The sequence below is a fragment of the Rissa tridactyla genome, chromosome 9, assembly GCF_028500815.1.
Source record: "Rissa tridactyla isolate bRisTri1 chromosome 9, bRisTri1.patW.cur.20221130, whole genome shotgun sequence".
Taxonomy (NCBI): domain Eukaryota; kingdom Metazoa; phylum Chordata; class Aves; order Charadriiformes; family Laridae; genus Rissa; species Rissa tridactyla.
Window position 1 is genome coordinate 25,423,540 of NC_071474.1, and position 62,099 is coordinate 25,485,638.

Below are 62,099 nucleotides of genomic sequence, written 5' to 3' on the forward strand. Positions count from 1 at the left end.
TGGAAGGGACCTTGAAGATCATCTAGTTCTACCCCCCTGCCCTGGGCAGGGACACGTCCCAGCAGAGCAGGCTGCTCAAAGCCTCACCCAGCCTGGCCTTGAACACCTCCAGGGGTGGGGCATGACAAAACACATGGCAGAGCTGCGCGCAGAGCTGCTGCCACAGTGATGCGTGGGGAGCATGTTACATCTCATCTGCTTTATGAGCCTGCTCCTCTCTCAGGATTGACTTGGGGAGGGACTGGGGAGGTTTGGGGCATTTACTCATCCATCCCCGGGGACCAAAGCAAGCCCTTCTGGAGGGCAGTGGGTGAAGTCTCCCACTGCCCAGCGCCAGTGGCTCACAGTTGCAGGAGGCTCACCAGAGGGTAGCTGCAGTGACTCATCTCTCCATCAGATGTCCTGCAGCCCCTACCTTTGGGGACAACAGGGGAACAAGCCCTAAAGACCAGTGTGAAAGTTCACCTTGGAAAAGAGGCCAGAGGGTCTGGGAGGAAGGACATTTCTTGTTTCTTGCTCTGCTTGGTCCATCCTGGCAAAAACCAGGGTGTTTGAGAGGCTGAAGACAACCCTGATTGGAGGCAATACCATCCAGCCTAAGATGGGGTCAGATGCACTCAGTGAACTGAAGTCCTCCCTGGGAGAACTGTCCAGGATGGTGGTAGCAGGGTCCAGAGTATTAAAAATCAAGGGCTGAGCTGGCTGAGCAAAGAGCCCTGAAGCAGTACTCTCTCCGACGCTGCTGTGCTCCAGTGCTGCTGCTCAGGGTCTCCTCCCTGCCTGCCAATACTGCTGCGCACAGCCTTCCTCTTTTCCACACTTTCCTGCACCGTTTTCCATTATGCCCTGCTGCAGTGGGTAGGGAGGACATACGTGCCCAGCTGGAGGTTGGCACTGACTCAGGCCGGGAGCCAGGATTGCTCCTCCCGGGGCATTGGTGCTCCCTATGCATCCTACACCGGCCGGCCCCAAAGTCCCCTCCAGAAGAAGGAAGGAGACGGGTAGGGGTAAAATGGGTCTGCTGAGGTGGTGTATCTCCTCTCCTCACGTCCCAAGTGGTCTTTGCTCATCCTGCATCTCTTCTGGCTCTCAGAACCGAAAAAAGTCCCTATTTACCTTGTTCGCCTCTGCTGGCTCCACAACTGTCTGCACAAATGCCTCCATAGGGTGGCTAGAGGCCCAGCTAAACCCAGCACAGTCCCCTTCCCTCATGCCATGGTAGTGAAAAAAAACCTTTTCTTTCACCCACAACCCAGCTGGAGAGTGCTCGGCTTCTAACAGGATCCATGGAGCCCAGGGTCAGTGCCCCTGTCATGCCAAGAAAGCCTGTAGTAGGGAGGTTTGGCTGCTTCAGGGGCTTGGTGTCTCCCCCGTGGTGTGCCCGTCCATCCTTCATGCCAGTCCAGTGCTCCCAGTGCTGCCCTGGCAGAGCAGTGCCCACAACATGAGAGCCACTCGCAGGGGTGCTGCTCTTCTCCTTGATGCCCATCAACATTTGACAGCATGAACGTTTAAAACTGCGGAGAGAAAATACACTCAGCCCCTCCAGACTGTACGTGACAACGCCCTTCTCCCATCACACAAAGCTCTCAGACCCCGGCCAAGGGCAGCACTGGAAATTTGTTCCTCGGACGCAGTGCCTGCACACAGGGCACAGCCAGACAACCCCGGCTGCTGGCAGGAGAGGAGCTCAGCTGCTTTGTGGAGCAGATTCACATGGAAAAACAGATTTGCTTTAACTTTTATGCTTCTTTTTTTTGTCCTGGTTAGTAGAAGACTAACAAGTTTTTCTGTAGCTAAACAGCGCTCCGGTTTTTCCTCTCTCCAGCCCAGATGGCAAGCCATGTATATGCCCTGACAGGCTCTGTCCTGACTTCCCCAGGAATACTTGGGAAGAGTAAGAGGGACCACAGCAAATGTCCTGGAGTGACTTACACTGGAAGTTTCAGTGGAAGCCTGGAAGGAAGCAACAAGCAAAGTCTCCGCAGCACGTAACGTGGCTTTTTCGGTTTGCGGGGATGCATTTCCATCGCTCTAGGTCCCACAGGATCACGCGTGGTTGTGGCTTTTTCCATCAAGAGCAGCAGCAACAATGGTCCCCTACGACAGTCCACCACCTGCCTTTTGGCACTACTCAGTGCATTTGCTTCTGCAAGTGGGGGGTCCTGCCCCAGCCCTGCCTTCATCCTCGGTGCGGGGGGGGCTCTATCGAACGAGAGTGGCCAGAGAGGTCAGGTGGCTAATGGTGTCCCCACAGTAGCTGGGGCAGAGCAGCATCACAAGCGCCAGCTTCAGGCACCCTCCACGCTGCGGGGAGGCTGCAGTCGGCAGCCTGGGCTGAGCCTGGGGGGGTCTCAAGGGTGGGCAGCTGGCTCCGGCGCTTGGAGGACGAGCTAGTGCGTGGGGACGTGGGCTTTCCAGGTCTGACACAGGTGTCTCAAAGGCTTGTGAGGCTTCACTAAGCTGCCAAACCAGGCTGCCAGCTGGGAATTAGCAGCAAGTCCTCTCCAGGAAGGACTTCCACCTCGTTTCAAGTTCAGTTGGAAACATTTCCCAGCTTCCAGCCAAGAGCATCAGCCCACCCTGCACACATCTGCTCAGCAGATGGGAGCTTATCTGCCCACCTCGTGGAGCGAGCTGTGACAGCTGGTCTTCAGTGCACCTTAACCAGACCAGAGGAAAGGTGACGCTGGGTGGCTTTGGCAGGAGAGCTGCGCAGCTCTCCTTCCCTGACCCCGCGGTAAAATGCGTGGGCTCACTTTGCCCTCGCGCTGCTCACCACCAGCTGCAAACACTCTGTGTTTATTTCAGCCCTACCAGTGCCACTCTTGCTGAGCTGCTGCACAGCCTTTCCCCCTATTAATAAACGCACAATTCACAGGGGGAAAATAGCCTTTAATGCCGTGGTGGTATTTGAACCAGGGGAGGTATCTGTTTGGGGGGGGGGTTAACTCCTTTTTAGGCATTCAGTTCCTTTGCTCCAGCCTCCGCTCCACATTTGTGAATGCAGCCTTCTCCATCCAGCTGAGAGGAGGAAATTATGTGTGCAAGAGGAATCAGGGCTGCCTTCCTGGCACACCGCTCACATCGCTAGGACTCCTGTGCCTGCCGCACGCTCAGCCACATGCTCAAGGATGCTGCACCTGAAAGTCCAGTTTCTGGATGACTCCCAGAAGATCTTTGTAGTTGATGTAAGTGTGTATCATGTTCTTATTGGGGTTTTTTTTGTGCTAATTATTGAAGTCATTGCTGCTTTGAAGGATTGCATGGTCTCTGATAGCTTCAGGTTTTCAGTTTTAAACAAAAACAACAAAAAAAGCAAAACAAAAAAAAAAAAAGAAAAAAAAAGCCTGAAATCCAAAACAAGAAGTTATAGTTCTGGTTGCGAAGTGTCTTTCAGCACCAACACACTCATGCTCTCCTCTGTTATTGGCGTTATTTATAAAGAAGGAGGAATGGCCTTTACTTATCTGGTGTCGTCTTTTGGAAATCAGGTAATGGTAATATGAAGGGCTGTTCTTGACAAGTGTGGAGTTCTTCTCTTGTTTGTCTGGCTGCCAGTATAAGCATTCAATAAAGAAGAAAAATCTGGCAACTGGATAAAAGTAGCATATTTAACAAAATTACCCCTAGTGAGAAACATCTGCATGCATCTCTTCCTGGGCTTCAGTTGGAAAGGAAAACTGTGTGTTTTTGTGAATAGCTGAGGGGAAAAACTCACTGTATCTTATTTTCTGCATGACAATGTCCAACAACACACTGTCCTAAAAAAATTCACATTTAATAAATGCTAGCTCTGAAATAGATTTTAAATGTAAAGTATTAATATTTATGGTGTCAGATTTACATATATATGTATATAGATAACTGAAACTATGTATATCTTGACTATGTGTTAGAAACAGAGCTTTTTACAATTGTGATTGAGCACTTACTGTTGGTTAGGATTTGATAATCACAGTAGCTAATTGAATTAGCTAATTCAAGTAGATCTGTTCTAGCACCTACCTGCATCTCCTATGGGACCAGAGTATGTAATATAAATGGTTTTTTCACGTTCTATTGCATTTCTCAGCCTGTCCTGTCCTCTGGTTTTACTGCATAGCCTGAGAACTGCTCGGTCTTGGGTGCACTGCTCTGTTTCTTTGTGACAGTATTTTGCACAAAAGAGGATTGTAGAGCAGTTCCATTCCTTGGTACAGCATGGAAGTTGTTTGATTTGGTTTAATTAATGAATCCTAGACCTGGAGTCAGCTTAAAAATGAGACTAGTCATTTTAAAATGCCTTTTTTTTCCATATTGATTAGATCAGGGCATAGCGAGAGACAATTTAACACATGCTGCTGGTACAATGTTGCTGCATTTTTTCCGTCTCTGCTTTCTTATTTGCCTGAAACACTTACAGCACTATAGCTCTGCACAACATGTTATTGCAGCAAATAGCTTCCATTAGAGGAACTCCTGGTCATTTCCCTTTTTATTATGGAACGGTATTGGAAACCCCTTTCAGGCATTTCATGCATTTGATGCTGTATGGGTACAATAAATGAGTAGTTGAATTAGTGACTTCTCCATTATAAAAGGACCGCTTTGGGCTAAGTTTTGAGCAGATACATCAAGCAACTCTTCCTAAATCCCTCCTGACTTTGGAAAGCTCTTTTGAATGTGCAGTACTTCAGTATAATGGAAGGGAAAGAACAAAAGGGAGAAAACACGGCGGGCCTGGTTCCCTCTCGGCCTTGTGCGTGGAGTCTGCATCCGTACCTGCCTCACGTGGGTATCACAGCTGCTGGCACCTGCAGCCAGGCTTGTTTTCAGTCCGGCTTTGCCCCCAAATGAGTTCTTCTCCTGCTGGGTGCTGGCCTGGGAAGCCTTCTGCCTTCATCTACATCCTTGCTGATGGCTGGGGCCTGGCATCCTCTCTGTGGCCGCTGAGCTCCAAGGATCTCCTTCTGCTGGGCGATGGAGGTTGTTCTTGGGATGGCACCGATGAGTCAGTTCTGAGCCCTCAAGGCAGGGGAAAGCGGAGGACCTGACACTTGTCCAAACGTCTCTTGTTGTGCCCTCCCTGATGAACATGCCAGGGCTGAGCCATGGTGCAGACAGCATATTGCCGGGATGCTGCCAACCACGCCAGCGAGCCCTGCGCCTGGCCCTGGGAGGGCATCAGGACCCCTGGCCCCAGGGTCCAGGTGCGGGGACAGTCACAGATCAGCCTTTAACAGGTTTGTTGCACTGAGAGGAGATATTGCAAAGCTGCCTCCCTTCTTCCTTCCATCCCTGGGTACCCAGAGATGTGATCTGGCATGTGCCCTCACCACTAAAGTTACCCTTCACTCTGGAACAGTTTAAACGAAGCAGCCTTGAGCCTGGTCAGGCTTCGGAGACTGCCCCAGAGCAGCACAGAGATGGCGAACCACTTTGCAGCCTGGGCAGACAAAGCCTGGGCGTCTCTGCTAGCGGAATTTGCTAGAGGGCAAGATGCAGTAGAATGGAAAAAAAAAAAAAAAGAAAGAAAATGCAAACCAAACAAGCCCAGAAAAACTAATTGCTGGGGCTGAGTGAAGGAGAAAAATCTCCCATGGTCTTGTGTCCATCATGACGAGTATCGGTGGGTGTTCATTGACAAGAAGCTGCACGTGAGCTGGTCCAGCGAGGGCATGGGGAGCAGTGGGGCTGGTGCCTTTTGGTGCGTACCAGCTGTGGCCATGCAAAAGACATCAGCATGGGAGGCATTTCCCACGGTGATGGAGAAAGATCACACCAAATCCTGTAAGGTGTCGCTTCCCTCTAAAACCGCAGACCTGGGTGTAGCAGCCCAAGCTACGGGGAACACTGCAGAATCATGGCTTTGCTGTTGGACAGCAAATGCTGCCAGAGTGTCATTTGGGGACAGATGTATGTGTCCCCATGCGTCACAAACATTGCTCTCTGCCTCTGGATGCACATCTTGCTTTCTTACCCTGTCCCAGCTGCTTTCAGCGAGGACAGGAATGGCGAGCACAGCCTCTGCTTTCCACTGCCTTATACACAGGGGGTTCTGTCTGTGAGGGCTAACCCAGTCCTGCAACGTCACTGAAGGCACATTTAGGGTGGGAGGTGGGGCATCCAGCCCCATGCATCACCCTCCTGCCCTGCCCTGCACTCCTCCAACACAGCGCCCACTACTCCCACCCAATGCTGTGCACCTGAGCACGACCGTACCCCAGCATGGCTTGGAACTTTGGTACCCCGCAAACCCAGGACGGGACACCTGCAAGCAGCACTCGGTGAGAGGAAAAGCTCTGCTTTTCAACCGTCGCCAGCATCAGCAGGGCTGTGTCTCCCTAGCCAGCAGGTTTTCCTGCGGATGGGGCCACTGGTCTCCATCAGTGCCTGCCCTGGGCAGTGCTGGGCTTGGAGGAGAGCAGGTCGCTCCCAGTAGACATGTGGTGGGTAATAACCCGGTAAGAAATGCTTGTCTTTCCTGGATGCCTGACAAAGGCCAAGGCCTTTCATGCTAGAAAATTCTAGCTTGGAAAGAAACATTTATAATTGTTTTAATTACCCTTGTGATCTAGTAATTTTGAGGACAACCGGGGGTGCTGCAGAGTGAATGCTGTTATTACGCTATCACTTTTCAGCAGCCTTCCAGCGCGGAGCCAGCAATTTCCAGGAGAAGCCGTGAAAGGTGGTTATTAGTGTGCATCACTGCCAGCAGCCAGGGTCCCTCCCGTCCCTGCCGGGAGCAGCGTTGGCACGGGGACCTGCAGCCTGCCTTCACCTCCATCACCCAAAATGCCATAATTTAGCAGCTGTCTAACCCAGCCTCTCTGCTCCAGTTTGCTTTTGCACGAACCCACACTTATTTTTAGTCTGCTTTTCACAAGTTGATAAAGGAGTAGCAGGGTCTTTGTTGGGGTGGGTCACTGCCAGGTTCGTTTCTGGTGCATTCTGGTGCATTTTCCAAAGTCAGGGGCCTCCTGGGTCGCTCCCCAGCTCTGTCAGACCGCGCGGCAACAAGCCAAGCAGAACACCCACCAAGTGTTTCTGTTTACTCGGAATAACTACAGCCTGGTGTAGTTATCAGCGTGTAGTGCCACTTAATTAATATTGCTAAAGTGCACAGATGAGCCAGGGGCCAAGGCACAGGATCTCCGCAGGGTCCTCTTGCTGTTAATTACCATTAACCATAATAGTAGCTTGTCCCCGGCAATCCAGTCGCCGGCAGTCGGGGCACACAGGCTTGCTGCACAGGTTTGGGGTGTGCTCCCGTTTGCTTTTAATCGAGCACGTTTGCCACGGCCACCCCTGGTTCAGGCAGATGCTCATCCTGGGGAGCGCTTGCCAGTTTGCCAGGGATGGAGCTGCCCAGACAGCGACGGTTGCAAAAGGTGAGCCAAAAGCAGCATTTCTTTCCCTTACCTTTCCTCTCTGGTTTACATTCCTTATAGAAGCATGGAACGGTTCGGGTTGGAAGGGACCTTAAAGATCGCATTGTTCCACCCCCTCCCCCGCCCTGGGCAGAGACACCTCCCCCCAGACCAGGTTGCTCCAAGCCCCGTCCAACCTGGCCTTGAACACCTCCAGGGATGGGGCAGCCACAGCTTCTCTGGGCAACTTCCAGGGATGGGATCTCAGCAATTTCTCCTTAATAAAGGAGAGAAGTGATGAGAAGGAATCTGATTTCCAAGAGAAGTTAGGGGCACACAGTGCGCAGTCATCCTGTCCCACATGCTGAAGCCAGCAACGTTTATTGAGCAGGGTTTTGCTGCAGCATGTTGAGGAAAATTCCCACAGATCCTCTTGGGGTAAAGGCAGGGAGATAAAAGTTCTCCCCCATCGCACTGAAATCCCATCACCACAGCTGTTGGCATTGCCTAACCTGCTGCTTCTGTGGTGTGTTTGTTTGCTAGCAAAAATCCTGCGGAAAAGGGTTGTTCAACCTCACCTGCAGCCACCTCAACCTTGCGGAGAAGGAGTACTTCGGGCTGGAGTTTTGCAGCCAGGCTGGGAACCACGTGAGTGCGGCATGGGGCCCTGGCGCTGCACCACGCTGCAACCTTGCAGCAACTGCCTGTATGGCTGGGGGCTCACTGGCACCTCCTGGACGGAAAATTTCAATGGGAAGTTTTGCCACAATGCCAAAAAGCCCTTGAAAATGGGAGTTATGAGGGGAGCCACAAGCTGGTTGTCAAAGCCTTGATGATAGCCACGGCCCACAGAGTTTATCCGTAGCCATCGGCGTGGGCCTGCCAGCAGGACCCCTTGCTGCAGCAGCCAAGCTGGCCAACATTTCTGTGTTGCGTTGTAGCGTGATGCTGCTGCTTCTATTCCCCATCTCTTGTGCTGTTTACTCACACAGTTCTTCATTGCCTTCTTTCAGGTCTGGTTGGAGCTACTAAAACCCATAACAAAGCAAGTCAAAAGTAAGTACTTAAAGAATAAAATTCTAAATCACTGCCAGTGACTAGTGCAGACACATTTGTGCAGCCTTTATTGTTTGGGGACGGGGCGGGGGGCTGGTTTCCAGCATTTACCTGAGCTCATTTTATAGCATGAGGCTGGGTTGCAAAGACACCACATTCCGTATAAAACCCTGTAGAAACACCACTGCCTTTGCAATCTGGCTTCTGCGCCATTTTAGGCTTGAGCCGTTAATTGCCTGGCAGCCTGGTGGAGGCACGGGGGGCGGCTGCGTGCGTGCGCGCCCGTTGCCAGGCTGGCAGGGTGGTGGGCATCACGCCCTGCATGCCCTCCTGTTCCCTTCCCAGCTCCTGGCAACTCAGCCACCTGAGCCCTGCCCTTCGCTGGCTCTGACGCCCCTCTCCAGCCCCCAGCCCCCCCAGGCCGTTGCATGGAGATGCTGCCGAGCCTGACCTCACTTCAGCATCCTGTGCTGTGGCCAGGACCGGTGCTAACACAGTGCCCCTTTCAGCCTATGCCTATTTCCACCCCTGTGGCGAACCAAAGGATATTTTCCCCAAATACATGCTGACCAGGAGGTGGTCAGGCGCATGACCCCAGTATTTGTCACAGGGAGGCTGCAGTACAGTGTCTGCATGAATTTCTTGTAAGGGGAAAGCCTGGAAAAAAGCCTCCCCTTTCTGGGTGCATCAGAAGTGGGATTATTTCAGGTGCCAGTTTCTTCTTTCACGTCCCTTCTGGCCTGCTCTCTCAGGCTCCCGTGCCTCCAGGAGCCCCTGAACCGTCCCACTGTGTCCTGGGACAGTCAGTGCCCACAAAATTGCCTCCCTCCCTCCATGCTCTTTGCCTTGGGCTTGGCAACTTGCTCTTACTCAACCCACAGAAAAGCTTTGCCCAGTGTCCTATGGAGCTGTTACATTCCAAGTGCTTGGAGGGCTGGATTTAAAGTCCAACCCCGCCCATGGCCATGCTCCAGACAAGCACCCGTGGCACCACTCCACGGAAACCCCCCCCCTCCTGGTAGGGGTTTTTGCAATTTAAAGAATTGATGGGGCATTTTCTCTTTCATATTTTTTAGGCATCCAGTTCCCTTTTTGCTTCCACTGGGGGTCTGGGCAGGCTGGTTTTTGGGGACAGGCTGGAGTCCCTGATGTTCAGGGCTTCCAGCCCTGACTGGTAAGGGCTCAGAGCGATTTCCTTTGTAAGGCAACAGCATGCGTGAAGAGAGTTGTAAATGTTCTCAATAGACACAGGAAAGAAAACTTATGAAGATGTTGTGTTTTAAGATCCTAAGGAGGTTCTTTTCAAATTTATGGTGAAATTTTTCCCAGTGGACCCTGGCCATCTGAGAGAAGAGCTGACCAGGTACAGTACTTGTTCTGTTACTTTCTTACCGCACAGTCCTGTATTTTTGCAACTGTGAAGCATGTGTTTAATTGTTTATCTTCATCCACCCAAACCTGTCTGTTAGCAGTGGTTATTCTAATTATTGAAAGAGCTCCGTGCTTTAAAAAAACTAAAACCGAGAGAGTATCTTTTCTTGATCCTGGTTTTAAACAAAGTCCACTTGAAGGATCAGCCGTCTAAAGAGGCTGCAAGTTGTTTACTGCCAAATGCTTTAGCAGTTGGGCATCAGGTCTGACTTCGCTCAGGCTAGCTCCTGCCTCATGCTGCGTTCTGAAAGAAGAACCTTTATTTTATTTTTGAAAATTACATTGTTAGCTCTTCCGTTTTAGAGAAAGCATTGTGTACAGGAGCTACGAATAAAACTAAGACAGTGCTTCTGCAGAACGTTAGCTGTGAGAGATGCAAATGGCCTCAAAAGCACAAAGAAATCTTAACTCTGAAAGCTACTAATGGGGATTTCAATGGCAGGGGCATACTGGTCATGGTGGTGCCCAGATGCAGCCTTCTGCAGGAGCTGGGTGCTCCTCCCGTGACCCCCTCAAACCCTCATCCCCTGGGTTGTAACATGGGCGAGTGCAGAGAGAGGTGCGGGGATAGCCAGCCCCCTGCAGCAGAGCCCTCGGGGCTCAGCCTGGCGCCTGCCACCCCTGCCCAGGGCACACTCCTGTCCTCTCCACAGGTACCTCTTCACCCTCCAGATCAAGAAGGACCTGGCACTGGGGCGGTTGCCCTGCAGCGACAAGAGCGCGGCGCTGCTCGTCTCCCACCTGCTGCAGTGTAAGGGCAGGCGAGCACCCGCGGGGACGGTGCCCCTTCCCTGGGGAGGGGGACAACCGGGCTCTGCTTCGGCTGTGCAGCGAGGGTTTCCCCCTGCCGTGACCCCTCGCAGCCTAACCCATGCTCTCCTTGTGTCCCCCACAGCCGAACTGGGCGACTTCCATGAGGAGACAGAGCAGCAGCACCTGGCAACCCACAGGTACCTGCCCAACCAGGAGTACCTGGACAACAAGATCATGCACTACCACCGGAGACACAGGTAAGGGCTGCTCCGCGCCTCGTCCGCCCACCCAAAGCACCCGGCAGGGGCCCACTGAGGGGCCTGTCCCCATTAGCGGGCAGCAGGGTGGGTGCGATGCCAGCACGCTCAAAGGCATTTTTTCAGCCCATTTCAGTGGCTGCCTTCTCATTCTTGCCACTTCCCGATGCGTTTGTGTCTCCAGCGGGAAGACGCCGGCCGAGTCAGACGTTCAGCTGCTGGACGTGGCCAGGAAGCTGGAGATGTATGGGATCCGCCCGCACCCCGCCAGTGACGGCGAGGGCACGCAGATCAACCTGGCCGTGACACACATGGGGGTGCTGGTCCTGCGGGTGAGCCCAGCGCTCAGGGCGGGCAGCCTTTCCCCAGAGACATCGCCTCTGGATGATGGGGGGGGGACCCTGTGTGCTCCAAACCCTCCCAGATCCTCAAAGAGGGAGCACTCCCGGGCAGACCTCAGGCACGGAGGCGATGCTCTGGGGCATCGCTGCGGGGTTCAGCCCCACCACCTCCATGCATGCCGGTTGCATGCCGCCATGCCCGCCCCAGCTCACTCGGCCCTTGTCATGGCGAGCACAGCCATGTAAGCACCACAGGTTGTAACCTGCTGCATCACATGTGTTCACCGTGTAATCTTCCAGCGAAAATAGCCACCTCATGTCTATGCAATTACATAATGCTGTAATCACGGCGTAGCTGCAGAATAAACACAGACTTCCTCGCAGCCGGCGTGAAGCAGCGCTTGCCTCCCACACCAGCTAATTTCAACCTGGGAACATCTTGCCAGAGCAGGGGAAAAAAAAAAACAAAAAACAAAACAAAAACAAAAAAACCAACTGCAGGTCTGCTGTTCATAATTAGCGCTGCCAGACCCGGTTATTTATTCAGAGCCATAAACACCCCTCATGGATGATTAGAGCATCTGTGAGCCCATTAAAATCTGGGCTCTCCCAGAAAGCTGAGAGGGTCTCAGTGCCGCAGCATGGAGTAACGCAATTTTACACGTTCCTGCCGTGAAACCTTTATTGTCTGGCTGCATCTTAATTGATGCATAACAATAATGAGGGGTATGGTATGCTCGCAGCCTGCTTGGGCTGGGTCTGAAGGCATGGGAGCTGAGCTCTGCTGTGCTTCCAGCAAAGGAGAGGAGGGGTTGTCTTCTTTTGGGGGGTGATTCTGCATTAACTCATGTGATGTTTGAGTTGGGACAGCTGGGAGACTCTGCCTCTGCGGGGTTTGTCTTGGGATCCTGGAGTTTTACAAATAGCTGCAGGAGGCAGAGTTAGGGCCTGAACCTTGATTTCCACTTTTAGGACCAAGTGATGGAGAGGAGGGTCAAACACCAAATCTCAGCATCCCTTTCCCAGCTCAGGTCTTGGCCCATCATGTTTCTGCAGTCCTCACTTGCCCCATCCTGCTGTAAACTGCTGTGTCCATCCTTGCAGGGCAATACAAAGATCAACACATTCAACTGGTCCAAAATTCGCAAACTGAGTTTCAAGAGGAAGCATTTTCTCATCAAGCTCCATGCAAACATATCTGTAAGTACCGCACTGCAGGCAGCTGCCAGCCTCAGAAGCAGGCAAGCAAAATCCCTGATTTTGAATAAAGTCTGTTTCTGCTGCTCATGGGTGATGCTCCTTCCTCGTGAGTGTGGCGTGTGCCACCCCCATGTCCCCAGCAGGGTGACACTGTGCCACCCAGAGCTGCCAGCAGCCCAGTGTGGTCCTTTGGGGGGTGAGGAGGTCGAACGGCAGAACCTGGCCCTGCGCCCCGACACTTGTCTCTGGCCATGCAGGCGCTGTGCAAGGACACGCTGGAGTTCACCATGGCAAGCCGGGACGCCTGCAAGGCTTTCTGGAAGACTTGCGTGGAATACCATGCCTTCTTCAGGCTGTCTGAAGAGCCCAAGTCAAAGCCCAAAGCCCTTCTCTGCAGCAAGGGCTCCAGTTTCCGCTACAGGTAAAGTCCTGAGGGAAAACCCAAGACAGGAGGCCAGGAAGGGCGTGGGGATGGCTCAGAGCTTCCCTTTTATGTTGGACCTGGCTGGATGCAAGGGGATGATGCCTGATAGCCGCTTTTCCTGGAGAGACTGCTGCCTCGGTCCTGCCACGTCCCCTCTTTTCCCCTGGGATACCGGGATGCCCCGGGGCTGGGGCTGATGGTGCTACTCACACCTCTCCCCCCTTACTGCAGCGGGAGGACGCAGCGGCAGCTGCTGGAGCATGGGAGGAAGGCGAAGATGAAGAGCCTGCCCTTTGAGAGGTACCGGGGAGCAGGGAGGAGGGCAGTGCCCAGGTGGTGCGGGCGGACACAACCCTCCTGGCCCTGAACCCACCCACGCTCTTGGCCTTGCAGGAAGCACTACGCGTCCCGCTATGATGAGAGGCAGTGCCGCTCCTCCCCAGACCTCCTGACAGACGTCTCCAAGCAGGTATGTCCCTTCAGCGTCAGTCGGAGGTAACAGCAGGGCTTGGGGGAGAGTCTTGGCATCGCAGCCCCAGCTGGCGGAGCTCAGCTGGAGTCCCCAGGGCTGACCCTCAGCTCTGTGGGCTCACTAGCAGCCCTGCTTTGCCTGGCTGGGGCTCTGGGCACCCACCCACCCTCTGCCCCTGCTCAGGTGGAGGAGCTGCGCCTTGCCTATGGCAGCCGGGGCTCCTACCATGCCAATGGGGTGCACACCTCTGAGCCCATCCTGGACAGCCGGCGCCGGAGCTCCCCTGTGGAGGTGTCGTTCGCTGCCGAGCTGGAGCGCTCCAAGCTCGAAGCGTCCCCCGCCTTCCTGCCCCACTCCAAAAGCTCATCTGCCTTCCCCCTGCTCTACGCCGAGCTGGAGCGAGCATGGGAGCCCGCCGACCACTTCAGCGCCAGGAACCCCTTGACCTCCTTTCGGCCTCACCACCAGTTCGCCGGGAACAGTAAAAGCACCTCGGTGGGCAACATGCGGGAGGTGAGCGCCCAGCCACTGGTGTACTCGGATGTGCCATGCCCCCCGCCCGTGGCCACCCCGGCGCCACAGGTCCTCTTCTACCTGGACAGGCCTCCACAGCCCCCATGCCACACACTGGCGTCCGGCGAGGACGCAGACAGCGGATGCAGCCCTACAGCTGCAAAACCCCCCAGGCGCAGCCCAAGCGGGACCCGGGCTGGGAATTTTCACCGTGATGCCATGGGTGTGGCAGCGGGCAGAAGCATGGCCCCAGCTGGGGAGAGCAGGTTGCTGGCTCGCTCCTTCGATTACGGCCTTCAGGAGCAGCCCCCCAAGCGGTCTTGGAGCCAGTCGGACATGAAAACCATCCGCTTCCCCTACGGCTCTGAGTTCAGGCCGCTGGGGCCGTGCCCCGTGCTGAGCAGCCGGAGACCGGGCGTCTTCCAGCACCTACCAGGCCAGCCAGGGCCGCGGCGCTCGGCCGAGCGCTATGTGGGCAGCAGCACCGAGTCCAGCGACTCCGACTCCGACTTCCTGGCCACTGACTACTGCTCCCTGTACGGCCACGTGCTGCGGTCACCCATGGCCCGGGTGCGGCTGTCCTCTGGCAGCCTCCAGCTGGATGAAGAAGATGAGGAGGTGTCCTTTGCCACCGGCGCTGCTGAAGAGAGGACTTGCCGGGGGTCCTCCAGGTATTTCACCTAGGTGCCTCACACTGGCCAGAGGGAGCCGAGGTGGCCGGCACCAACCTGGGGCTGCAGAAGGCTGACACTCTCATTTGCAGGGATACTGCTTCCAAACCATTGTGATGGGCTTGTGTTGTACGAGTGCTCTTAGCTATAGAGGATGTGTTAATGGACAACAGGTTCAGAAGTACTCAACGCCAGCACCACGCTTGGAAGCTGGTGTGTCTCTGCCACGACACACGGGGGTTCCACTCCAGCCAGAAGGGCCAGGGCTCTCCTAAAAGCCCTGCAAAGACCTTGTGTCCTCCCCATGCTTGGAGCTCAGCCGCCAGTCTTCATTGAGGGGGTAGGGAGAAAAAGAAAAGAGACATCTCACAGAAGAATTTAAACGTGTTTTTTACAGCGGCAGGGAAGCACACTGGTGGGAAGGGTGTTTGAGGCCTGTTCGGAGAGGAACAGAATGTCCAGGGTAGGCTGCTCCAGGAGCTGACCCCCTCCATTGGACACTGCCAATGCCCCAGCACAGAGCCCATCTCCTCCATCCTGCCTCTCCTCCCACCCACACTGCAGGGAGCGCCTGGCCCCAGAGGACAGGGGCACATGTTGGGGTGCTCCTTGCAATGCTTGGAGTCATGGAGGAAGCAAACCCCTCCGCCTTCTCCCTGGACGGTTTAGAGCATTAGCCTTCCCCAAGAAGCATCCCAGCTGTGCTTGTAAACCATTTAGCAGCATCCCACAGCAAGCTGTGGAAAGGAGGTTAATGAATGATATCGCAAAGCCCCGCTTCTCTTAGGCCCATTGACTGCCTTTTTCTGGCAGCACCTCCACAGCCCTGGCGCCTCAGTGCCCCGCTTGAAGGCAGGGGGAGAAAGACCTGTGAGGGGTCCTCCGCTCCCCCAGATCAGGCCCCAGTGGAGGAGCACGGGGGAAAGAGCTCAGGACGGGGGGAGGAAAGAAACAGGCAGCTGGTGCTCACCCTTGGCGTGAGGCAGTCTGCTGTAACCATGGTGCTTTCAAACCCTCCTCTGCCGCACAAGCGCAATGTTATTTTTACCAGGGTTGTTTCTGGCTGTAAAGGAGGAGGAGATGGGACTGCTCACCATCAGTGGGGCGGCAGGAGGGGGATTCCCAATTTATCCATTGATCCCTGGAAAAGAAAAGGCATAAAGATACTTCTTGAAAGTATTTTTATTACAAAAACTTATTATTACCCTAAAACTACACAAAATATACTCAAAAGACTGGAGAATGGTGACACCTCTGTAAGATTTTAGGGGAGGATCTCGTTACTTTTCTGTAAGAACAACCCTGTAACATTCTGTAGGATGTGACTGTAAGAAGAGCGGCAACCCACTAAATCCATGGTTGAGAAACCACTGTGACCTGCTAGAACAGATTTCAGAAATAAAGAAGCTGGGACAGAGACAGAAAACAGGTTAGAAGACAGAAAATAGGTAAAAATAGCTGGGCCTATGGGTACTGCTCACCCCGCACGTCACTTGTCTCTTGTTTTGGAAGGTGGACAATAAAAATTAGTTGCTCACGCCCGAGTTTTGGTTTCCTCCCTGTGCCCTGCCACATCCGCGCCCCCAGCCCTGCAGGCGTCCCTGCCCCCCTGCCCAGCGCCACATGGCCCCTAGGCTCCCTCCAGGCCCACTCCCCTCTCCCCGCTGCTCCCCCTGAGCCTCCACAGCCACCGGGGAGCCTCGCTGAGAGCCCCGAATGCTGCTGGAAACAGCCACATTCTTGGCTGGTTGCCCAAAGAAATGCGTTGGATCAAGAAGAGAGCGCGCGGTAGGGTTTGCTTTTGCTCCTGGTTACCCTGTGCTGAAGAAGCTGTGAACCACAGGGGCTCCATGTGCTGCTCCGGCACACGTTTCTATTAAAGAGAGTATAAACTTTCTGGTCGTAGAGGGTTGTTTCTTCCCTTTCCCAAAGCTCTGCACCTTGGAAAGAGCAAGAACCACCACTCAATACAGCGTTTAAGTCTGACGGTCTACAGGCACGATTTGGTAGCGGGGAAAAAAAAAAAAAAAGCAGCAGTGTTTCAAACAGAGCGAACAGAGTGCACTCACAGCCTGTGGAAAACGTCCGTAAAGGGTTATAGCTTGAGGGGACAGGCAAACCTACAACCTTGCTCCCGAAAGCAGGTAGAGACACGGGTAAAGGCTGGCCCAAGTCAGGTTTGCCTTCAGCATGTCCCAGAAGAGCCACAGCGTCCCCACGGAGAGGGATCAACATCCATCCACGCCGCCCCCATCTCCAGGAGCTTCAGCTCTGGCACTCAGGACGCTGCTAGGAAACCAGTACCGAGAGGGAGAAACAAGGGTTGGGAACTAATTTGGGATTTTTCCATTGAGCAGAGAGCACCGGGGCACAGTGCACGTGCTCTGCCATAGCATAGCCCTCACGATGGGCAACAGCAGAGGAACAAAGCAGCTCATGGCCAAAATAGACATCTTCAAGATAAATTCATTGCCTAAATGAGCTTTCTTGGGACTGGCTAAAATAAAGGAACAATCCCAGTAAGCAGTGTCTTGTGTGTCAAGGGACAGCCGAAATAACCCTCGAGTAAGCCCTTCCCCGTGGTCCCTGCTCAGCCCTATTCACCAGAAAGGGGCAAGAACATCTATTTAAGTGATTGTATTTCACTAGGGAAGAAAACGAGAATGGAGAGGATGTGGAAGGATTTGGCCTGTTGACAGTGAGAGGTATCAGCAGTACCTGGAAAGCGTAAACTTTTATAGCTCTTACACGGGTAAGGACTATTAAGGGGGGGGCAGGGGAGGGGGGAGGTATAGCAACATTACAGCGTAAAACCATTAAGCTCCTCAATGCATTCGGACTGAAGTAACTGGCGTTCGTATAAAATCTATCCATTAGAGATGAAGCTAATCTTGAAATTCAGCTGCACCATGCGCAGCAACTTTTTAGGCACAGGATATAAAAAGCAGCAAAATGGACACAGTATGCAAAGAACTTCAGTTTGGAGAAGCACGAAGACAGTTTTCCGTGTTATCTACCTCATCGCCGTATTAAGTGTTACTTCATTTATTACAAAAAAATGTGAAAAAAGGCAAGCCAACATACATACCACTAAAACTTTGCAAAGAGGAAAATAATTTTATTCCAGTGTCAAGTCATAAAGCAGTGTGATAAAAATCAGACCTTTAACAACTGCTAAACTTTGTGCAAACACATTAAGCGCCTACATACTTTCCTACTCAGCTACAGCCATTCCACGGAAGGCAAGACCAGGTGGTTCCGATACCACGTGCTCACTGTACAGAGGCGCAGGAGAGTGGTCAGAGGGTCTCAAGGACGGTTACATCGATAAAGGACTCGCCTTCCCAAGAACAAGCACATTTCTCTGCTCTGCGATTCAAACTACTTTGATAAGACTACTGCAATAGCAATACTTCCCAGCCTACAGTGGGAAGCCTAGCAAACCAGACAAGCAAGAAGATGGTTCCCGCATGAATATTTTGATATATCTTTCCATTAGCTATCGGCTGGCAACAGAATACCGCTGATTAAGTTACACAGTTCATCAATAACTAACGTACGGTGGGGAAAAAGACAACGGTTCTCTGGAAACCAGTAATACAGACATCCATTCTTCACAGTCTTATGATGCACAGAGACATAAGATGCCATATGCAGTACAAAAAAAACCCAAACAAAACCTCTCAAAGGGACTTGAAGAGATGGAGGCTGTATTACACACCCGCGGATGAGTTCTTCCCCACACTGTGCTATGAGGTAGGGGCACATCCCACCCATTTCACAGGAAAAGAAGAGGCACCATAGTTCAGCAACTTGTTACAGTCTTATCACAAAAGGACAACTCCCAAGTAATTCACTAACCCTGCCTACTCAGAGCTGCTCATGGAGTTGCATAGATCAAAGACCCTGTAACAACAGGGTAGAGAGCCCAGTTACAAAATTCAGGAGGAACTCCCATCACCTCTCCCCTGGCTCTCCTCATACAAAGAACACTTTAAGGGAAGTGACGTGGAAGCAAAAACATGTTTTGAATTCTGAGAAATCTGTGTGGAGCTCTTTTTAAAAGAGATTTGGGTCAAGACTGCTGAAGTGAAAGACAAGGTAAGGGTGGCACCAGCCTTTTTGTACCTTCACTCCACAGCGCCGAGCTCACAACGAAGCCAGAGTCTTCTGACATCTCCCCCACGTTGTCATGGGCCGCACGTTCATCTGAGCACACGGATCCCGGAGACTCCTCTTTAGGCACGGAACCAAACCAACCCCCGGGGCTGCTCTGTCTGCCTCCAGAGTTCCCTGCGGCGTAGCAGCTGCCAGGTGTCCTCTGGACAAGAACAGCGGGGGGGACCCAAGCCTTTTTCAAAGCAACCACACAACTCTGTGCGAGGAACACCTTCTTGAACTAGAACACGAGTTTGTGAGAGGTATATCCACACCCCCGCACATCGACTAAAATGCATAATGAAACGCACAACAGAACAAGCTCAGGAAAGTTTACAGAACTTAAATATTTATTTTTAAACCATTTAAAACCCCCCAAAACATTGAAATAAGCTTCATCTATAAACAGATTTACAAGACTAACGACTACAGAAGCTAGAGGAGCACTACAATTTGTTTCTGTGATGCAGTTATTTTGTAAAGCTTCAGATCAACTGTATTTACAACTTTTGCTGCTTTTACATTTATAAAAATATTTATTTAATCCATAACATTATTGTTTTCAAAAACTATTTCCAGACTTTTTTCTCAGATATAAATTCTAATCGGATTTCAGTTATATAGCAGATGAAAGTTTTAAACAGAAACTTTTTTTTTTAAAATTAAAACAAGGAATTAAAATTTTTTTTTTTTTTTTTTTTTTTTTTTTTTTTACAGTGTAGGCACCATTGAAAATAATTGTCCTTGGCATATCTAACCACCATCTCTCGCAAGTGTCCTTTATATAAAAACGATGTAATGGCAACATTTGACTAAAAATGCAGTATTTACTTGCACACCATTACTTTTTCAATATTTGGCAGATATATTTCAGATTCTTTAAAATGACTTTTGTGCAAAAACAAAATGTGCAGGTCTGAACCATAAAATAAACACACCCAGCCTTTATAAAAAATAAATTTACACCAACAGTTCCACAGCTAAGTACTGAAAAACAATCCCAGTTCAAAACTTCAGCATAATATACATACTGGGTTGAAAAAGGGGAAAAAAAAAAAAAACCAACGGAAGAGATTACCCATCTAGCAGTACCATAAATATATAACTGAAAGCAACTTTATAGTCTTACCTACTTTTTATGAAAAAAAAAAAAAAAGAAAAAAATCACTCCGTACTGCACAGTACTACCTTTTTGTGAAAGAATATCTATAACTCAGTTATTTGCATATTAACTGGTAAATACATATTTAAAATACACTTTCAGAAAATTATAAACAAATTATGTTGATGTACTGTATTTAATGTACTTAAGAACAAAAACGTGTATAAATATCTTACAGGAGAAACAACACCACCACACAGAACGCTGGTGTTACGCTTATACCTGCTTGTGAGGTATGTATCATGTGACGCTCGGCTTCTCTGGCTCCCTTCCACCCAGGCATGTATACTCAGAGGAAAAAAAATTAAATTAAGTTAAACTGGACTTCAGGTTTTGTCCATTATTGCCAAAAGCCCCACCCCCTCAACTGTATTGCTTTAAATCTTCCTACCATGATGATATAAAATTGAATTACTACTTCAGAACCTGTTCTAAAAGGTAATACATATACTGTACATCAGGATACACCTGTTGCTACATATCACCTGCAAACTATTGACATATTGCTCTCAAATATATTTAATCATAGAGCTGCCTAAAATACTGTACCAATTTAGAATTATAATAGATACTGTTGCAGGTTTATTTTTCAGGGCATGATAACTATATGCTGGTTGAAGCAGGTGCTACAGCAATACCCTTGCCACTACATTACGTGTTTCGAATACGCTTGTGAAAAAGCTATTTTCTCTGAAGCTTGTTAGTGATTTACAAAAGTTTAACTCATGAATACAAAAGACCTGTACATCCCCATGTACAGGAACAAAATAGCATCAAAACATACTGTACTTGCACTTTATAGTAACTAAAGTAATGGTTATTTCTAAAAGCAAAACTGCACCTCAACATTTATCAGATTAAACGGGTGAAACTACAATATTAAAAGTTGTTCTTTACAAAATAATTTCCTGAAAATATAAAACCATGTGCACTGCCACAAAATAGTCGAGTAGGTTCTTTCAAATCCTCAATCACCATCAATATGTTGCAAAGATCCAAAAGGCACAAGGAGCTCATGAGCTAAGCACTGCCAAGCTTGAAGTAGTTTTGGTGGGTTTCACTGGGTCCATACGAAACAGCAGTCAATTACGTGAAGTTTCTTAGGATGAGTCATTAACAGAAAATCTACAGATTAAAAAAAAAGCGCAATCAAGAGCTTTGTTAACTGTATTGTTTCAGCTTGGCAAACAGCACAGAACTACCTTTGCATCACTGAACCAGCATATGCCTTCATCTCAACAGATTACAGGAAAAAGCCACCCAAAATGACAGTCTCAAGAAAGCATCTGCTAAAAAGATAAGTTAAAGATTCTCCTGCTCTCTTACTTGCTATAAACATGCTTATAACAAAACTGCAGGCTAAATTAAAGGAAGCAAGGTATAACAACTACAGTAAAACGGGAGCACTACAAGAGCAAACAGATACAGTAATGGCTACTAGTAGTTTCAGTCTCAAACAGAAGTGTTATGTATAACTACCGAAGATAAAAGTTTAAAGCCCAGGACACAGCAGATCTTTCACTTACCACTAAACTACTCAAATTTCCCCAACATAGAAAGTTCACTGTCAACTAACCTTTCCTGGGCGTAAGTACTTAACTTAATTCTTTTCTTTTAAAAGAAGGCTTTTGTGTTTTTTTTGTTGTTTTTTTTTTAACAATGCATACAAAAAAAATTCCTTAACTTACTTCTGAAATTTCTCCATAAGTTTCTTCACCATCTTATCTGTGATCCCTGGACATGTTGCTTCTGCCATATTGATGCTTTTCTCAAGTTCCTCAATTGCTTTCTTTCTGCTAGCATTATTTGTGTCCTGCTGTTTGAGCTGAGTAGCAAACCAAAATAGATAGAACTTAAAAAACTTATCAGCCGCTTGGGTAATGCTTTCAAAGAAGTTTTTAAGTCAAGACTTACCTCAGCAAACACAGGCGTGATTATCATAGTTAAACAACTCAGGGTTTTAACAAGATCCTGATCCTAAAAATTAACAAATAAGGATGACATTAGCATATTCCTGTATGACGTCTAGGTTGCATTTAATATAGCACAGTGATTTTGGAAGTTCAGTTAAACTCAACAAAGCACTTGTAAAACCAATGAAGGCACAGTGCATCAACAAACGTTACGTGATGTGGGAACAGATGCCTGATCGCACATCTGAAAACGTCATATATCACCAGAAAAACAGTTCCGTTTTTCCTCTCTAATATTATATGGTCTTTAAAATTCACATCCCTATGAACAGATACCAATCTATTAGCATGCGGTATCTTTTGCATTTAAGGCTGACACGGGCATAAGAAACGTCACTAACAAGCATCATCTCTTGAACTACAAAAAGATAGTCAGTTCTTATAAGTGAATGTTTACTAAGTTTTATCACTATCTTCCTTAACTTGGTTTCAACACCAGCACTTAGAAAGAAGAACTCCTCAGACTGTACTTACTGTCCCATTCTGCAGCTTCTTTGCATCTGGCTTCTTTCGAACTGTAGTAAAGCTCCACTCAGGATGAGAGTTATTTTCTTTGTTACTGGACTCCCTGAAGAAAAAGGATACGATGTACATAATACCAGCCACAACATAACGCTAAGTGAGTGCAGGTAACCCTAATACATAATAAATCTATATGGATTAGTCCTGTATTCCTTAAAATAAGAAGAAAAACGTGTATTGAAGCATTAACTGAACTTTAAAAAAAACCAAAACACAACAAACAACTTCAGAGGCTGAATAAATCAAAATATCATCAAAGCAAAGAGAAGATGTTATCTACCCAGAAAGCCTACCTTCTCCCATGGCGTCCCATTTAAAACAGTTATCTGATATCCAGAAAAGCAAGAGACTTACAGAACGTATGTTGTTCCACAGGCATTGTGCAAACTTCTTCATACACCTCAACCTTGCTCTGCAATATTTCTAATTGTGAGTCATTGCTTTTGGTAAAACCACTAGCCCTAGACTAGGAAACACACAGCACTTAAACAGAACTGCAACTGAGTTCAGAGAAAGCTTAACGAAATAATGAGCACATAGCTTGACTTTTGCATTAGTCTTTAGGTTCATACAAGGGGTCTTCTTGAAAGAAGCCAACGAAAAACATAAGGAACAAAGGCAGATATACACAAGAGAACTTAATTACACAGAGAAACTGCAAAAAACCTACTTTAGTAACATAATTTAAAAAAAGGCCCAAAAGAGACTAAACTGAAAATAAACTTACGAATCGGAACCATCGGAATCACTTTCATCACTACTATGTCCCTCTGCTTTCCATCTCTTAAACCTATCAATCAGTTCTGTCAGATAGGAAGTCTTCTTGGCATTTTTCATAATGAATTTGTGCTTCAGAAGTTCTTTTGCAGTAGGGCGCTGTAAGAAACACTTAAATATTTAATGTTATGCCAACATTTCATGATTTTAAATGTTAATAGGGGAGATTTAGTAAGACAACTGACTTCTAGAGCTAACTCATATAGTATCCGGAAATTAGTGAAACAGGAAGTCAGAAAAGCCAGTAATCCACATTTACAAGCACTCTAAAAATATGACCAAGTCACAAACACACACTATACTGCTTATCCTTCTACACTAGAAGGTACACACCCAGGAAAATGACTAATCAAAATTCTCCAATGCAACATTTCCTTCTAAGCAGAATTCATACAGACAGCAAAAGTTCTGCTGGAGAAAAAGATTTAAGAGCCTCGTCTCTGTTAAAGCTTCTCTTCTGACAATATCCTGCATTTGAGTGCATTGAGGAAGCTGCCTCTGCCACCCTCGTTTCTTTCAGCATTCTCCCTCCACCTTCCAGTATTTTAAACAAAAGAGACTAGGACGGAGACACAGCTATTAAAAAGCACCACTACTACTTACAGTGGAAAGTATAGCCTCAAAAATCATTTCAATCAACTATGATGCGCTACATCAACAAAATACTTCACAAGCATGAGAGAGCAGAAAACAAAACCAAAACATCTCTATACACACAGACACACACACACACATACATACATACATATATATATATATATATCTCTACTCACAAATGTTGGGTCCTTATTCAGACATGCATCAATGAACTCTTTAAAAGGTTTACTGAATTCTCCTAATAAAGTCGGAGGATTGTTTTTTGGAATGAGGAACAGGACTCTCATCGGATGCATATCAGAGTTGGGAGGCTCCCCTTTGGCTAGTTCAATAGCAGTGATTCCCAATGACCAGATGTCAGCCTGAGGAAGCGAAAAGCTACTTTTAGTACAAAATGAAGCACTATTGTGACTAGGTATTGAACAACTGAATTCTTCACATATACCACGTCTACATAATGGTCCAAGCAGTTAATGCACAAAGATTTGTTGAAGGCTATAATTTCCGAAGACCTGGCTGACAGCCTTTAATGACAGAGATGCATGCTGTCACTGTTCCAACACTCTCAGCAACTTAAATGTGCACCTAAATACACATGCTTTTGGAAAAAGCTTCAGAAATATTAAATTTTCCTTTGATTTTTTTTTCCATATAATGAACTACAAACTGCCACGAATTTCCTGTATCTAATTCAGATTTTGTTTCCATGGCAAAACTGCATGCTCGTGTTACTTTGTAAAGCGTAGATGCACTGAGGTATCCAACCTTGTTTCACACCTCACTCTAAAAGAACAAGGCTTGCATCTTCTATGCTTTCCCACCAGCATTTTGGCATAGAAAGAAAAGGGGGAGGCATTGCTCTTGCAACATATTGAGGAGATATGGAAGGCAAAAGATTAGGTTGCTGGGAGAATGTAAAGGAAGGGGTGGGACAGCTGATTTACAAACAGGGCAAGCAGAAGAGGAATTATTCTCCCTTTGACTGGACGACACACATTTTTAAAACCGGGTAGGGTGCTTTTCCAAGATGCCCTAGGGAGCACGTTACAGTTGCGCCACTGAAACCCAAAACATGAAAATTAAAACTCAGTTTTAACTGATGACCCCAGTGACATGTACAGAAATTCCTTCAAGTCTGAATGATCCTGGGAAAGTCTCCTGGGGTGTGAATGTAACTCAGATATTCAACAGTCTTTTCTTTATGTGCACATCATGTTTACTGTTTAAGAAAAAACGGTATGGAAGTATTACTTTGCATATACCAAGATTTTTAGATTTCTTCCTCCTATTTAAGGTTGCATCTACAGACTGTGGAAAGTCCAATGCCAGCACCAAAGTACACTGCCATTTCACTAACTACATGCTCTAGGTTGTCTTGCGGGTATACACATGGAAGAAGAGGGAAATGTTCCCTCCTTATCGTCACTTCTGGCAGCAGTTCCCAACCCTCAGAACAGCATGGAGCAGGTCTGCTTTCCTACTACTAGTTCGCATAGGGAAACTCTCCTTTGCAACTGGTCATCCATCAACAGCTCCCATGACGAAGAAATGTAGATGGTACCATAATGCTATCACAGCTACCCATTCTGAAGGATGCACTATTTTTCCTTCTCAAGATCAGTCACCCATGCTAAAATCTTCAGCATCGTGCAGGTGCCCAGAAATACCACGAAAGAAACGATATCCATAGGTGCTTATAAAAATCTGAGAAGACAGTAAAATTTCAGCATCATTTTGGCTTTAAATAAGCTGGTAAGTTCTGGTGGCATTCTATTTGTGAGAGCTTTATTACTGTTTGAATTAAATGCAAAATACTGAGGTGAAATTAAAAAGAAACCAACTAACCAACCCAGCATCCAGGGAGTTTCTCTGAAATATCTGTAACATGAAAGCATCAGTTTACGTGGTGAGTTTACACAGGTCTTGCACGCGAGTACAGCGACATGGAACTATTGTATAAAAACAATCTAATTGTAATTTTTATTTGATTATTTGAAACCTTGTAATTTGACATCTACTTTTTTCCTCCATACTGATAGAGCTAAAAAACATAAAAACCAAAGTAATTTCTGTTGGAGCTGCAGATACGAAGAAAAGGTATTCTACTCTCATACTTACTTTTGAATCGTATGCTGACTGCTGAATAACTTCAGGAGCCATCCAAAATGGAGTTCCAACAAAGGTATTCCTCTTAATTTGCGTGTCTGTCAGCTGCCCAGCAACTCCAAAATCAGCGAGCTTAACATCACCTTGCTCTGATAACAAGACATTGGCAGCTGCCAAGGGGAAACAATATCTAAATTAGATTATGATTTTAAAGGCTTTAACAAAGCAACATTTAAGATATTACGCACCTTTTATATCCCTGTGAATTTTCTTCTCTGAGTGTAGGTAGTCAAGACCTTTCAAGATTTCCTTTAGCATGGTAGCAATCTGGAACTCATCAAATGGGCCAGCACGCAGCTTAAGAGAAAAGACACATTAAAAGAATTTTAGTCTTGCATCTAATTTTTGCCTTGTTACCGATTGCATTAAATCTTAAACTTGAAAGCTTTTTTTAAAGCAAAGAACTAACAGAATTCATGAAATAGTCAATGAAGTATATCAACCATTCTGTCCGAAACAGGTGCCATTGGAAGGATCACCTTCACATATCTACTGATACTACACTGAAAATGCTGTTATTTGAAGTATGCACTGTTCTCAGCATGCAACGCACGTGAAAAGCTAGAACTAGCTTTCCACAAAGTTACAGCTTCCTATAGACAGCAACCACAGCAGACTGAATTTTCCATTTTAGATTAAGTGAATTAAGCAACTCAGTTTATTTCAAAACAAATTAGTCTATTGACTGGCATTTTTAAATTTAATGATGCATTTTTTTTCCTGTTACAGCATTTTTGATTCCATATTTGCTTTTGCGTCAAGAACATAATGCGCTACTATAAAAATGCTAGTATGGAACAAGTGTAAACTCTACACATTGGAAAGCTATGTAAACAGAACAGAAGCAATTAAGGTGGGTGATTCTGATATTTAAAAAAAAAATTAACAACAACACAACACAAACAGAGAACACCACAAAATTATGGTATGGCAAACTGAAGCAAAACGTAGTGTTATTCCTCTAGAGGTTCAGTGGTTTCAGTTGTCACTGGTGAAAGCTCTTTCATTATTTCTGACGTTCCACAGAGGACTATCAACTACTCCAAAGTGTTAAACAGTAAGCATCTAACAGCCCTTTCTCAAAACGACTAAGTTCCAGAGCTACAAACTACTACACATAATTACTATGTTTTTGCATCTCCATAGCTGTGTTGATGTGATGTAATTTCATAATGTCTAAAAAGATTTATGAAGTTAAGCACACACTTCAACTCTTGCAGACAGGACCACTGTTAGCAAATACGTAATTAACACTGTTCTTTAACACCGAAGCCATGATATTTTTCCTTCAGAATCACACAAACAAAGACTGAGTTATATTATCTTACAGGAAAGGGTGGGTCTAAGCTTTACAGCTGAGGCAGAGCTGCACTGAAAGGATGGGGAAACCACATCCACATACAGTGGACTGTGCTCTTGTGCTCTCTAAGCTACATCCTTCATGAATGCTACACTACCTTAAATAAAAGGCACTTTCATGCTTAACTGAAAATACCTGAAAATGGAAAACCTGACACCTTTTAACCAGTTAAAACTAACTGTACTCTGTGGGCACACACTTCATTCATTCGTGAGACCCAATCCCAAAGGAAACATTTTTTTATTCAAGTGTAATGAATATTCCACTTGTGGGGGAGGGACACAGCATGTGAGACAGATGACCCAAAAAACCCACCACGTATGGCAAGAATGGTACTTCTCCTTGTACTAATGAAAAAAAAATTGCCTTAAATTTGACTGAAAACAAATGGATGCTTCTAATGCTTAGAGACAAACAGGGGAAAAAAAAAAAAAATCTACATCAACTCAATATAACAGAACTACCATGCAAATTCACACCTTTTTGGAGCATTACAATGCAGCAGTGATGCAACATCAGCCGCCTCCACAGACTAGGTTTTATAAAGAGATACGAAAGCACAAGGAAATAAGGTTCACTAGTATTTATAATGCAAAAAAATCATATACTTACAAGATCCAAAGCTGACCCTCCACCCAAGTATTCCATTATTATCCATAGTTTTGTGCCCTGTAAAGGAAGGCAGGGGTTAGAAGTCCAAGTCTGCCATAAAAACAAAACAAACAAACCAAACCACCACCAACAAACATCTATTTCTATAGACTACCAGCATACTGTCAGGAGAACGCAAACATTGAGCCCCATTAATCACCAAGTCACATGTAATTACTTCTTGTAGAATGATCACGCAGCTCCTGTGCAAGATGTCTAAATACCAATTAAAGTTTGACTTCTGTATTTTAAAAAAGCAACAAAAAAACCCCACCACCACTAATAATTTTCCACTAACTGGTATCTAAAATGATTCCACCTAAAGGAATGGAACTTAAAAGAAGAAAGTGATTTGGTGGTGGTTTAAATTTAAACTAGGTGTTTTACTGTAAGATTGTAGTTCTTACAAAAGATTGCCTTTGCATGACAATTATTAATTCCAGCCATTTGTGATACAGAAGCATTAAAATTTTACTAGGAAACTTTCTTGTAACATCAGCACACCTCTCATCCGAGGAAAATACTCAGAACTTAAAATTGCTTTTGAGCGAAAGTGAGCATGAACACACTTCAAAGACAAGAGGAATTTAAAGCCGCCAGGTGCCTCTTCACCTACGTGCAAGTGTGTATCTGACACATCCACAAGCTCCAACTTAAGCTGCCAAATCCAGCAAAAAGTGAAAACTGACAGCCCTTGAACATGCCCATACCCAAGGACGCCTACCCTGCCACCAGACATGCCCGCTACCGCAGGGGCTGCTCCGATTCCAAGCACTACAACCGCCAGCCAGGAGAAACAGCACCGCCAGACCTGGAACCCTAGAGACGCTCAGGTTTCCAAAGTTTTCACATCAGAGGTTCAAAATCAGCCATTAAACAGCCAAAGATAAGAACAACAGAATTCAATGAAATGTATGACTTAAGGAACCTGCCTTAAGAATTTTTTTTTAATTATTTGTAGTACTATTGGACAGTGCATGTATTCCTTCACCATGTGCTATTTGAATCTCAACCCCTGGGAGTACGGGAGTTTCTGTGCTTAGTGGAGATGTCTCAACTACTAGAATACTAGAACTGACAAATGCTTCTAACATTGATTTCTAGATGCTGACTTCGCCCTTGGACATACCTGCAAAAGGTGGCTGGTTCACATAAACAAAACTGGAAAAATTTGGTATTACATGTATAGAGTGTATGTTTCAAAACTGGGACCTTCTGCTATTTCTTGCCAGAGTCCCCTCACATATCGGAAGAAACCCAAATATTAATCTATGGGCTACTACTCTAAGAAATTCTATGAATAAAAACAATTCTTTATTTAAAACAAAACCTAGTTATTAAAAATACTCAACTGAACCAGACCTGGCGATGTACCACGCAAGCTGTTAAACTCTCCAGCAAATACTTACTAGTGCTAGTTCCTTGTAACAGAGCACAAACTTAGGGCACAACTACTTTTTAAAGACTTTTGCATTCTACATTGTATGCTTTCCGACCCTGTTGCCTGAGTGGTGACAGAAATCTAAAGAAAACTCAACAAGCAAATAAAGGTGCAGTTTCTAAAAGAAGCACGTCCAATTATCTTAACAAAGTGTGCTCTATTAGGTTTACACTGAATTTAAAAAACACACCATTTATGAGAGTCTATTCCAATATTATGAGATCAGCAGGGAAGGGCTGGCTAATTCCAGCAGTTTTTATAAAGCTCAACTTTGTCAGCTGACAAGACCTGCAAGGAACTGCAGTTTAAGGCAAACATTGTGGTTACCAGACGTGTTTGGAGGATTTGACTATTACTTGAAAACAGTACCAGGTGAAAATGAGTAAGTCCTGTGTTTCTGAAATAATGTCTCAAAGAAATCGCTACTATCCACTGCAACCGGGTGTGGATATTTTCTAGCCAAGCATGAACAACCTTTTTCCTAGCTATTTTAGGTCAATCAAGTATAAATAGACAGTGTAGAACAAAGAGTATCTTTAGATTGTCTCAACGCTTTGCTGCACAAAGTACTGCACAACTTTAATGGAAGTCTCTGGATGCTACTCTAGGAGATCTCCATAATCAAATCTGAAAAACTGAGAATAACTTCAGGCTTGCTTTAATTGCAAAAGAACAGAGAAAGCCCACGTGTCTGTAACAGTCACAAGGATAGGTATTTCAGCCCCTTGGCTAGACAGCACAAAACAGGGAAAATAATCATGAAATTTCGGTCATCAAGAGAAGACGTGGGATCAGATGGAAAGTACAGCTCAAGTATTTTATCAAGCTTCACAAATTTGCATAACCAAAACATGCCAGAACCACAGTAACTTTTAATACCTTTAATCTTTCTCTTGCCTGAACCGATAAAGTAATAATACTTTTTGACAAGCCATTAGGTTTGCAGAAAACACTCATTTTAGCTATCTAGTGTACCTCGCACCGCTGTGTTGCTACGTACTATCGCTTTCAAGGGTCCCCTACGCAGCCGATGTTTTATTTATTGAGGTGTGATGTTAATTGCAATCAAAGTGCAATATGGGACGATGAGACAAATTTAGATCCTGACCTACCACAAACATCGGCAGACATCTACATCAGGATTTTAGTTATCTTGCAGTTACAAGAGTTTCATTAACACAACTCTAAGCTTGTACAATTCTACATGCATTTGTGAAAGACATGATGTAAAGGTAAAACATTTTACCACCGTACATAACTGCATTTATTATGGTGCATTCTTTGACTTATGTATGTTTGTACATCACCCACCAGTACGTTTAGAAAACACTACTGATCATGCTAGATACTCAATGAAAATTTCAGAAAAAAACCTACTAATACCTAAGCTCTAAAATTAATTCAATGGGAAATGCTATTCAATCTCCACAAATTACAAAGATAGGGGAGTTTTGCAGCTTTTTCTGTCACAATAACTGAAACTTGGCATCAGCTTTATCCCAAGAATCTCAAGAAGGTAGACCTTGCCATCTCTACCAATGATAAGGTTTTCGTAAAGGGTAAAATATCTGGTAACAGACAAATGACATTGCAACGCTAGGTAAAACTATTAAGGGACTGCCCATATTTTAAAAATTGCACTTAAAAGTCAGATTTACAAGCTGTAGCTAACGAGCAGCTAGGCTGCAGAACTAAGAGTATCTTACACGGCATCAGCTGAGCTGACTAAGTTAAAAATTAGTAAATCAAGTAATTGAGATGAAGACACTCTTCCCTTCCCCCTTTCAGCAGCAGGTGCATCTGGAAGAGCCTGGAAGAGCCTTCCAGCCTGTAGCTGGGAAGCCCCAGGCTCCCAGAGACCTGGCCACTCCATCGCTGTCAGACACAAGGCTGGCTTTGCATCCTGAAGCGCAAGGAAACTCTAAAGCTGCAGGACACGTAGAACGGACCGTACAAAAATAAAATATCTCATCTGAAATGCTTGCAGTTAGAAAACACTCACAGTTAACATCTCTTACTTTGTGGTTTAGTCATAACAACTTTTAATTATCAAATACGCTATCTTACCAGAGGGAAACCTGAAACTGACTATTAATTGATGACAAGAATGATCTGCTTAGTCAAAGCTTACTTAAAATTGATTAAAAACCCAAGTAACGACAGAAGATGTTCCGCTACAGTTCAGCTGGATGAACTGAGGCACGCAGGAAAAGCCTGAAGCCAACACGTTGTCTCAGCTGCAGTTGCTTCAAAGTGGACACTACCAAATTTAAAGATTTACACCAGATCTAGATTATTCAGCTAAGAAATATCAGTAAGTGCTGTAGGCAACCTGAATGCCTTTGCACTGAAGGTTTGCTTTGGTATAGTCAGGAAAATACTAAGTTTCTTTGATTTAAACAGTGCAAAACTCAAAAACATTTCTAATGCCATTCCTAGAGCTTCAGGGAAAGCTACATATATGATTAATATCTTTTAGTAAACTATTTCTATTCCATAAGCATGATCTGAAAAAGGGCAGACTGGCTCAACTGCTTTGTTTTCCTGTAAATAAAGATGAAAAGGAAAAAAAAACCAAAAACTCTCTTCAATTTTGAAATACCTCCTATTTACTGTATGTTTATGCTCTTTTTAACCACTACCTTAAAAGGTATTTCTACAATACTTTCAGTGATCTTTATACACAAAACTAAGTATTCACCAACAAACCTATGGGACCAATTTGAGCGTGATCTACGTACCAGTCATATCCACAGCAAACTGCTGTTAATCTCTGCAGCCTAGGATTTTGCTTTGTAAGAAATAAGTTGTCTTAATTTTCAGAATTTAGCCTCAATGGTCTTTAACCGTTAATTATAAAGTTATGTGTTTCCAAGAGATATCTACAGTAGAGAAATTAAATCATGAATGACATACTACATGGCTAAAAACGTAGGCTGACAGCCATTCTCAGAGTAACAGCTAATAAAAAGTTAAAAGCTATAGCAATTAAGTAAAAAAAAAAAAACCAAAGTAGACAGATGCAGCTTTTAAAATAGCTGTTATTACTGAAATGAAAATGCAGCATAAAAGATTCTTTGCACATTTAACAAAGCTAATACACTCTTTCCCCTGAGGAATCTCAAGCTGAAAGATCTCATATTAGTAACCAAGGATAAATCTAGCCTAAGAAAAATTCAGAGCCACGGTTCTACTTAAACAGTCCTTTTATTTATTTATTTTTAATTACAGAACTAAAAGTGTTCATTTATTTGTGGACATTTTTATTCCTTTACTTGGGGAACAGCAAGCAGCAGAATTACCTGTCATGCTAGTCTGGGATGAAAAACATTCCTGTGAACCACTTTTTAGGGTTTTCTTTTGTTTTATTTTCTTAAAGAGGAATTTCTGAAAGGAATGGAAAGTAACCAAAATTCCACAAACACCTCCCCAAGCTCTACACATAGATTTTCCTTCCCCAAACACATTGGAAGTGTGAAAAGTAAACAGAAGATCAGCATTAATCTTTCAGAATTTATCCATGTAGAATAGACATGGAAAGAACTCAGTGGGGAAGAAAATACTGCAGCAATAACATGATCCTGTATTTGCCAGGATTTTTAAAAAGTAAGAAAAACCTAACCAGAAGTTTAAAGTTTTATATCACTGACAGAATAACTATATTTATGTATCTAAGAAAAGGAATAGAAAGGGAAAGACTTGCATACCAAGCCAATCTGCTGAGATGCACAGGTACTTACGCAGATTTGCAACACCCTTTTTGCTTTCCATACCTACCTTCAAAGACTGTTTTCTTTCCCTATTCAATCGATGACTTATAAAGCTTTTTCCACTCACCACCCCTCAAAAAGAAGCCCGAACAAACAAACAAAAAAAAAAAAACCAAAACACTCACCAAAGAGTGGTTTCATTTCCCCATTTCCAGCTGCTGAAATCACTGGTTAATTCTGAACTTTACCAAGAGCGCTTTTCCAAGCAAAAACGCTTTTCCAAGATTTACCTTGACCTGCTCATACTTCAGGGCAAACAACTGGGCTTTTACAACACAAACTTGAAGTGACAGATACCCAGGAGGGTAATATTTAGGACTTAGCTCACCTCAGAAAATAAAGGACTGTAAAAAAGACTGTAAAGAAGTCTGGATCTGCAGTACCATTTGTGCACTGCTCCCGGGGAACACTGCTAGCTGAATTCAGAGTCATCTTGAGAAGAACCAGCTTGTTCTAATACACTATGATGTGCAAAAGTAAATTCTACTGCACCCCAGACCTCTATCACCTAATAACAAACAAAACGAAAATCTCACTGATTGAGCCCAGTAAAGAGAAGGAAAGATGGGACATCAGTGACAACTTGTATTTTCACTTCAGGGAGAAGAACCCAAAGAATACTGAGCAACTAAGTAAACAGCAAGCCAACACAGCTGTCTTACTTTGGTCAAAATGAGAATTTAGTATTTGGACTACAGAAAATTAAGTTACCCACTTAGCATTCAAATATTAAAAATGGAATACTTTGGCAATTTAAAGAGGAAAATCCGCAAATCTACAAGGAACGCTATTAAACAAATACTGCAAATATTTCTACACTATCACTAAAAGAGAAAGCGTGACACAGGAACCTCTCTCAGAGATCTGTCTTTAGAATAATGCCAAAAAACACACTGTACCTTAAGGAGCCAGAAATGACAGGGGAAGAAAAAAACTCCATAAAACAAACCAACAAAAACCCACGAAAACCCAAACCCAAGCAAACCAACCAAAAACAAACAAACCCCCCCCCCCCAAAAAAAACGCAAACAGACACACGCAAACAAAAAACCCCAGACATTTAAGATATCTCTAACTATGGTTAATACTTTAGCTTTTATTAAATGGTTTTAGTTTGATGGTTGTTTTTTTTTTTTTTTTAAACCATCTGAAAACGTATGCCCTGCAGATCATTTAAGCAATATTTAAGGTGATTATACCTGGATAGTTTTGCAAGTTAAAAAGACTTACTCAACATTTTGGATTTCTTTAAGTTTTCATTTTTGTTTGTTTGTTTTTAAATTATGCCTTAGATAACATTTCACACAGCGGTTACACAACTCTGCTGATGTCAGTTTTACTTTGTCTCAGCCCTACCGTGCCGCATAATTACCAACACATCTCTACACAGTGCAGGGCTTCTTTCCATATCAAAGAAAGGTTTTTGTTTCTATAGCTATGAAGGTATTTTTTTCTTCCCCAGAAAGGCCACAAAACTGTGCTGGGATGGTGGAGGGAAGACAGAAAACCAAGATCCAAAAGCAATAGCAATAGCAACAGGAATCCTCTATCAACTCTGTTCATTCTCTAGCCATTTTGTGCAAAATTTCAGCCTCAAAGAGCAAAGCGGCAAAAGGAGCAAAACAAAGTGAAAAGCTCCATTCAAGGAAAACCAAAAACCCGCTAAAAAAAGGTCATGTTGTCATGACAACTCTTCCTCAATTTTAGAATTTTCTCCTAGCTGCATTCCACACAACTGGATGCTAGCAAATCTTAGAGCAATATTATACATTACCTTTAAATATGATCCGTAGTATTTTGTTACATAAGGACTATCACACTGGCTTAAAACAGTTATCTCTTGCTGTATATCTTCTATTTCATCTTCTGCTTCCTCAAGATCTATGATTTTTATAGCAACCACTTGTTGTGTCCGATTATCAATTCCTTTAAAGACTTCACCAAAGGAGCCTTTCCCAATGCGTTCCAGTTTTGTAAATAGTTCTTCTGGGTCTGCTCTATGGTTCTAGGAAAAAAAAAAAAAAAATACACACGTTACTTAATTTACTTCCAATTTATTAGCCGTCATTACTTCCCAAGAAGTACATCATCCAGATTTATCATCACTAGAAGGCTCGCATCAGAAATTTATTTCCTGCACGCTAACTTCTAATTCAGCTATTAGTTACAGAATGTACATTATGCAATTATGTCAAAGGTAAACGAACCGCACCAGGGAGGGAGTCAGGTACAAACCTCATTTCACTTCCCCACGTGACAACCCTTAAACGTGAAAGAATAGAGCTGTTTTTAATACTAATCCTATCTGTGCAGTAATTCAGAAGACGGGGGAATGCAATTACTGGCACAGAAGCACGAATACCATCACCCAGGCAGAAAAGCCTGGGCGGCCTTCCTGCCCAACAGCCTTGGGCAGACAAAGCACCCTGTCAAGTCAGAGAGCGTGGAGCTCCTTGTGAGAGGACTGCACGTCTGAGATCTGGTGAGATAAGGCATCTTTCAGGGCAGCTAAAAGTGCTGACGGAAAGCAGAGCAAAAAGGACTGACAGACATTCGAAGACGGAATAAAAAGGCTGTAGCAGAGCACTGAGACTGGGGTACCGATCAGAACTGGCTGGTATCACCCAAGCAAGCATGCCTTAGCAGCACAGCACTGCTGAGGACAACTGGCTTGGAATCTCTGCTGATCAACTGCTCTTAGGATCAGCAGACTGATTATTATACAAATATTTCAAATTTCTCAGCTCCATTCAAGTAGTCACAACAGAAACGAAAAGGTAGCAAATTCTCATTTTCCCTTCAAGACAAAGCAGGCCACATGGCTGCTTGGAGAACCTTACACATCCAAAAGCCACAGCAGTGATTTCTGAAAGATAAGGATGACTTGCTCCACAGTTTAAGAACGCAAAACTTCAGACCATACTAAGAAAGTTTACAGGAAAGTGTTTTTAAGGAGCAAGACAGACGTGCTAAGAGAACAGCCCACGCTTTGCAGAGCATCAGAATGAAACACATTACTGCTATCAGAACTGGGCAACTCATTGCACAAACCAATCTTTGATCAAGAAACATCTGCCAAAAAAAGCCCTCTGATTCAATAGCAACATTTGAAAATATGAAAGAGATGCTTTGTTTTAGATCTTTCTCACACCCCAAACCCCAGAACCAGCAAAAGAAGTGACAGTTTTGGAAAAAGCAGACATTCAACCCAAGGCATAGATTATGCTAGATACCAAAATATTGAAGTGTCAACATGAAATTCCAGAATACTTCTTTACTGGGGGAAAAAAAAAATACTACTTTAACCTAGTCCAAAATGGACAGCCTCATTTCCTTACCGAGCCCTTACTGTCGCTTCTTCCCTTCTACGAGAACCAGAATTTGTTCCACAATATGGTGAGATGAATCAGGAAACAGATTTAGGTAAGAGTTAACCATATGACTTGTCAGGTTTATTTTCAGCAGAATCAGTTCACTGCTCATAGAAACCATGCTGTCATTTGTGCTATCACAAGAGGGAACATGAAGTAGCATGGCAGATTCATGCTGATCTGTGGATTTTTAGTTTTTCCAAATACACAAGACACACTGCTGTTCCCAAGCAGCACATTAAAGCAAGAAGAATGATGAATTTCCCCTCTGTCTACAGTGAGCTTGTTGCTACTCTGCTTCATTAAAGACAAAACAGAAACAAAAACCACACACCACCTTCAGAGACGTAATTAAGCGAAAAAAAAAATTGTATTTTCTTCTGTTGATAGATCCAGTGAAAGACTTAAAAGATGAACAAACACATAATTAAAGCAAATGAGAAAAAACAGGATGAATACTATTTTCATCTGAACTCTGGGACAACCAATATTATTATACTGGGAAAGAAAATTATTCTAGGTCATAAAGCTTTTAGTTAGACAAAAAAATTAAAAAGAAAAAAGAAACAAACAGCAAATCTTCAAACTGCCCCAAGATAGCCATATTGCCATATACTCCTGCCATCAAGACCAAAAAATATTTTAAACATTTTTTAATAAAAGAAATCTAAATTTAAAATCTGTCTTCAGATGTGTTTCAAAATTTATTGTAGGGACAGGTTTTACAACAGCAGCAGCAACTGCCACCAAGTCTTTCCCTGCTGCTAGTTAAGCTGCCAAATCGCGCTTAGATAGCAATCTAATGTGTTCCTAAACTACAGTTTAGTTGCAACAAGGAATAATTAAGCGATAGTTCTACATTTACGCTAAACAAAGGCACACACTCCCAAGAAACAACAGAGTTAGAGAGGATTGGCAAAACTTCTCATTAACCCTAAAATACTCATCTTCACAAAAACAACCTTCATCTTGAGACACACCCGGGATTCCAGGAATCATTCATACTACCTAATAACCTGTATTCAACTACCTGTTTATTTGAGCTGAAACCTGTTAAACACTTCCAGACAGATAAATGGAAAAGCAATTTAGTCACAGACATAGTCAGCTAATCCAACCCTTTGCAAATATTTCATGAACTGAAAGGGCAACGCTTGGGTTTTGCTTGGGGAAAAACCTTAAGGAGAAAACTGCTCTGGGCTCCCCTGTGAAGCTGCGCATCACTCAACCCGGTAGTACACCCACTTAACGGCCATCAGCAAAACCAGCCAGACCTCCAAACTCTCTCCCCCAAGCTACATCTTGTGAGTCACGGCTTTAAAGGCTATTTTAACTTCCAACAACTACTAATACCATTATACGGGTGAGATGGGGCACTGCAGAACAGCCTGTACATCCCTGGGAGGGAGAGGTGGTACGCAGGGGCAGTGAAGGAGAACAAACTGTGTGGGACTACGAGACGAAAGAGTCACATCTTTCTATTCCGAGAAAATCCTCTCACACCAAGCAAAGTCAGCTTTACAGCTCCGGCTATTCACCAAGGCTGACAAGGGACTGCAGGGCACTCCAGGATAAGGGCAAATATTTCTGACCAACTATGATGAATATTGAGATAATGTCCTTTGGAAAGGCTTCAAACTTAGAACGCTACATAACTTAAAACATGGCGTCAGAACAAAGACTGCGTTTTGAAACAGATCTGCTTTCACCTTTCTTAATTTCCTTGTCTTTCAGACTATTGCTCTACAGGAATGTTTTTTACAACTAATTAAAAAACAAAACAAACCAAACAAAAAAAAACTTTAAAAGACTACTTTTTAAACAAAGGTAAATTTATATAATCCAGTAATGCCTATCCTCCTTCTCCTGGTATAGAAAAGAACAGAAATATATTTTATATAAAGAAAAGCGCATATGTGTGTATACACACCCCCAACGTATACCAAAACATTTTTGCAGTACAACTGCCAGCTAAGCTTCTACGAGGGTAAAAATTAAGATTTCTCACACTATTAACACTCCTGCGCAAAACAACCAATTGTTATTCCCTGTTCTTTCACAGATCTTTCACTGAACAGGAAAAAGGTTTCAAAGCTTTGAAAGTTGCCTGCATGAATAATTGTTGGCCTTTGAAAAATAAATACTGGTTTCTATGGGGAGTCACGTCTGTTTGGCAGCAGATGGTAACAATACAATAGTCAGCGTATGGATTCCATCATCACCTCTCCGAAGATAATACCTTTAAGTGGACAAATCAGAAAGATTTCCCTCCCTAAGCCTGTTTCCCCAGACAAAAGCAGCAGAGAGTATGACAAGCAGAGTCAAATTCGCATGCCAACTCCAACCTCGCCAGCAGGAGTAACAGCCCCAGCACCAGCGTGACAATACAAGCCCTCCGCATAGCTTAGGGAAGCCCCGTGTCACCAGCCCAGCACTGCTATACAGCCCGCACTAGAGTTCACTAAAGTCTCCCTTCCTCTCCAGCCCTGGGCCATTGCTGTCTGTGGTTATACACATACATACGCGCACGTACAGAGTCACAGGATCACAGCGTAATCCGGCTTGGAAAGGACCTCAGGAGGTCACCTAGTCCAACCGCCCGCTCAGAAGCCCCAAATAGAAAACACTAGAGCAGAACTTCTGCCAGCATACTTGCAGTAGTTGCATCAAATATTCAGCCAATATGGCTTACATTAGTATTTTCTTTCTATTCTGATAAACACGGCTATGCAGCAACACCCCGGCTGCGTTCTGCTGCAAGACTGACTTGTTGACTCACCTTTCACACACCTGTTCTCCAAAGTCTGCCTTCTTCCTTTGAAGCAAAGTTAAAGCACACCGAATATCTAACTTCCATGACTGTACAGATATCTAATGACATAAACCAAATTAGAAGAAACAGTATCTATGTTGGACCGCTTCGGGATCTGTCAGTACAGGACAGCTCTTTCACAGAAACAGGTCTTGTAAGAAGGTTCATCAATGAATACCATTAAAGGGTGCCAAGTACAACTGGATGAAAAACCAAAGCTTCAAAGAATCTTGGACAGAGACTGAGCTAATGCCTTCTATCTAACAAGATCAAACCCAGGATCCTCTAGGATCCAAAGCAAATAATTTAACATAGTCTTGTGAGATTTCTTCTAAGCAGTCTGTCGATGTGAGTATGCATATCCTGTCGTCTTAATAATGCTTCTAAAACCTGACTCTGAAATGCTGTTATACTGTCTGGATTTCCAAGCATCTCACAGGCTTTATTTGGAACAAAAGTTCCAAGCTGCAGCAGCACTACAGATTAGCTTGCCTACACTGGGAGACATTACTCAAATATACATTAGATAAAGAAGCAATAATTAACTCAAAAGATTTTATAAAAGGTTGGTAAGAGAAGACCAGAATGTCTACTTGTATGTTTTTCGAGTATCCACTATTAAAGCACCCTAACATGTTCTGGTAACTTTGCAAGCCACCAGAATTACCTGTGTGTTTAAAAGACTGTCATTTCAAGTAACTGCTCACTAAAATAAAAAAGCTGATTTCATAGCCAGGGAGAAGTCAAAGGTGAACTATAAGGAAAAGAGTCATCTTACAGAAAGGCTGAGGAAAAGGAGGAGGTTATCTTATGACAAAACATTTAAAACTAAACCAAAACCAACCCTCCACCAAAAAAACACCCCAGTAATTAATTTGTTGCACAGCCTCATAGTTACATTAGCATTAAAATGCCAGATCAGGAATGTATGCCCACTTTGCTGCTGAAGTCAGTATGCACCGCACCATTTCTCTTTAAGTTCCACTGTCTGAATTATGGCTAACAAAATTAAACAGCAATTATGAGGCCTAGTTTATTATCTGTAAAGTCTCCAAGATACCTTTTATTGTCTTAAGAATGAAGACCTGAAATACGATGAGTAAAAAAGACACTTGAAAGTCAATAGAAGAAAAACAGATTAAAAGTTAAGACATTTCATCTATTCTCAGCAGTCATCTGACTCTTACATTGCATCTGGGTTGAACACAGTGAAATCATAGGTAATCGGTCCATTCATAAACATTTACCTATTCTCAGATAATAAAGTATCTTTAAGTTTTTCTTCTGCTCAGAGCCCCCAAAAAAATGAAACTAAGAGGGAGTAATATTGGATATGCAACTTCTTAATGTCTTAATCAACCGATACGTTCTTCTTAGTTGAATTTCTTTCCATACACTATTTGCATGTAGTTTCAGATATATTATATATACACATTAATTATACATCATGCATATTCTATTATATAACAATATATATTCACATATATTATATATATTTCCATATTATACCTGCAGAAGGAATGTTTTCTTCTTTACAATAAAGCCACCACAGGTAGTGATAGATTTTAACTCCTGGTGCTCCTTCCCACCTCACCCCACCAATTTTATTTTTAAATCCTATTACAAATGAAGTTACTCACACGAACAGTGCCACAGGCATGTGTGTATATATATATCTCTATATACACACACACACATATAAAAATTTGAATAGTTTGAAGTTAATGAAGGCACAGGTGCAGATCCATTATTACTTACAAAGAAGCAGAAAAAATTAACCTGCAGATATTCAAAACAAGGCTGGAACCTGTAGACATCTTTTTTCTTCATCTTGTACACGCACTCCTGCTTCTCAGTGACTTTCGCATGTAGCTAAACTGATGCTACCCTGCAGTCCTGTTCAAGACTCAAATACCAGGATAGCAGACACTTCATTACATTTACTGGAACTGTATGATACATAGTGAAGAAAAAAGTATTTTAAAAGCAAAACAATTTGATTTTATGAACTATCAAACTTTTACATTATCGAGCTTTTCTACACAGTCGGTAATAAAAACTAGATCTGAGATTTGCTGTTCTTAAATGGGACCCAACCTCTGTTACACCCTTTATGAAATGTTTCCCTTATCTGACAAGGCCAAAACTCGTTGCCATTTTTAGTGAGCACCTAGAGAACCTCAATATAAAGCAAAAGCAAAAATAAGCAAGCAAAAAATCCACGTGGCTTTGTTTTCATCAAGTGAGCCGTAAGGCGAGATGCTTGAAAATTCATACGACTATCAAAACTTTAAAATCAGCACACAAACCCACCCATTCGCACATTTTTAGGGAAAGAATCGCCCTCATCTTCAAACCATCTCTGACCTGTGGCAGACGCAAGCTGTCAATAGCATGTTGTGCTGAAAATGGAAACCACTGAACTCATTTCCTCTATTCATAGCTATTCTTTCACTTTGGTAATACAACATGAAGAAGCTTAGCGAACAGCATAAACAAGCAAAAAGAAAGAATCACAACACATCTCCCAAAGATCAGCTCTTTGACACAGGCAATTAAAAAAAAATTACACTGATTATTTATGAAGAGTATTCTGCAGGGAGGAGAGGAAACACAAAGTGAAATTTCCCATGTCAGTGGGCTTCTCTGTAACTGAGTATCCTTACATTTCAGATGGAGTACCACTCCGCTTCCATTCTGCCTATCAATACTTTTACACCACCCATTATCTTTCAAAAAAAAAAAAAAATCCTCAAACCACTACATACAGCTGCACATCCTTCAGTCTGCCCACACCGCTGAGAAGCGTGGCCTACCAATATAGTCAGAGAACTTGGGGAGGGAGAACAGCACAAACTACGTGGCAAGGTCTTTACCATGGTTTGAAAAAGACATTAAGTGTCAGATCGCTCAATAGCTAGGAAGGATGGACATCTGCGGATGGAGACAGATGTCAGTTCAAGAAAACAACAGGTTCTGGTATGCCAAAGTGTTCAAACTCCGCACTGCATTTATTAGAGTTCAACAAGCTGACCTTTCAAAAATTTAACCTCCTTTGCTGAACGGTGCAGGACAAGTGACTGCTGAATGGTAATTAACCCACCTCAATGAACTAACCGCCTGTACACCTCAATTAGAAGTCAGAAGACAGAGGACTACTGCAATTCCTCATTGCTGAGGAACATTTGTAATCTCTCCATTTTATGAACTGCTTTGAAAAACCTAATCTGCAGACAGATTACAAAAACCACATCTAACAGGAATATGGAAAAATGACCATTTATGGGCTGCAGCCTACTTTTAGCCGTATGCCTTTCCTTTCACCAAGCAGCCTGCTTATCAGCACATAAACAATTTTTTTTTTTATTTTCTTGCCACACCCATTTAAAGGAAAAACTACGTCAAAACTCTGCCAGCAATAAACTATATCATTTGGACCATTTTCCTAATATTTAGAGGCTCCGTACCTACAGCTAAATGGCAACTGCTACATAAATTTTAAAGGCCTCCTCAATGCTCTGAGAAGCCATTTCAGCATTTTTTCTGTGCAAGTTAGAACATGATACACAGATTTTCCTCCCGTATGTAAGATTAAACTCGTACTAAAATCCAGATAGAACAAAAATAACAACAAAATCCAGCTTTTTAACTTGCCAGTTCATAAACTAGAAAGCAACAACAAGACCTCGAGTTTAACACACACACATAAGTATCTCTGTTAAATCTCTCTGCTGAAGTAGTCATTACTTATTTTCAGGCTAAACAAAATTAACGCAAGGCAGAAAAACACCGGTTGAAAAAGGATGGCTCCAAAACACAATGTGGGTTAAAGAGCAGGCCACAAGTTTATTTACAACAGATAACTCTTCGGGCATAATCACTGCCTGCAATGAAGCCCCGGTGGGAACCCACGGTTAGAGGGTATCACACCATTTCTTTAGCTTTAGTAAGGACTATTTTGAGAAAGGAAGGCAAACACACCAGTCTACTAGAATCCTAGATTTCTATCCTCTCCCCAAGGCTAGATGACCACAAGCCCGAAAGCTGTACTCTTCTCTGGAAGCCTGGCCCTTGATCATATCAATCATACTGGGCCTGAAGCTACAAGAAGCACACAATGAAAAACCAGAAACGCAACTTCAAAACGAGCTACAAAGGAAGCAAGAAACCTACCCTGCCAGAACCAACCTGCCCGTTTCAAAAAAAATCCTTTTTCAATTACTTTGCAGCTCATTCATAGCATGGCAAAGCATCTTGTTACATAAAAGGCGAAGGGAAGGCGGAGCGGGGAGAAGGAAGAGAAACACCCTGAAAAAAAAATTCAGATTCTTCTTGCCAACTAGGCTGGAATAAAGCTGTGCAGGAATGTAAAAATGTTCTTGCTATGACCGGTTGCCAGATGACACCTTCCTAGGTGAGAGATCAACAGCAAGATGATCTTGCTCCCCTCATAATTCTCTATATGTTTTTAATTGATTTACATCAGTAGAAATTCAATCTTTTTCATTCAGTGTTTTACATTTAGGCACTTTACAACACCTATGGTCATTCCACTCTGTACACTGTTTTTATTATTCTGCGTTCAGCTCCCAAGACAGAAGCCTGTATTGAAACACAACTTGACATCTAGCAAAGTATAGACACCCTCTGATCGCCCCCCATTCAACATTATTCAAATACTCAGAACATAAAACAGTACCCAGTTGAAAGTAAAGCCTGCAGAAGATCAAGGAGCAGGGGGGAACAGAAAAACAACCCACGTTCTTCAGGACCGAACAGATGGCACTTGACTTCTGGTTCATGAAAACAGTGAAGCCACCCTGGGCTCTTAGGCTTCCCCTTCCACAGTGCAAGTGCGAAACCTGCAGATAACTAACATTCCTCATTCCTCGCTCTCCTTCACCAACGCATAGAGAATTCACACAGATCCAAGACAGATCACGCCACAAAGCTCTTCCAGAAAAGCTGCCTCAATCAGGACCACTCAAATACAGATTTTGGCAAGACAAACTTGGCTTCACGCTTTTAAGAGTCAACTACGCAGTTCTTCAAAGCTTTCTTTACAAAGAAAGATCTAAGCTGAAGCCATGTTCTTTCCCAAGCTATGGATCTAATCAATATAGCCTATTTCTGCAAAATCACACGCACGAGATAGGAGGAAGAACGAGACTGACACCAGCAAGCTACTGTTACCTTGTCAGTCCCTTTGTTAATAGTTCCTCTGATTGAGTTCTTTTTGCCAGATTTATTTGGCTAGCAATCCCTCTGGCAGAAGGGATTTCAGTGAATATCACTAGATGGGCACCCTCCCCATGAGATTTAAGTCTCTCCTTCAGAGCTAAGAAGCATGCTCGGTGATCCTCATCTAATCAGCAGAACAGACTTGCTCTAGAAGAACTGCTCGAAGTTTAAATTTAAAGAACAAATGACAGTTCTTGAAATAGAGTAAAAACTGGTGAGGCAGTATTAGGAAGAAATTTGATTTTCAATTATTATAAGTTAGAATGAAATATCAGGATTTGGAACAGTGGTTCCTGACATGACAGATACCTCACCAACTCTATTTCTGCAAAGACAACGTACATGTAGCCACTAATTACAGCATGTCAGAAAATCATTTGTCACAGAAAAATTTCAAAAACCAACTTCATACTGTTTATCCCCAACCCCATCCCTGAACTCTTCAAGTGTCTGTCAGTTATTAAACTCTGTTCCTAAGAATAAGTGGAAGACAAAATAATAGTATCTTACCACTTTTCAGAATTGGTGACCCTTTCTTGAACCTGAAGGGAATCACCAAAGAGCAAATGAGTGGTACTTTTACTAACAGATTTAAAATTCAGTCTTTCACTTTTGGAGACAACTGAAAACAATGAAAACTGAGGATAATTCACTTGCCTATCTTTACTAAGATGTTTCATAGGTCTCATATGACAAATACTGCTGCAGAGGCACATTCAGTCACATACAGTCTTCATAGTGTGCCACAAAGTTACTATATATTAAAAAAAAAAAAAAAACAATCCTCCCCTCATAATAAGCATCTAAAGAATTTTGTTTCATTTTTTTAGATAACAAATTGCAATATATTACTGAGCTGCTACTAGCTATATATTCTCCTGTTTGAGGAAAAGGAGAAAATAAAAAGAAAATTTTCACTAGGACTTGTAAAGCATGACAGTAAGATGCTGGAGTTCAAAACCAGCCAGTGTCAATCTTTTCAATGTTAAATTCCACAGAAAAAAGCCACTACAAAATAAAGTAACAATTATATATTTCTAAAAGCTAAAAGTCTGGTTTCAGATGTAATGTTTTTACCTTTTGGGGGAAATTATTCTCTGCCCAAAACTGAGAATACAGAACAGCAGAGATATTAAGGTGAGACGAGTTGAGTTTGTCTTACGTGCTCTCTGCAGCTTCAGCAGCTTTGCTCCGAATTCCAGGTCAGTGCACTTAACGCGTGTATTAAACTAAAATCTGCACAAAAAGTACTAGTAAAAGACTGCTGTGGATTTTTTCTTCTAAGCCTGATAAAAGCATCTGCAGAATTCCAGCTGATTATACCTACACAGCTCCCATGTATCAAACACTTTCCAGAGTTCGCTCTATCCTCCTCCTTTGATAACAGTAAGACAGTACGACCGAGCCCTACTTTTATTTGTCATCAGAGTAACTTACCACAATGCACAAGATGGACGCGCCAAGTTCAGCTAATAAAGGCTGAGCTGAGCTAGCAGACTATTAGGTATGATACAGCTTGTACATCAAGCACAACAAGGAAAGGAACAACCGCAGTGTTGAATTCCACAAATATTTTGATGCATATCTGCTTCAAGTAGCAGAGGGGCACGTGTTCTGCTGTGGAAGTCTCCTGGTGCCCTGCAAGCACTACACTTCCCAGTTTCCTTTAAGTAAGTCTTGTCTCTAAATAATAAGTTTAAAGCCTTTTCAAACCTGCTGTGGAACCATCTGTATGCAGTTCCTAGGAGAGCAATGAGGTACCAGATCCTTGAATGGATCTTTCTTCAAAGATTTAAGTTCCTTTAATGCCCACCCTCAAAACATTGAAACATTTGACAGTAACAGACTGCTTTCTCCTAACAGAAGTCACGTTCTTCCAACCACAATGCTTAAGGTTTACTCGAAATCTGACACACTTCCAGACTAGCTTTAGGCACCACACAGAGCCCATTTCTACAGGTGCACTGATTTAAGAGAAAACATTTTTTTTTCTTGGTCTATGAAAAAGACCACTTCCAAAATGAAATGCTACTTTTTCTTTAACCTTTCTATATACATCATCCAATAACTAGAGTCTAATCGATCTGCCTCTGAGCATCCTGCAGGGAGAGGCTCTCCAGCGGCCAGGCTCAGGTTGTTTGGCAAGCAGTGCCCTACAGCCAGCCTGGTAACTGGCAGCACGGAGAGCAAAGCTCACCTTTACATCCCAGTATGTATTTAATCACGCAATCCTACAATTGTGAATCAGAGCACACTGGCTGACAGGTCACATGCTGCTAGCTGCTCTGCTTTTAGAGGAAGTTACGCTCTTTATTGCAAGATAGCCTGAATGCCAATAAAAACAGATGGAGATAGGTCTAAACAATCTTTCTGGCCACACTCAAGACTGCTGCCACACAGGATCAGGAGATATCAACAAAGCCATGAGAAAGGAAACAAAAAGTGTTTAGATGAGTAGGATAGCAGAGATAAAGAGATACAAAGGCCCAAACCAGGTTCCAAAGACACACATACAGACAAGAAGCAAGCAAATGAGAAGAAACAATATTTCCATCACTTAATGAATGAATATTTCACAGACTTAAGATTCTGCACAACAGAATAGGAAACAGGAAAGTTTATACATAAAAACTATCAGCTAAAAAAGGTATTTATTACTTGAGTAATGCTCCACTGCTGAAGTTTACAGACTAGTTTGGAAATTTAGCATGCTGACAGAAAGATTTCCTCACTGTCCACCTCAGAAAGGTTAATTGTTACTCACTTGTAAGTTAACAGTTTCCAGCCTCTTTCATTTGTAAGGCAGTTTTGGAGTACCATACGAGATGCTGCCAATACCATAAGTTAATAAGAAATCCATCAATCTGAAATGACTGACGTACTTTAAACTCTCTGATCACCTGAAACAAACATAACCCTCTGAACTATGCATCCTGCCTGCTGGGCAGGAGAAAAGCCGTAGTGTAGGCTACTAACAAGGGCTCCAAAACCTTCACTCCAGCTCTGTTTTCAGTACTTTATGCTCAGTACATGTACTTTGTTGGTAAAAGACACAGGTAGGCTCTAACATCTCTCTTGTAAGCCACATCCAGCAATGCTCCGTATGAGCTCAACTGGATCCCTTGAAGATGGTCCCAGCAGACAAGTTTCTCACTGTGATATCTCAAAGCATTCCAGACTAAGAACTAGCGTGAATATTTCTATCCCATTAGAAGAAAGAACAAATTTACAGTGACAGTACTGAATAAAAATTCCATCTTGGCATTCAAACTCATTACAAACTGGACACCTTAATTGTGCTCACATAGCTACACCAACCTTTCATTCTAGTCTCGGATTCTGTACAAAGAGCCATAATTTGGTGTATTATGCTCAACTTCACAGCAATCATTTTATACATTCAGCAAGTACTTTGATTTTATTGAACAGGCTTAGAAGTTTGGCAGCCGGGTAAGTTAACATCATACAATTGGATCAAGTACAGCCTTTCCAAAGGATTGAGGGAAATGAATGTGTTTAGGAAGTTGCTTGCACAGGCAAGAATTGTTAGGTATAAAATTTGGTTCTGTTAGGGACACAAGACAGGTTAAACAGAACACAACCACTACATAAACAAATGGTTCCCTAACTACTCATAAGGGCAATGGGTAATACTACCTCTGGGTCCTCCATTGTTGCCAGGGTACTGAAAGTCAGGCTTTGAGTTCACCAAAATAACTCTTTGTGACTTTCTGTAATTTTCCATGTTCGGATTTTTTTTTAAAGGGAACCTCACTCTTCACAGGACGAAAGATTTTAAAACAGTCAAAAAAGTTATATTTTGGTGATAAACTGTCAAAGTTGTCTTTTTGGAGTATGGGAATTATACAATACATTATTTACGGATTTTTGCTGATACTTTTTTTTGTATAATGAAACAGGAGGGAAAGTACAAGATTACAATGAAACTGAAGACTTCAAACCTGTAATACATTCTCTGGTAAATTCAGTTTCCAACTGTTACATTCAATAAAACACTTCCCTCAACACAGATTACAAAACAAAGGCTTCGCCATTACAGGCACTTTCCCACAGTGACAGTTTTAACTTAACTATCAGATCTTCTTCCATCACAGAAGAACCTGTTTATTCCTTCTTCAGTCGATCACCGTGCATTTACTTTAACACTGAGCAGAAGCAGTGACGCTTTTATCATCACTTGGATAATCCTGACTGAGTAGTTCAGATAAGTTAAAAAACACAAAAGAAGGAACCCTTATACCTCAAACGACCACACTCCACCTGTTTTAGCAAACAGGTGTGGTAGTTTGGTTTTTGTATTTGTTGCTGGGTTTTTTTTTTAATTAAAAAAAAAAACTGTATTATGACCCTTCTAAAAAAAGAGTGAGCAGAATAGTTTTTCGCAAAATTCTATTTCTTTGTATTCTAAGACTTTCAGGACTTGTGCAATAGTCTTCACTAAAAAAAAAGTCACCAAGGGAAAAATATATTTTAATTTTATGCAGCTGTACATATCTAACAGTTAGAAAAATCCTTTAAACCTACAGATACATGTTAAAGGGTCTGGGTTAAACTAACAACAATACTAGTGGAATTAAGTATGCTACTACATAAAGTTTATTGGTTTAACAATGGAAAACAGGACTCTAAATGATTTCAAGGTCTTTTAGTGATGGCAGGGCAGCTATTGAAAAATAGGACAGCAATACACTAAGCAAATACAAAAATAAAAAATTGACAGACTTAGGTTTTGAAACAGAAGTCTCACAATACAAATATACTTAAAAAAAGACAGAAGCAGCTCAGGCTAAAGCCTCTAAATCTTTTATCACAAAATTTCTTTAGGATGTACCAAGAGAACAGTAACCCTGACACATTAACTGAACAAGGAGGCTGAGAAAATGTCATTTATACCCTCTTACATCAACAAAAAGTCAGTGGAAGACCAAAATCTTACTAATTGCAGAAAGCCTGCAAATTATTCGAAATCAGAAAGGTAAACCAAACCTCGGTATTGTAACTAGCCTAAATTAATATATAAATACTGTTTATACATCAATTCTTCACTTTCCAGAAGTGATAAAGACACCTGACCAAGAGAAATTTTAACCTCCTGTTCTGAAACCTCCTGAACTCTTTACTGTCTACCTTACATACATAGGGATGTACCATAAAGGCTTCTATGTTATTTGAACTAAAAAAAAACTCCAACATTATACAGGCATGCCTATCCCAGAAGTTAAGAGAAAGCTCAAAACATTGACTGAGCTGCCAGTGCCTGACAAGCAACAAACAACACTGAAATGAGTTTGATCCTCAGCTCCTTTACATTTGATAAAGACCCCTGACCAAACTTTTATTGGACTGTTCAGCAGAGTAAGAACGAAAAGTCAGCGGTATTCCACCTTTCCGATGAAAATCAGTAACACATAAGCTTGTTTGTTTTCCAAGCAGATACAACCCCTAACACGGAGAAATGACAGCAGGCCTCATCCCCAGCTGAAGAGAGGTTTCTGACAGGTGATGGCTCCCAGCAGCAGGCTGGCTGCTGCCCTCCGTCACCACCGGAGCTCGCCTTTACCACCTTTCCATTAATCGCAAGGTCCTGGGAGAAGCTGCGCCGCAGGCCCCGCGGCAGGCGCGGGTCGGTGGAGAGGTCCTGCAGGAGGTATGCTTGCCAGCGAGCCCGATATGTCATTTACAGCACACCCACACACCCTGCGATTAACTTAATTTCGCCTTTAATCAGTTCTAGGAGCTCTTACGCGCTCCTAGATGCGGCGCGGCCAACCCTGAACAAAGGGGGAAGGGAGGGAGAGGAAACCCCTGGCCTGCGAGGGGCTGGCTGCAGGTACGCGGGGCCCCGGGGCACGCCGAGGGAGCGGGGTCCCTCCAGGGCCTCCCGTTACCTCCGACCCCCGCCCCCACCTCGCTGGGCGAGGGCTCCCCAGGCCGAGCGAGGCCTTCCCGCCGCCCCCCGGCGGCCAGGCCGCGCCGCCCGCGACGCTTGGCCCACCCCGCACCCCAGCGGCGGCCTCCGCCCGGTGGGGCCGCAAGCGCCGCTTCCGGAGCCGGGCCCCGCGGCCCAGCCCGGGCCCGTCGCCTCCATTTTGGGGCCGGCGCGGCGCGGAGCTCACCTGCATGCCGGGCACTTGCACCGCCACGGGCGAGTGGGCCATGGCGGGCTGCGGCGGCCGGGCGCCGCCCGCTGCTCCCCTCTCTCGGCCTCCCTACTCCTGGGCGGCGGCGGGGCCTGGAAGGACAAAGCGGCGGGGAGGCGGCTTTAGCACGGGGCGCGCTCCCTCCTTCCCTCCCCGCGGCCCGCCCTGCCCGGCAGCCCCCGCCCGCCGCCGGCTCACCTCGCGGCCGCGGGGCTGGGGCCGAGCTGCGCGACGCAGGCGGGAAGGGGGTCCCTAGCGCCGTTCTGCCATGCCCGCCGGGTTCCCAGCAGCGGCCCTGCCCATGCCCCCCCTCCCCGGTCCTGGTCCCGGCGCGGGGGCGGCTGCTCGGGGCTCCCCGTGGGGTGGCGGCTCTGGGCACGGCCGGGGCTGGGCTCAGAGCGCCATGTCGGGCTCCGGCAGGAGGCGGGCAGCTGCTGTGCGGCGGCGGCTTCTTCCGTCTCAGCTCCGGCCTGGCGGGGCGGAGCCGCCGCCGCACGGGCCCCAGCGTCAGCTGCCCCCGCCTCCTCGGGCCGCCCGCGCCGGGTGGGCAGGCACCGGGCACGGAGGGAGGGAGGGGCGGCGGCCCCTTAGCGCCCGCCGCCTCTCAGCGCCAGGCTGGGCTCGGGGACGGGGCCGACCGCGACGTTGCGCGGCGCCTGGGGCGTCTCGGGCTATGTCACACCGGCCCGGGCCCCTGAATACGATGTCACACCGGTCTGTCCCCCTCAGACAGACTGTCACGGGGCCCTGTCCCTCTCAATAGGGCTGTCACAGGGCCCTGTCCCCCTCAGAGTGGCTGTCGCAGGACAGGTACCGCCAGACATACAGCCTCAGCTCCTCGTACCCCCAAACAGCTAGCCATCACCACACCCCGGGCTCCTGCACCTCAGAGGCACATAGTTGCAGATAATCAAGTGGATATTTGATGGGTTTCACTTGTTTTTGCGACACAAACAGGGAGTGCGTGCTCATCTTGGGGCACTCCTGGCAGCGAGCTGTGTGGGCAAACCTGATGCGGCCATGGGGGTTCAGCTCCCAGTCTGAGATGGTTGGAGGATTTCCCCGCCAGCCCTGCCCCAGCTGCCATGGAACCCCCGACCCACGCTGCTGTCCCCCTCCGCCACCTTCCTCCATGGCGGGCAGCCCCTTGCCTTCTGCCGGGGCCTGGGGAGGAGAAAATAACACTGGTTTGGGGTGACATTTTTCCCATTCAGACATGAGTCACCTATTCGTGTGTGTGATTCACATTCCCATACATGAAAGTTTTGCCAGCTAAAGCTAAAAATGACATCTTTTATCACACTGGTCTTCCCCTCACCCTTCTGAGCAAGAGTGTAGAAATCACATGAGCCCGCCACAAATATCCTCATGGGTATTGCAGGGACTTGTCTCAGATTCGCAGGTTTATGGGTCTAAAAGCCAAGAAAACATTAAGGTAAGCTGGAGATGTTGGATTGTTGGCCATATCGGAGCTACCCTGTTCAGAGGGTGGGTCCCTTCAGAAAGGATGTGACGGAAGGCAGTCTCCCTCCCTTAGGACTCGGAGAAATATTGTACTGTGGCAAGGAACACAAAACACCTCTGTTTAAGGTAAGGTTGTGCTAAAGCAGGCAAAAGCCAAGAATTTCAAAGTTAGGCAGTCTTTCCATCCTTAACTCACTGTGGTTTGAACCAAAAAACAAACTCACAGTGATGTTAGTTAAGGACAGACTCATGGTTCATGCTGGAATATTTTTTTTTCCAACTTGCCAGCTTGTTAAGCCTTTCCCGTTATTAAAATATTTACTTTCTTCTGCACCTTTTAAAAAATAACGTGTTTTTAAAAGGCTTCTACGTGATAGTTATATGCCTAAGTTACCTACGAAACTATAAGGAGATGATTTTAATGGGTGGAATATTTAAGGTAAGTATTTTCTGAAAGTTTATACTGTATACTTAATTTAAAAATATTTTTTATTAATAAACATTTGGGAAGAAAGAGGGATTTCTACTGACAAAAAGCTTTCTTAATTGTGTACAGTGGTTCAACAAATAAATGAATGAACATCCACTCATGGAACTTCCAAATCCTGCCTGGTTTGTTCTGCTCAAACATAGTTAAATTGCTTCTCCTCTTACCTTTTAATGATCTTTAGAACATGACCCCTGAAAAAATCCTGACAAATGAAATTGGAGGATTTTTGTTTTGCGCTGCTAATGCAGTACCATCCCTCCGTTCCACTTCTGGCTCTGAGGCTCTGCTTTTCTTTTTTCTGTCCATTTGTTACCTTGAGTTTTCTCCCCAGAATCCTGCTAACTGGTTGTCTCAGCTTTGTCTGGATTTTATACTCTCCTTCATGTATTTCCTCTTGAAGACACCTCTTTACTTCGTACCAGAGATGAGTACTAACTGCCAATCCACACTCCCTGTTTTGAGGCCATACACTGAGATTTTTGGCCTTTTATGCATTTCTGACTTGCATGCAGCATGGACTGTAAGAGGTTTATTTAAACAGTAAGAGCAAGACAATTGCTATGCGTGTGATGAGGTATTCTCCCTGGTAGTTATCTCCTGTAGTCATCTCCCACCCGTGGCAGATTGGCTAAGAGAACTGCAGGAACAGCACTAAGCAAAATATTCAGCAAAAAGGCAAGACTTGTTTGTGCCCTCCTCCCTCACTCAGAAAGTCCCAGCATGATGTGGTGAGCGACGCCAGGGAGGAAAATCTGTCAGGGAATCTTAAGTAATCAGCCCGTCATGTAACAACTGAATCATCGAGCCAGGCTGTGAAGTGAGGTAGGCTGGCACCATAACACCTCAGAAAAGACTTGTAATATTGTATGCCACTCTGTAATTAGCAAGTTCTAATTTGTGCATTAAGAAAGTCAGATGGTCAGTTGCTGATATTGCTGTATGAAAGACCTTCCCCCTCCCAGCCCGCCCTGTAAATACCAGTTGCTGCTGTTTTCCAAGACTTAAAGCGGGTCTATAATTCATTTAGGACAGCTCACAGGGCCTCGCAGTAGCGATGTGACCCAAGTCAGACCTTCTACTGTTTCATGTGTTTAACTACTATTTTTGTGTTACTGGTGTGAAAATATAATTATTTTTACATCAGAAGACTGCAGGGAGCTAATAAAAATACTAGGCTCTTTGAGAGTGCCTGCACTGCGTTAGCTGGTTTAGACCTACCACAAAAAGTGGTAGAAATTTCTCTCAAACTTCCAAACATAAATGAATAAAATGTAATTACTTGCACTGCTAAACAGAAAAATACTGCATCTTATAGCTGTGGGCTCCAGGGGCTCCTCACAGCGATTTGCTGGGCTGAGGGAAGGAGCGGGTGTCTGATCTGGTTCCAGCAGAGCTGATGCAAACTCACCATGAGGAAAGACCCCACCAGACTCACACATCTGTCTAGAAAATGTGATGCTCAGTTTCCATGTATCAGGGTGGATCTGGGTATTTCAAACCCTCTGGCGACTTTGCACAGTTCAGCCGGCCGGTGCAGTGCTGCCTCGGGCTCATGGTGGTGATCCACAATTCTCCTCCTTGCACCTTTCTATCAATACAAGCAGAACAGCTAATGGGACATCACATAAAAGTGGAATACATGGTATCCCAAACTGGTAAAATCCAATGCCTTTCAAGTTTTTACATTTGAAACACCTTGAGAAAGACGTTGTGGAGGTTAAAAGTTGACTGGGATTGGGAAAAAAGGGCTGCATATTTATTTTATGAATTAGAACACCGGAGATGGGAAAGGAAGAATGAAAATGTTTTTGCAAGGCTATAATTTCTCCATTCTTTGACATAAATCAATCTCTGATTCACAGGCATTAGGGAAATCACTTTGTCTTAGAGGCGACTTACTCAGCAGCTGCAGAATTTCCAGGACTGCCCCTAGAAACTGCTGATACTCACTGCCATGGGAGATAGCTGTGGCTCTTGTCAATCCCATATTACAAATTTGATATTTCTGTATCCAGTTAATCACTTAAAATCATAAAACCTTGCAGCTGGACTAGAAACAGTACCACAGTACATCGACTTCTGCCCAGCACTTTCCTTTCCATGCCCAGCATCCATCCTCTTCGCCTCCTCTCATTCTCCAGCTCCTGCAACATCCGACCTTCCCTGTTGCCTCCGTGACCTGGCGTGGCTGCTTCCAGCCTCCCACAGCCTGCATGCACACAGCCAAGTGCCAGGACATAAAGCAGAGGTTCCCCTTGTTCCCAGCATGGTGACAGCAGCCCCACACCACCAGGACAACTGTCTGGCAAAAGCCTTCTCCAGCTCTGGGTTCCCCCAGAAGGGACAGCTGAGTTATTCTGCGGGACAGGGGGTGCAAGGACCTCCTTCAACACAAACGGATTATTTAGTGTATTCAGCTGTCAAAGTCTGCCAGTGTCAACTAAGTGTTCACAAATGGAGATTTTCACATAATGTGGCCAACCCCATTTTCTCCAGGAGACAATGGCACATCCTTGACACAAGGATGATGGCTTTATCACATTCCATGTCCTCCTTCAAAAGCAAGGGGGCAAAATGATGTTTTTGAGCAGGGCAAAATGATACATCTTCCTGCAATCTTCTTAGAAATGGCTGAACTATTTTTTAATTGACACTTCCTGCTCTTTTAAGGAAAATAATCAGGCTGAGGCAAATGCCTAGGATGGAAGAGATGGGTGAGGGATGCTGGTTCACCATCTCCTTCAATGCAAGGACCAAGGATCATTAAATCAAACAAGCAGGTGCCAAGTTCAAAACAAACAAAAGTAGGCACTTCTTCACACAGGGTATAGTTAAGCTGGTGAACTCCTTGCTACAGGCCAAAAGTGACTGGACAATCTAATGGAAGGAAAAAAACAACAACATTGGGAAATACTGTTTATAAAACTAGCACCTCTGGTTGAGGAAGTACGTGAGCTGCAAATCCCCGCAGGCAAGTGCAAGCATTGCCCTTGTTCACCCTGTTCTCAGGCGCTTCCCTCAGCCCCTGCCACTGGGTCCGGCCAGAGACAAGCTGCCGTGATGGATGGGCTTTGTTCTGGCACGGTCGGGCTGCGCCCATGTTGAAGCTTCAACCTGGAGGGTCAACATCTGGGCAAGCAGGACACAGCTGAGGTGGGAAGAACTGTCCTGCAATGGTAGGCAAGGCTACTTGCTAGCAGGTCAAGTGGACTTCGTACCCATGGTACTAGATAAGTCTGTAGCATAGTTTCATTTCTTTCCTGGGAGTTCTTCCTCAACATTATCTTTAATTTTGCATAACAGGAAAAAAAAAATCAGTAAGTTGTCATTAGGCAGGTACTAAGCTAAGAGAGAATGTGTATTGTACCAGTGTGGCAAATGGTGAGTCACTGCGTGACTAAAGATTATGATGCATTGAATGGACTGTTCATAAATTCAAGGGCAAACTTTCCCCCTTTGTCACAGAAAGATCCTTGATATTGATTTTTTTATTTCAATATAGTATTTGGCTTAAAGAAGCCAGTCTTCTGTGGCATGGTCCTATGCCTCCAATATTGCAACATAAGTGAGATGGGCTTAGTGTTGTGTTTCTGACCTCTTTATTACAAATATACTCTACTTACACTTCCAGCTGTAAAATAAACCACACACATACATATATATATTTATAGGTAATTATATCCAATTCAGTAGTTTAACATCACAGAACATTGATCTTCTCCAATTAATGTTCTCATATAGGCTCCTTCCGGCTTGAAAATATATTTTATTCTTTTAAATAACTCTTCCCTGCTCTAATTTCCCCCTTAGCAGGAAACCAAAATTTCAGCAAAGCTCACGCTCTTGGAATACCAAAAATAGTTTGGCCACAACAGTGGAAGGGGTGAAGGAAGTGAGTGAGAGGCCCTGCCAGTGGGCAAATAAAACACCACCCCCACCAGCACAGCGTCTTTGCATAGCTGGTATAACAATTTTTTTTATTTTTATTTTTTTTTTAGTGAAATGCATACAGTATTTATAGAATTGAAAACATTTCTATATAAGGGAACAGCTACAAGAAGCTGGTTCTGGTGGAACTCCTATACTAACAAAGCACCCGCTCCAAAGGAGCCCTGGGCAGGCTGCGTGTGGGGTGGGCTGCTCCCAGCACCTGCCTCCGCCAGCACCAAGAGAAGGGTGGGGAGAAAGAAAGAGACAAGGTGGGTTAAAGGAGAGAGAGAAAAGAAAGAGACAATTTTTAAAAGATTCCAACAGGAAAACTAGGGAGGAAATGAAAGGGGAAAGGAAAAGGCAAAAAAAAAATTCAGGAAGAAGTAGTATCCCTTCTCAGTAGTTCTCACCTGGAATTACTGTCCTAAAGAAAGGCATCTCCTTACCTTTTCTACCACATCTTCAATATTTTTTGGTGCCTGGCTTTCTCATGCTCTGAAGAAGAGGATGGTCTTATCAGCTCAGCCCCCAGCCATGCCGGTCCAAGTCTGCAGCGAGGCATTGATGGTTTGATGAAGGTAACTGGGAGGAAACAGAGAAACGAAGTGCAGGGACCACAGCCTATGAGCCTGCTCCTCCCCGGCCTCGCTCCACCAAAATGGAGCCACACAAACACAGGTATGTGCACACAAACACATGCACGTGCACAGACACATACACGCACAGCCGTTTTCAGACAGCCTTCCCAGAGCCTCCGCCATCCCTCCCAAGCAGCCAGGGCCACCAGCTTGCTTTGTGCCACTCTGCCACATGCCCCTCAACCCCCTTCCCCTCCGCGCTGGCTGCAGCGACAACGCCTGCCTGTTGGACCCTAACAGTGCTTGGCTCCTGGGAAGAAGTATTCACACACGATGGCAGCTCGAGAGAAAAGTCGAAAAGCAATCAAAGCCATCTCTGTTGAAATAAACATCTGCTCTGTGTTCAGTATCGTGGCAACAGGGCTCACAAAATGCGTTGGCAACCCTCCAAGGGCTCCTGGCACATCACAGCTATCAGTACCTGCTGAAAACAGGCTGGCGGAGCAGTCACGGCATGGTGGGGAGCACAGACGGGGACACTCGGAAGAGAAAACTTTGGTCAAAGCCAGAAATAACTTCATAGTTCCCTTGGAGGAATACAGCTTAGAAACCTGCTGCCCCTGCAGTGATGCTGGCAGATAGGAAGAGACAGTGGCACCGTGGTTCCCTCCATGGGGCTGGTGTATGCGCTTATCACCCCAGCCCATGGACAGTTTCTTCCCAGTCGCCCCAGTGCAGGCAGAGGAAGAAAGCAGTGGGAGGCAGCTGTGGAAAATCAGTTGCCCCTGGAGCCCATGCATGTGTTTGGTGGCCCTCAGTTAACGTGCAGTTCCCTGAGGAGCGGTCAGGGTAGGCAGAAACCTGTTGTCTTTGCCTCTTCCTACAGCTTCTGCAAGGCCAAACTGGGACACTAAATGCAAACCCCTCTGCTCCCTCTTTCTAGCTTTGCATTCCCATGTCCCTGCAGTGGCAGCACTGTGACACAATGGCAAGACAAGTCCAAACAGGACAGTGGGCTCTAACCATCAGGAGAGTATTACTGTCACAGGCAGTGGACCCAAGTGCTGTATTTGTCATGTATACCTTTTGCTATTAATGACAATGCCTTAGTAGGGGCAGGACCACACCAAGACCCACCTGAGCCTCCAGCTGGAACTTAGTAACAATGGCAATGAGTCTTTTTAACAGGTGAATTGGATGTGGCTGAGCTAGGAATCGATGTGAAAGGGACAGCCTGATAACACCACTGTTACTGAGCTCCTTCTCAGAGCAGAAATGCCCATGAAATGCAGGAATCTGATACCTTCCTGGGAGAGGGAACAGAAAGGTTTTTGTCTCCAGTCCAATTTACCCAAAATCCTCCCAGAGCGCTAAGTGACAAACACGGCCTTCACGGAGAGCTTCAAAAGGAAATTGCAGTTTGCATAAAAGACGTGTGAAGCCAAGTTGGTTGTTAAAAGGGAACTTGAGCAAGAGGAGAGAATGGAACAAATCTTTTGGAAAAATGTACAAAAAGCCACCGGACTGTGGGAAATGAGGTTCAACATCTGTGTCTCAGTTGGGCTGTCACTTGACAAGAACAGCAAGCGCTCGGCTTTGGGTGCGCTGCTAGACATCACAGATGGTGGCTCCTGCATAGAGAAAATCAGGAGATGCTCAAGACTTCAGAAAGGACAGTAAGAGGGAAAGGGAGGGCGCTGAGAAGCTGAGGTGAGGACGGTTCATAGCTTTGCCAGTCTTACAGCAAGACAGAGTAAAAGATAACAGAAACACAGGGCTACCAGAAAATCCTGCTAGGTTTTCAGCTCTATTTGAATATGTAAGTAGGGTGATCTGGAAAATTTCCTGCCTTCACAATTCCTGTTTCCAGGAAATGAACCCTCAAGCAATGCTGCAAACCAGCCCGGCTGCCACGGCTGCGACTAGCTGGGGGGCAAACACGGTGACGACAGGGCTGACAACTCTCAGTCACAGCTCTGCAACCAAACTGGTATGGGCAGAGCATTGTAGGTAAAACATAGTGCTGTGTGAGGGCCAGGGTCTCTCTGGGCGAAGGGGTGAGGCCAGGCCACCAGAGTGGATCTAAGCAAGTTCGGTGACAGAGGCTGCAGCAAGGAGGGGAAATTTCCAGTACAACCCTGTATGTACGGAGTCATTTTTCTGCCAACTAGGAGTAACCAAAGAGCAGATGACTCATAAGTACACATCTCTCCTGGCTGCTTTGGGAGCTCTCCTCTATCTGGTCCAACTGCTACGTACACTTATCCCTTGTGCTGATGAGGAAGTCAGACATAAATATGTGGATCAAGGCCAGCGAGGCTACTGGTGAGACTGTAAATGCCACGATGGTGATAGTGTGGCCTGTGTGCATCTATAAACGCACAGCGGTTGGTGCATCCTTCGTGCGTGCTAGTGCTCGACCACCTTGGCATCCAGGAAAGCAGGCATATTTTTCAGTGAAACATAAATGATGGTGAGACTTAGATAAGTACCACCTTCTACCAGCAGATGTTGAACAGCACGCTCAGGCCAGGAAAGCGCGACTACAAAGGTTAAAGCACAGGGAGGATACCAGTGAGGAAGGGGAGAAGGGAGGAGGAAGCATCACAGACCCTATTGCCATTCGCTGCTAACGAGCTGCCAAATACATGGGCCATTGGTTCCCTCCTTCTCAACGTGTGAATGAGGAACAACAGCAAAATAACCTACCAGAGAGTGCGAAAGGATCTCCGGGAGATGTGTCAAGAGTGCACTCCAGAGCCTGATCTTCCTGCTGTGTTTGGAGAGGCTGCCACGGGGCAAAATGTTTACTAGACTGACTCAGATACTAATGGGAGTCAGGGGATAAGTGGGAGAAGAGGGAAACACAGCAGTCAGCGCAGCAGAGGGGAGCTGAACTTTCATAAGAGGGAAGTGAGGAAAGCTTGTTTATGAGCTGCTTTGCCAGGAAGTCCTGTGACTAACCTTATTTCACATACTGATTTTGTGGACCAAAATTGTATTTGTGGCACACAGGACAAAATGCAGAAGAAAGCTGTGAATAGGTGGGCTCACCCTTCCTTTGTTAAGGTTACCTTCAGTTCCCTGAAAGCACTCCTGCCCTGAGGGTGGCTGACCAGAGCAAGGCTTTTTGTCTTTGCAGCTGAGGCTGTCGCATGGGGGCCTGGGAGCAGATTTTGTAACCCCGGGGAGGAAACGAACCCAGCAGAGCTGTGTGTTCCTGCAAAAAGAACTGTTCTTTTTGCAATGTAAAGAAAGAAAACTCGACGGGCTGTAGTTTTGCGTTGTGCTGGTCTGATTGCTACCATGCAGCACAACAGGGCATCTCTTCTCTTTCCATTCTGCCTCTCCTGCGCCCGTCCTCTCCTCTTTGCTCTCAAAGGAAAGCGAGACTATACCCTTCTACAGTTTCAATGGCAACCTATGGACCACGTGGGAAACATATAGGATTGCACAGGAGCTCTCTCCACCATAACTTTCTGCCCATACCACAATGTGGACAGAAGACCAGAGATGATCTGGGAGTTTGTGCAAGCCGAACAGGATGGGTGCAAAGCACAGCATCACCTTGAAAAGCCTGTGCTTATGGCAGGGCAAGTCAAGGAAGATGCTGACAGACTGAAAAAATCAGGGGAGGAGAAGAGGGAAGGCTCAAGGGCAACAGTGACAATGCAGAAAGATTATAACAAAATAATGCTTGACTTGGTTAAACATCAACTCACAGATAAGAGGAACAAGCCAGCCTCCTGAAAGGGTTTGCACAACCCAAAAGGATGCACTGTTTGGCCTAGGCCATAGAGGCATGTCTAACAAAAACAAACAAACAAATAAATGAAGTGATTTTTTCAGAAGCAGGCAAAGTAACAAGAAAAACGTTGCAGTGGCAGGCGGCATGAGCCTGGGGCTGTGGGATCCAGTGAGCGGGACGAGGTGGATATGGCATCTCAGCTCTGTCACTGCTATCTGCGCCTGAGCCATGGACATGGGGACGAGGAATGGATGCAGGTGCTGCCGGGCAGGGTGAGCAGTCGCCTTCCAATGTCCTCCTTGCCCCACACCCTGACAAGGAGAGGAAACCCTGCAAAGTGCCCTCCCTCCCCTGCCAGCTCCTGGCACAAGATGGGTCACCGATCTGCAAGTGTAAGCTCAGAAAGGACAAGTAACGTACCCAGGCTGGCCCAACATGGTGCCAGACCACCAAGGTTTGTGCTTCAGCTGCTTCCCACAGACTGTCCTCAGGCCGTGAGCTGCTCAGGGTAGCACCAAAGCCCTGAGAAACAGGCCCGGCCATCAGAGATTTGGTCCGATGCCTCCATGGATTAGGTAGGTCCCACCTGGCCAGTTTATTCTCCTAAATGTCTTCTCTGGCACTTCCCAGGCCGTGGTTTAGTGGCTGTTCTGAGGGATGGCTTGATGGCTTGTCCCTGTGAAAATGCCAACCTAAGGAGCAGATTTTGAACTGCCTGCTGTTGGCAGCTGTGGCTGTGTTTTGATCTGTAGTGCTGTTCTTTCACTTCTCCCTGCTGCAGTAGGCAAAGAGGGTGGAAACCTCCTTTTGTCTGGTGCAGGGCTGTAGAGGGTGCAGGGACGTGGCCAGCAGCAATGGACCACCCCTGGCAGAGCTGCACACCACGACATGGTACCACAGGAGCTGTGGGTTTGCACTCACCAGGATGCTGGGATTCCTCATGCCAAGTCCCGGTGGCCCCTGTGCCTGGATCCCTCCCGCCCGTCTTCTCCTGGAGCAGGCTGTTGTCACCAGGAATACGTCATGTCCAGCCCAGACAGACATGGCGCTCCTGCAGCCTTGCCTGCATGGTTGCATTCACCTCCCAGGTAATTATAGCTGGGGTAGATTGAAGCTTCTATTGGCGGCATACCCTGCTTCCCACCCACCTCCCTGTCCCCACCATGGCTCTGCACAGCCCCGAGCATCCTGTGCTGCCACGCTGCGGCAGGGACCACGCTGAACCTCACCTGTCCCTGGATTTCCCCAGTGCCCTGC

The 62,099-nt window shown here is 45.1% G+C and overlaps 2 protein-coding genes across 3 annotated transcripts; one reads left to right on the forward strand and one right to left on the reverse strand.

The window, feature by feature from the left end:
- The first annotated feature begins 3,134 nt into the window (after positions 1–3,134).
- On the forward strand, positions 3,135–14,483 carry FRMD7 (FERM domain containing 7). Its single transcript, XM_054213645.1, has 12 exons — positions 3,135–3,191; positions 7,896–8,000; positions 8,366–8,408; positions 9,693–9,771; positions 10,493–10,590; positions 10,735–10,849; positions 11,034–11,181; positions 12,295–12,390; positions 12,648–12,811; positions 13,046–13,114; positions 13,208–13,283; positions 13,470–14,483. Exons 1-12 carry the CDS (start codon positions 3,135–3,137, stop codon positions 14,481–14,483), a joined length of 2,064 nt encoding a protein of 687 aa, XP_054069620.1.
- Positions 14,484–18,960: 4,477 nt separating this feature from the next.
- STK26 (serine/threonine kinase 26) lies at positions 18,961–51,099 on the reverse strand. Of its 2 annotated transcripts, none has more exons than XM_054213648.1 (12): positions 50,831–51,099; positions 50,609–50,724; positions 34,822–35,052; positions 27,798–27,854; positions 26,014–26,122; positions 25,778–25,914; positions 23,836–24,021; positions 23,013–23,161; positions 22,238–22,331; positions 21,705–21,767; positions 21,479–21,615; positions 18,961–20,915 (listed from the first exon to the last, which is right to left on the reverse strand). In XM_054213648.1, exons 2-12 carry the CDS (start codon positions 50,648–50,650, stop codon positions 20,891–20,893), a joined length of 1,230 nt encoding a protein of 409 aa, XP_054069623.1. In that variant the 5' UTR covers positions 50,651–50,724; positions 50,831–51,099; the 3' UTR covers positions 18,961–20,890. The 2 variants fall into 2 exon arrangements, with proteins under 2 accessions (XP_054069623.1, XP_054069621.1); XM_054213646.1 differs by having other exon boundaries at positions 25,778–25,935; positions 50,831–51,098.
- Positions 51,100–62,099: the final 11,000 nt, after the last annotated feature.

What these genes read in the sequence shown, in the direction of transcription:
- FRMD7 (XM_054213645.1), top strand. Translation starts at nt 3,135, where the DNA reads ATGCTGCACCTGAAAGTCCAGTTTCTGGATGACTCCCAGAAGATCTTT. An exon ending in CGTCTCCCACCTGCTGCAGT is followed by an intron (nt 10,591 to 10,734) that starts GTAAGGGCAGGC and finishes TGTCCCCCACAG; the next exon opens with CCGAACTGGGCGACTTCCAT. An exon ending in AGCTCCATGCAAACATATCT is followed by an intron (nt 12,391 to 12,647) that starts GTAAGTACCGCA and finishes CTGGCCATGCAG; the next exon opens with GCGCTGTGCAAGGACACGCT.
- STK26 (XM_054213646.1), bottom strand. Translation starts at nt 50,650, where the DNA reads ATGGCCCACTCGCCCGTGGCGGTGCAAGTGCCCGGCATGCAG. An exon ending in TGCAAGTGCCCGGCATGCAG is followed by an intron (nt 35,053 to 50,608) that starts GTGAGCTCCGCG and finishes TTTTTTTCCTAG; the next exon opens with AACCATAGAGCAGACCCAGA. An exon ending in TGAATAAGGACCCAACATTT is followed by an intron (nt 23,162 to 23,835) that starts GTGAGTAGAGAT and finishes TGTTTCTTACAG; the next exon opens with CGCCCTACTGCAAAAGAACT.